Source organism: Arachis hypogaea, chromosome 1, assembly GCF_003086295.3.
Source record: "Arachis hypogaea cultivar Tifrunner chromosome 1, arahy.Tifrunner.gnm2.J5K5, whole genome shotgun sequence".
NCBI lineage: Eukaryota > Viridiplantae > Streptophyta > Magnoliopsida > Fabales > Fabaceae > Arachis > Arachis hypogaea.
In genome coordinates, this window is record NC_092036.1 from 77527806 (window position 1) to 77599894 (window position 72089).

The 72089-nt window shown below is 35.1% G+C and overlaps 3 protein-coding genes and 1 non-coding gene across 4 annotated transcripts; 1 reads left to right on the plus strand and 3 right to left on the minus strand.

Annotated features, from left to right (window-relative positions):
- Window positions 1-34538: 34538 nt before the first annotated feature.
- LOC112695155 (pentatricopeptide repeat-containing protein At1g09220, mitochondrial-like) lies at window positions 34539-36077 on the minus strand. The gene has a single exon (XM_025747390.3). It carries the CDS (start codon window positions 36075-36077, stop codon window positions 34539-34541), a length of 1539 nt encoding a protein of 512 aa, XP_025603175.1.
- A 2195-nt stretch (window positions 36078-38272) lies between these two features.
- LOC112695177 (serine/threonine-protein kinase AtPK2/AtPK19) lies at window positions 38273-41828 on the minus strand. Its single transcript, XM_025747431.3, has 6 exons — window positions 40913-41828; window positions 40395-40477; window positions 40194-40314; window positions 39816-39989; window positions 39248-39355; window positions 38273-38888 (listed from the first exon to the last, which is right to left on the minus strand). The coding sequence occupies exons 1-6, from the start codon at window positions 41513-41515 to the stop codon at window positions 38604-38606; spliced, it is 1374 nt and encodes a 457-aa protein (XP_025603216.1). The 5' UTR covers window positions 41516-41828; the 3' UTR covers window positions 38273-38603.
- A 533-nt stretch (window positions 41829-42361) lies between these two features.
- LOC112695163 (transportin MOS14) lies at window positions 42362-56073 on the minus strand. The gene is made up of 27 exons (XM_025747403.3): window positions 55699-56073; window positions 55217-55294; window positions 55043-55105; window positions 54831-54878; window positions 54560-54706; window positions 54158-54289; window positions 53982-54022; window positions 53362-53453; window positions 52442-52569; window positions 50528-50603; window positions 50250-50370; window positions 50065-50164; window positions 49714-49795; window positions 48544-48626; window positions 48138-48257; window positions 47270-47321; window positions 46965-47120; window positions 46145-46268; window positions 45973-46054; window positions 45806-45894; window positions 45627-45701; window positions 45434-45488; window positions 44859-44978; window positions 44311-44403; window positions 44092-44237; window positions 43122-43299; window positions 42362-43007 (listed from the first exon to the last, which is right to left on the minus strand). The coding sequence occupies exons 1-27, from the start codon at window positions 55819-55821 to the stop codon at window positions 42729-42731; spliced, it is 2883 nt and encodes a 960-aa protein (XP_025603188.1). The 5' UTR covers window positions 55822-56073; the 3' UTR covers window positions 42362-42728.
- An 11001-nt stretch (window positions 56074-67074) lies between these two features.
- LOC112716737 (small nucleolar RNA R71) lies at window positions 67075-67178 on the plus strand. Its single transcript, XR_003160457.1, has one exon. It is a non-coding gene; the product is annotated as a small nucleolar RNA R71 (small nucleolar RNA).
- Window positions 67179-72089: the final 4911 nt, after the last annotated feature.

Sequence of the window (72089 nt, forward strand, 5' to 3'; positions counted from 1 at the left end):
TGAGTGGTTGAGTTGGAGGTATCTTTTTAGTATGGCATACTTCTCTGTAGACATCCACAAGGGATACCCAAAGAGGGGTATAATTGTGGTATTTTTTTATCTTTTCCCCATGTCAATCTTCTTTTTTCTTGGATTCTTTGTCCTTATCTTGGGAGGAGTAGGAGAATTCAGATTTTGAGGTTTCTCTGAGTCGAGCATTTTCCTCCATGTTGATATACTTCTCTCCTCGTTCTTTTACTTCATTTAGAGTGTGGGATATTTTTTGGATATGGATTGGCTAAAAGGCCCTTCTCGTAGGCCATTGATGAGGCCCATGATGGCCGCTTCTATGGGCAGACTTTGTATGTCTATACATGCCTTGTTGAATCTTTCCATGTAACTGCGGAGACTTTTCCAATCTCCTTGTTTGATTCCTAATAGACTTAGGGCGTGCTTGGTTTTGTCTTTCTGGATAAAGAATCTGGCTAGAAACTTTTGGCTAGGTCGTTGAAGCTTGAGATGGACCTGGGGGGTAGATTGTCGAACCACTTAATTACCGTTTTTGTTAAGATAGTCGAGAAGGCTTTGCAGCGGACTGCATCTGAGGCGTCAGTGAGGTACATTTGACTTCTGAAATTACTAAGGTGATGGCTTGGATCTGCCGTGCCATCATATAAGGCCATATCTGAGAGTTTAAAGTCATTTGGGATTTTGGTCTGCATGATCTCCTTGGTAAATGGATCTAGGTCCTTGCAGGAGCTGTCCTCGTGGATGGATCGAGTTACTTTCACTTTGAGATCGGCTTCGAGTTTTAGGAGTTTGTCTTCCAATTCTTGGTGTCGCCTTATCTCCCTTTGTAGGTCCTTCCCAGCTTCTCATTGATGTTGAGCTTCTTTCTCGAGTTCTTTTAAACGATCTTGAAGCGTCTCCAGGGCTTCCGAGTTTGGTGAATTTTTGTCTTCGTTGGGTTGCGGGGTGTCTTTTGGAGTAGTGTCCACGTTTTTGTGTGGCGTTTTGTCTTCTAGACCTAAATCATGGTCGTTTTCATGGTCGTCCGCCATGGTGATGGGATGACTTTCAGGTTCCCCGGCAACAACGCCAATGTTCCGAGGGTTACCTAAAACTGTAGGTCGATCTCGGATGAGATCTTCTGTACTGGTTGGAGATGACGTGTCCGGCATGTGCGTGGCGGCCAGAGTTGTCATGCCGACTTGTTGGACTTGGTGGAGGTGCTGATCCTTCATCACCAGAGGGTGGTCGTACCTGCAAGGGACTCCGATACTTAAGTTAGCAAGGGTATTAAGTAGGTTTTTAGTAGGATCAGAGTATGAGTTATACCTGGATGCTCCAGTGTATTTATAATGGTGCGGGGTGACCTTCTTAGATAAGATAAGTTAGTTATCTTATCTTATCTTTATCTTTTGAGTGAGGTCATCTTATCTTCAAGGGAACCGCCTTTCTATCTGTAGGCTTGGGCTACCTTAGGTTTTGGGACGCGGTCCTCCATTTGGGCCCTTTTCGGGCTTTCTTGGTGATTCAGCCGAGCTCTTTGAGAAGAGGTTGGATTTGTCCTGACCTGAAGAGATCAGTCGACTTATCAGTAGAACATCCCGGGTCGGACAGCTCGACCCAGGGTATGAACAATGGCAATTAGCGTGGTGTTAATCACTTACAGCTTGCCATGGAATGAATCATTCATTATTGAAATAGACAGTAATAAAAGTTAATCCGGAAAGATAAGGTATCTCCAAAACCTTAACTAATTTCTCACTATTGTTTCTTCGCTATTTCTTTATTGCTCTCTTACTTATTTTATGCGCATTCAACAACAACCAATCAACTTTCTATCTGCCTGACTAAAAAGTGCAGGATAATTATTACTTGCTCAATCCGACAATCCTCGTGGGATCAACCCTCACTCACCTGAGGTATTACATGGATGATCTGATGCACTTGCCGGTTAAGCTGTGTGGACTTCTAAATTTTGCACACCAAGTTTTTGGCACTGTTGCCGGGGATTGTTTGAGATTGACAAACTAACAGTTGTCTTGTCCCTTAGATAAGGTACTTTTTACCTCTTTTTCTTCTGTTTATGTTTCTTGTGTTTTAGTTTCTTGTTAAAAATTTCAAACTTTCTTGGTTTCTTTTTCAAAAATCTTTCAAAAAATTTTTCTCTTGTTTGAGTCTTGTGTCAATCTTTAAGTTTGGTGTCTTTTTGGCTTTTCTTTTCTTGAGTTTTTCGAAAATTATTCTTGAGTGTTCTTTATTGTGTTCGAATTTGTTCTTGGTATTTTTCTTTGTTTGATTTAAAAATCTTTAAAGTTTGGTGTCTTCTTGTGTTTTTCTTTCAAATTTTCGAAATTAGCGTGTTTTGATCTTCGAATTTTAAATTTGGTGTCTTTTTGTATTTGTCCTCCCAAATTTTTGAAAATCTTATCTTTTGATTTCAAAAATTTTATGTTTGGTGTCATAATTAGTTATCTTTTTGCTTATCTTTTCAAAATTTAAAATTTTTCTTGTTTATCTTATTAATCTTTTTCAAATCATTATATTATCCTTTTATCTTTCTTTGAATTTCAAAAATCTTGTCTTATCTTGTTTTAAATTCAAAATTTAAAAATTCAAATTTTAAATTTCTTGTTATCTTATTTTGATTTAATTTCAAAATTTAAGTTTGGTGTCTTGTTAGTTATCTTTTAATATTTATCTTGTTATCTTTTTAGATCTTTATCTTATCTTTTTCCTTTTCTTTGAATTTCAAATTTTGTTATCTTATCTGTTTTAAATTCGAATTTTAAAATTTAAATTTCAAAATTTTATCTTATCTTAATTCGAATTTCAAAACTTAAATTCAAATATTTTCAAATCTTTCAAATCTTATCTTTCCTTGTTTGACTTATTCTTTCAATTAAATTTCAAAATCTTTGATTCACTCTTTCTTTTTATGTTTTCAAAAACTTTTAATTCAAATCTTTTATTCTTCTTTTCAAATCTTGTTAGTTAGTTAGTCACTTGTTTTTATCTTATTTTAATTTTTAAAATTTTGGTGTTTCTCTATTGTTTTCTTTTTCTCTTTGAATTTCAAACATTTTTAAAATCCTTTCTTTTAATTTTCAAAATTTCAAAATTAAAATTTTTAAATCTTTATCTTATCTTTATTTAATTTTAAATTTTAAATTTGGTGTTCCTTGCTAGTAAATTTCAAAATTTCAAATCATATCTTGCTTATCTTTCTTGATCTTTAATCTTTATCATATCTTTTCCCTTAAATTTTCAAAATTTTGTTATCTTATCTTTATTTTGAATTCAAACTTTAAAGTTTAGTGTTGTATTAGTTTCTCTTTTTTTCAAAAATTTGAATTTAAAAAAAATCAAATTTTAAAAGTTGAGTAGTTTGTTAGTTCTTCTTTTCAAATTTGAAATTCAAATCTTTAAAATTTTCAAATCTTTTTTTTCTTTTCAATTAATTTTTAAATTTTTAAATCATATCTTATTTATCTTTTCCTTGATTCTAATTATTTGATTTTTTATTTTAGTTCAAATTTTAAATTTAAATTTTAAAGCTTGGTGTTCCTTCAGTGTTTTCTCTTTCTTTTTGAATTTCAAACATTTTTAAACCCCTTACTTTCTAATTTTTTATTTTTTTTAAATTCCTAATTATTTTTTTCTATTTTTTTTATTTTCAGAATTTTATTTAAAAAAAAATTTCTTTTTTTATTTCTTTTTTGTTTACCACCTGGTGCGTTTAATTTTGTTTGGTGTTTTGTGTTGAGGAACAATCATGGAGAAGGATCACATGGACTATTACTCACACCCAAAGAGTGATTCAAATTACTATGGATGGAGGAATTATCCAAGCTTTGGTTGGAAAAGCCAATACCAAAGAAACTTCAGTGCTCCATATTCCGTCTATCAAGAACCACCACCTCTCTATCCCTATTAAGAACCTTCATCTTCTTGCTCATATCAAGAACCATTATCTTTTAATCTTGCCTGCCAAGACCTAGAGCAATTAACAGAGAAAATTCTACAAAAATTTCCATCTTCATCCCCTGCATATTCATACCAAGAACTATCACCTCTCTATCCATACCAAGAACTACCACCTCTCTATCTATTCCAAGAACCATGCTCCTTTTACTCATATCAAGAGCCACCATCTCATTATTCATATCAAGAATTATCATCTCCTTATTCAGAACTATCAGCTTTAGAGCTTACCATGAAAGAATTAAGGGATGCCGCTCAAGATTGCATACAAGATATGAGAATGAGTGTCAAGAATGTGGAGGGGCATATGGGGGTGATCACCAAGCATTGGGCAAAGTGATAAACCACTATTTTATGGTTTATCTTGTGCTAATTTGAGTGGTTTTTATCAACTCTTTACTCACTTATTCATATGATTTGCATGATTTTGAAATTCCTTCCCAATTTTATTCGGTGGTTGAAAACTTGTTTCCTAGACATCTAAATTATATATTTTTAATTCCCCTTTATACCATTCGATGCCGTGATCTGTGCGTTAAGTGTTTTCAGGGTTTATAGGGCAGGGATGGCTTAGAGGGTGGAGAGGAAGCTTGCAAAAATGGAAGGAACACAAGAAATTAAGGAGTTGACCAGCGAAGAATGACGCGTGCACATACCTGACGCTTGCGCGTGAAAAGCGAGTCTGCACAGCGATGCGTGTGCATACCTGATGCGTACGCATGTCACGCGAAGATAACCATCGACGCGTATGCGTGACTGACGCGTACGCGTGACATGCGCGACCTGTAGAAAATGCTGGGTCGATTTTGGGCCGAGTTTGGACCCAGTTTTTGGCTCAAAAACATAGACTAGAGTCAGGGGACAAGTAGAGACTCAACACACATACACACATTATCTCATTCATTAGTTTTAGTTTTGAGTTTTGGAATCTTGGAGAAAAAATTACTTCTTCCTCTAGGTTTTCCTCACATTCATAGATTTCTAGTTTTGATGCTTTTGATGCTTTGTGATTTGGATATTGAGAAGAGTTACTACCGCCGTTGAAGTTTCCATTATTCTAGTCTGTTTCCTTTGTCCCTTACTCTTTCATATCCTTAATCCTTGTTCAGAGTTACAATTGGATTGTTTTTAGAATTTATTAATGCAAGAACTATTTTTACCTTTAATCAATTTTCAGTTATTAATTATCATGTCTTCCTTTTATTCTCTTTTTAATTCTATGCAAGTAATTTTCATGTCAATGGAGTAGACTCCCAACTTAACTTGAGGGTTGATTAAGAGGAGACCCTTGAGTTAGAATGCTCAAGTGATTTGTTAAACTGAAAGTTGTTGGCTAATTCTCTATTTACTAATGCTAATCCTTCCCAAGGGAGAATATTAGGACTTACGAATAAGAGTTAGCTCAATCACTTGACTTTCCTTTATTTAGTAAGGGTTAACTAAGTGAAAATAATGACCTCTTGATACTACACTTGAGAAAATCCAACAAGAATAGAACTTTCAATTAATCATTCCCCCGGTCAAGGCTTTTTATTCTGAATACATAAATCTCTTTAATTTACATTTCTTTAATTCACAATCCTTTAATTTCCTGTTCTTCAACTCTTAAAAATTCTTGGAAAACCTCTGATCAATAAAATAGCACTCGTTTGTCAATTCGTTGTGAGACGACCTGTGATTCATACTTCTAGTATTTTATTTCTAAATTTTGTGACAAATCTTTTAAATTGATACGCGGAACTTTTATTGATTAGGAACTATACTTGCAGTGCTGATTTCCGAATAAAATTCTTAATCGGTAATTTTTCGTACGTCAAATTTTGGCGCCGTTGCTGGGGAGTTGCAATAGTGTGCTAAATTATTGATTAGTGTAAATATTTTTATTTACATATTTTCTTATTTTATCTTTATTTTTATTACCATGAGCCGTATCTTTCTTTCATTGAATGACGTGTTCACTGCCTGATCCGAGCTTAGCCGCGTTTGATCCGGAAATTGAAAGAATTATTTCACATATAAGGCGAGCTCGGCGTCGGTTAGCCTCTGAGGGTGGTGAAGTGGCTACTACCAATTCACTAGTCCTATCTAAGGACAAATCTGAAGCGTTATTTAAGGGAGAAACAAGCTCCCCTTCTACTGATTTTGCTGATTTATGCGCAGATAACATGGCAGCACCCTGCAGAGTTACTCTCCAAGAAGCAAGAGCTCCGGACTTTACACTAACCCTTTTCCAAGTGCGTCATTCGAATCTTGGTGCAGATATTAAACTGAAGACTGCACTAATCAATCTACTGCCGAAGTTTCATGGCTTACCTGCTCAAGAGCCTCTCAAGCACCTCAGAGATTTCTAGACAGTATGTTCTACTGTTAGGCGGCAGGGTGGAAACGAGACTTCCATTCTGCTACTCGCCTTCCCGTTTTCTCTTGAAGGGAAGACGAGGGAGTGGTACTACACCCAACCTGAAGCAGTCATTACTAATTAGGATACGCTCAGAAGAGAGTTCTTAGAAAAATACTTTCCAGCAGAAGTGACTAATAGACTAAAGAAAGAAATCTCTTGCATTATTCAAGGCGACTCAGAGACTCTGTATGAGTATTGGGAGTGCTTCAGGAATCTCTTAGACGCTTGTCCCCACCACATGATTGACAAGCTGGTGTTGATCAGCTACTTCACACAAGGCATGAAGTCTCAGGACAAAACCACATTAGATGGTGCAAGTAATTGTTCTTTGAAAAAGTACAAGACCGCAGATGAAGCTTGGCAACTGATTACCGATCTAGCTGAGTCTACTCGGAATGCCAGGCACAGGAACAACCATCCCAAGACTGTTCCAGAGGTTTCCTCTAGCAGTGAGAATACTGCCCTCACACAAATACTATGTGAGATGACCAACTTACTGAAGCAGATACACTTGTATCAACAACAACCTCAGCCCCCTATCACAACAGAGTCAACAGCTGGTCCCTCAAAGAGTGTGCAGAATATGTGCCGATTATACTCATTACACTGATGAGTGTCCGTAGCTCCAATAAGAAGACAACACCTTGGCAGCTACTCATAACTTCTATGATCGCCCAAGTCAAGGATATAATCAACGAGGCGACAACTACAACCAAGGTGGAAACTACAATCAAGTTTGGTAAGACAACTCCAACCAGGGTTGGAGAGATAATTCCAACTAGGAGTGGGGGGACAACTACAACCAAGGATGGAGGGATAACTACAACAGAGGAGGCAGAAACAACAATGGAAATCAGAGGTGGAACAACAACAACAACAGACAACAGAACCAAAACTAGCCTTACAGAGAACCTCATCAAAGGCAGTCCTAAGCGCCTCAGAACAACCAACAGCAGGCCCCTCAAATCACTTACTCCCCATCTTCTTCTAATGATGAGATGCTTCGCACTATGACGCAAGGACACCAAGACATTCAGAATACAATTAACTCCTCCATAAATGGTCTTAGTTCCACAATACGAGCTCTCATCTCCCGGATGGATTCGCTAATTCCCTCCAACAATCAACCTTCAAGAACCAGTGCAATTCCTTCTCAACCCTTACCCAACCCCAAAGGTGGCATTAACGCCATTACTTTACGGTCTGGAACCACACTGCAAGAGAGGAGTCATGAGGAGCCAAGCTTCAAGGACAACATTCAAGTGGAGGATATTGTTGAGGCAGAAGAAGAGGAAGTACAAGACATGGTTGACGAAGAAGCAACTCAACCAGAGAATAGCGCATCAAAGGCAGCTGAAGCTACACGTGGCGCCATCCCTATTCCCTTTCCACACCTTGCAAGGAAGTCCAGAAAGCAGATGGAACTTGATCCCAAAATGGTAGAAATCTTCAAAAAGGTTGAGGTAATTGTTCCCCTTTTTTATGTTATTCAGCAAGTACCTAAATATGCTAAGTTCCTAAAGGATTTGTGCATGCATAAGGATAAGATCAATGAATTAGAAACTGTTCCTTTAAGTAGTTCAATATCTGCTTTAATGGGGGATATACCTGAAAAATATAGTGACCCAGGTCCATGCATGGTTAACTATACCATTGGAGGTGTAATATTTTCTGACTGCATGTGTGATTTAAGAGCGTGCGTGAGTATTATGCATTTGTCTATATATGGTTCCTTGAGGCTCCGTCCCTTAAAAAGGTCGACAGCTTGTTTTGTGTTAGCAAATAAAAGCATAATCACAGTTGTTGGAATTGCTAAGGACGTGCTTATGAGCATTAAGGGGCTAACATTTTCTATTGACTTTTACATCCTGGAGATGCCCCCCAATGACTCAGGAAAACCATCATCCATCCTACTTGGAAGACCATTTCTGAAGACTTCCAAGTTCAAGTTGGATGCCTTCTCAGGAACTTACTCCTTCGAGATAGATGGCAGAGTGGTGAGCTTCAATCTGAATGAAGGCATGAGGCGCCCCCCGGAAGATCATTTCATCTTCCAGTTCGACATCATTGATGAGACCATGGCTTCAGTTCACCAAGAAGAAGTAGAAGAGATACACATGGAGCAAGGTTCAAGTGTGGGGACACCCCCTGAACACAACGAGGACACTTTGCCATCATCACTAGCTCCAAATGATCAAGTACCTAGCCATGAGCAGAAATTGGAGTTAAAGCCCATTCCACCCCACCTCAAGTATGCTTACCTTGAGGATAATCAGAAGCTCCCAGTTAGCATTGCAAGGGAACTCACTTCCCAACAAGAGAAGCAGCTGCTTAGTGTGCTGAAAAGACACAAAAAGGCTATTGGGTGGAGCTTGGTGGATATAGTAGGCATCAGCCCTCAAGTTTGTGAGCACAGGATATTTTTAGAAGAGGGAGCAAGACCTGTCCGTCAACCTCAGAGGCAGCTGAACCCCACCATCTTGGAGGTTGTCAAGAAGGAAGTGACCAGATTGTTGGAAGATTATATCATCTACCCAATCTCAGATAGTGAATGGGTCAGCCCAGTACAAGTGGTCCCAAAGAAATCTGCAGTCACAATAGTAAAGAATGAGCATGGAGAGCTCATTGCAACTAGAGTGCAGAACGCCTGGAGGGTATGCATTGATTACAGGCGTCTCAACCAAGCTACCCCCAAGGATAACTACCCCCTACCCTTTATCGATCAGATGCTTGATCGCCTGTCAGGTAAATTACACTACTATTTTCTAGATGGTTACACCGGCTATTTTCAGATTCATATAGCTCCTGAGGATCAGGAAAAAACTACTTTTACATGTCCCTTTGGAAGTATGCATATAAGAGAATGCCTTTTGGCTTATGTAATGCACCGGCAACGTTCGAAAGATGCATGATGAGTATTTTCTCAGATCTTCTTAAAGACTGTATGAAAGTTTTCAAGGACGATTTTAGTGTGTATGGTGATTCTTTTGACCTTTGCTTGCATAATTTAGCTAGAGTATTAGACAGTTGTGTTAGTTCGAACATTGTATTGAATTTTGAAAAATATCATTTTATGGTTAAACAAGGTATTGTTCTAAGACACGTTGTCTCTAATACTGGTATTTCTGTAGATCCAGCAAAGGTAAATGTCATTTCTAGTTTACCTTACCCCTCCTCCGTGAGGGAAGTCCGTTCATTCCTTGGCCATGCAAATTTTTACCAGAGATTTATCAAGGACTTCAGTAAGGTCGCTTTGCCTTTATCCAGACTGTTGCAGAAGGATGTTGAATTCGAGCTGAGTGAGGACTGTATGGAAGCGTTTGATAAGCTTAAGATCGCCTTGACTCAAGCTCTAATTGTGAGATGACCAGACTGGAGCCAGCCTTTTGAGATTATGTGTGATGCCTCCAACCATGCAGTGGGAGCGGCATTGGCCCATCGCGCAAGTAATGATCCTTTTGTAATTGCATATGCTTCAAAGACCTTAGATACTGCTCAGTCTAATTACACTACCACTGAAAAAGAGCTTCTGGCTATTGTTTTCGCTCTGGACAAATTCCGAGCTTATTTACTTGGTACTAAGGTGGTAGTGTACTCAGACCATGCAGCAATAAAATACTTATTAGCTAAAAAAGAGTCCAAACCAAAGCTAATACGTTGGGTACTGCTGCTGCAAGAATTTGATTTAGAAATTAAGCATAGGAGTTGTTCTCAAAATTTAGTGGCGGACCACTTGAGTCGCCTTGAGCACATTAAGGATGACTCCACTCCTATCAATGATGCTTTTCCATTTGATATCTTGCATGTAGTATCTGAATTAGTACCTTAGTATGCACCTGTAGCTAATTATCTCGTTAGTCATACCTTCTCTCCCAATTTTACTAAGCATCAGAAGGACAAGCTGAAAAGCGAGTCCAAATATTATATATGGGATGATCCATATTTATGGAGGTATGGTGCTGACCATATAATTAGAAGGTGTGTGCCTCAATCAGAATTCCAGTTCATTTTAGAAGCATGTCACTCCTCTGAGAGTGGTGGACATTTTGGCCCTTAAAGAACAGCTAGGAAAATTTTAGACTGCGGATTTTGGTGGCCTACTCTTTTTAGAGATGCTACTGCCTTCTGTAAATATTGTTCCCCATGCCAAAAGTTTGGTAATATATCCAAGAGGGATGAGATGCCCCAATAGCTTATGCTATTTTGTGAATTTTTTATGTTTGGGGCATTGACTTTATGGGTCCATTCCCAAACTCTAGCAGCTTCTTATATATATTGTTAGCTATAGATTATGTTTCTAAATGGGTGGAAGCAATTCCTACCCGTACTGATGATGCTAACACTGTTGTCTCTTTTGTTAGAAACTATATTATCTATCGCTTTGGATCACCACGAGCAATCGTTAGTGATCAAGGCACTCACTTTTGTAACAGGAGATTCGCAGCACTACTGAAGAAGCATGGAATTGTTCACAAGATAGCAACAGCCTACCATCCCTAGACCAATGGACAATCAAAGGTGTCTAACAGAGAAATAAAGCGCATTCTGGAGAAGATAGTCAAGCCTCATAGGAAGGACTGGAGCACCAGACTTATTGATGTGCTCTGGGCGTATCGGACAGCGTACAAGATACCTATTAGGATGAGTCCCTTTTGCCTAGTCTACGGAAAAGCTTGTCACCTCCCAGTGGAAGTGAAACACAAGGCTTTTTGGGCTATGAGGGAGTGTAACATGGGATTTGAGAAAGCTGGCACTGAAAGGAAGCTGCAACTAGTAGAACTGGAGACCCTTCGACTCGAAGCTTATGACAACTCCAGACTGTACAAAGAGAGGGTGAAGGCTGTGCATGACAAGCATGTCAAAAGAAAAGAGTTTAGACCTGGGGAGCTAGTTCTCCTTTACAACTCCAGACTGAGGCTCATGCCAGGCAAGCTGAGATCTAGATGGGAAGGTCCCTATAGAGTGGAAAAGGCAGAGCCATACGGAGTCTTCCACCTGAGTCATCCTTCAAGCTCCAAATACATCAAGGTCAATGGACATCGCTTGAAGCTGTATCATAGTGAGAAAATGAAAGACAATAAAGAGCTAGAGGTCTTCCTCCTGGAAGATCCACCATCAGCAGACGAATGAGCTTGTGGACCGTCCAACTTAAGGACGTTAAAGCAAAGTGCTAGGTGGGAGACAACCCACCATGGTATGATCGTTCCCTTCTCTCTTTTTAGTTCTATTTAGTGACTCGTATTATTATTTTTGCATATAGTCTGCATTTACATCTACTTAATTGCATCAAAAAAAAGTGGCAGAAAGTTGCATGGGAGCAGTGCAGAAAGTGTGCCAATCGAACAAGCATCATCACGCATACGCGTACCCCATGCGTACGCATACCCCACACGTCCGCATCACTTGGAATTTTGGCATGTCACGCATACGCGTCAATGACGCACATGCGTGGCTCTGAAAAATCGACGTAAAAGGTGTATTGGCCGAAAGTTGTAATGGCCTGGCGCTGGCACTGTGCTAGAGGCACAAAATCACCCAAGCGTATGCGTCCCTGACGCGTGCGCATCGTTTTCAGTTTCTGAGCGATCACGTGTGCGCGTGCGTGACGCGCACGCCTCATATGCAAAGTTGGGCCACAACATTGAGTGAACAGAGAGTTGTGCGTGCATGAGGCTGGCTTTGCACGAGTAGCACAAACACGGTCACGCATACGCGTGCGCGACGCTCTCGCGTCGCCTCTCCAATTGCGCGCCCCACGCGTACGCGTCTACAGCGCCGCGTCACCAGAACCCGGCAACGCCCACTTTTCTTATCTTTTCTTTCTCAATCCTAATTTCTTTCTTCTTTCTTCTTCTTTCTTTCTTCTTTATTCTACATTCTTTCTCTTTTTCTTCTTCTTCAACCTTTACTCCTCTCTTCTTCTTCCCCCTTCCCTCATATTTTCCCAACTCACATTCTCCATCACATCTCTCTTTATCACCTCCTTCTCAAGGTTCTTTCTTTCTATTCTCTCTTTTTCTTCTCCTTGTTTATTTATTTTTGCATTATTCTAATTGGTGTTAGCCATTTAATTGGGTGTTTGTTTTCTTCTATAATTACTTGTGAATTATTATGGAATTGTTTGACATTTAATATTAAGTATTCTTGGGTTACGTACATGTTATGATTTAAAACTTTCCCTTGCATATTTACAACGCATACCAAGTGTTTGTGAAAAAGCCCGTATGGCATTGTGCATTCTTAAATATTCTATTCTTTTACTCTAATGCCTATTTTTCACAAAATCCTTATTATATTTCATTAATTAAATATAATTGTCAATACAAACGTGCTTGTTAGTTTGTTACGAGTAATAATACATTTTTCTCAATTAATGCTTGATCTATGCTACTCATGCCTTTGCTGGCATGCTAATAAACATCTTGCATTTAATTGCTTTCATCTTTCTTGCTATATTTCCATTGATGTCCTAATTACATAAAGTCGCGACCATGTGTTAACGACATCCTTCTTTACCTTGGCAAGATTATCACTTGTCATGTCCTCTTCCTTGCCCCAACCCTTGGACTTACATGTACTTTTCTTTTTCCTTTTCAGGATGGCCACCAAAAAGGGTAAAAAGGAAGCCGCTAACAAACACCAGTAAGGAGAGGAACAAAAAGAGCACCAGCGGAGGAACCACCCTCAACTTCATTCAACCCATCAACAAAGCAGGTCAAGAGGATTATCAAGGTCGATGAAGCTGAGAAAGCTTTTCAGCAAAGGACACTGCGCGGTTCACTAACCGCTACTGTGAGCAGATGTTTCCCATCCTGGCTGAGCGGAATTACAATAATGAGCACCTCCTCATCCTCCCTACCAACATTATTGATCTTGTAGAGCCCCGCATTGAGTGTAGACAATGGGGATTCTTACAGAGGCAGCCAAGGCAGGTCAACCTTTCATGGGTAGTTAAATTCTACTCCAATTTTTACATGCCAAACCTGCAGTCTGTCTATGTCCGTCAGAAGCAAGTCCCTATATCTGAAAGGGCCATTCAGCGAACTTTAGATCTTCCCCCTGCTCCAGAAGGATTGGATGCATACCAAGAATAATTAAGTAAATAAGAAAATAAGAGGACAAAATTACCCCAATGTCAAGTTTAAAGAAAGATCAATGCATATGTGATGAAATTAAAAAAAAGTTGATGCATGAGTACTTAATGCAAAAGTGGAAATTTTGGGTAGCTAGGCATGATTTTAGAATTTCATAGAGTATATGTATGTTAGGTGATAGTTTAGGTTACTCAAAGATTCAATTTATTGCTCACTTGGCCATACATATATCCTCACCCTTACCTTAGTCCCATTATAACTATGAAAAGACCTCATGATGTTTGTATTAGTACATTAAATATTTGTTGATTGGTTATATGAAGAATAAAGTCTTAGAAAGCATGACTAGAGAAGAGTAGAGTGATAAACCCTAGACACTTGAGAGAATAGAGTGCATATACACTACCAGCAAGGGTTCAATGCTCGATTCTATGATTTCCTGCTTTCATGAGCTATCTTCTTATAAGTTTAATTGCTTTTTATTGTATGATTTGAATTAGTGGAATTTGATTTATGTTTGTCTTGGAGAACTTGTTTACATTTGACCAAGTAGATAAAAACGTCTTAGCATATAGTTGCATTCATCTACATATGTTGTATTGCATTGCATGAGTCTTACTTTTCTCTATTCATTCTTTTTGTCTCCTTGAGCTTAGCATGAGAACATGCTAATGTTTAAGTGGCGGGAGTTTGATAAACCACTATTTTATGGTTTATCTTGTACTAATTTGAGTGATTTTTATCAGCTCTTTACTCACTTATTCATATGATTTGAATAATTTTGCAATTCCTTCCCAATTTTATTCGGTGGTTGAAAACTTGTTTCCTAGACATCTAAATTGTATAATTTTAATTCCCCTTTATACAATTCGATGTCATGATCTGTGCATTAAGTGTTTTCAGGATTTATAGGGCAGGAATGGCTTAGAGGGTGGAGAGAAAGCTTGCAAAAATGGAAGGAACACAAGAAACTAAGGAGCTGACCAGCGAAGAACGACGCATGTGTACCTGACGCGTGCGCACGAAAATCGAGTTTGCACAGCGACGCATGCGCATACCTGACACGTACGCGTGACACGCGAAGATAACCATCGACGTGTACACGTGACTGACGCGTACACGTGACATGTGCGACCTGCAAAAAATGCAGAAAATGCTGGGGGGTAATTTTGGCCCAAGTTTGGACCCAGTTTTCGACCCAAAAACACAGACTAGAGCTAGGGGACAAGCAGAGACTCAACACACATACACACAATATCTCATTCATTAGTTTTAGTTTTGAGTTTTGGAATCTTGGAGAAAAAATTACTTCTTCCTCTAGGTTTTCCTCACATTCATAGATTTCTAGTTTTGATGCTTTTGATACTTTGTGATTTGGATATTGAGAAGAGTTACTACCTCCGTTGAAGTTTCCATTATTCTAGTTTGTTTCTTTTGTCCCTTACTCTTTCATATCCTTAATCCTTGTTCAGAGTTACAATTGGATTGTTTTTAGAATTTATTAATGCAAGAACTATTTTTACCTTTAATCAATTTTCCGTCATTGTTTATCATGTCTTCCTTTTATTCTCTTTTTAATTCTATGCGAGTAATTTTCATGTCAATGGAGTAGACTCCGGACTTAACTTGGGGGTTGATTAAGAGGAGACCCTTGAGTTGGAATGCTCAAGTGATTAGTTAAAATGGAAGTTGTTGATAATTCTCTATTTACTAATGCTAATCCTTCCCAAGGGAGAGGATTAGGACTTGCAAATAAGAGTTAGCTCAATCACTTGACTTTCCTTTATTTAGTAAGGGTTAACTAAGTGAAAATAACAACCTCTTGATACTACAGTTGAGAAAATCCAACAAGGATAGAACTTCCAATTAATCATTCCCCCGGTCAAGGCTCTTTATTCTGAATACAAAAATCTCTTTAATTTACATTGCTTTAATTCACAATCCTTTAATTTTCTGTTCTTCAACTCTTGAAAATTCTTGGAAAACCTCTGATCAATAAAATATCACTCTTTTGTCAACTCGTTGGGAGACAACCTGGGATTCATACTCCCAGTATTTTATTTCTAAATTTTGTGACAGCTCTTTTAAATTGATACGCGGAACTTTTATTGATTAGAAACTATACTTGCAGTGCTGATTTTCGAATTAAATTCTTAATCGACAATTTTTCGTACGTCACAGAGGAACAAGCAAACTCCCTCACAAGGAAATCAATGCAAATTCATACAAAAGAATGTGAGGGAATCATTCAAAGGAGTCCATACCCCAGTGAATTAAAGAGTTCTCCACTCTCACACATGGAAGAAGTAGAAGATGCATGAAAAAAGGAGGTTGTTGGAGAGGAAAACATTTATGGAAATTTACACTCCAATGAAGCAGATAGCTACATAAAGGGTGAGTTCATTGAACCACCAGTTCCAGAGGTTCTCGATGAGGGGTACACTCCACCCATCACACAATACCCAAACACTGAATTTAGGGTGGTAGTGACAATTAAGGAATGTACTAAAAAGGGGATTGTGACCAAGGAACAAAAGAGGATTCCCATGAAAAAGAAAGGGTCAGCAGGAAGACATCCAACCCCTACCCTAACAAGCAAGGAGAATCAAGATGATAACAACAAAAGAAAGCTTGTTAGGAGGAATTCAAATCCAGAGGCACTAATCTCCTCCTATTTTTCCTTGGAGTCATTTCTTTTAACCAACTGGAAGAAGATGAAGAAAAGTCAACAATCAAGTGTCAAGCCAATGACATTAAAGAAGCACTTGTTAGAAGGCAACCCAACCATGAGTAGAGTACTATGGTTCTTATTCCTTTTTGTTTATTTTTATTTTAAGTTTAATTTCATAGTTTTCCTTTACTTTTGACGTTTGTGATCATGTGTAATACTTAGAACAGAGGCAGAGGAATTTATGATTGAAAATAGAACCCTTAGGGAAAGCCCCTGGCTGGCATTAAACACCAGACAAGGAGGAAGCTAGGTGTTCAATGCCCAAACAGGAGAGCAGGACTGTCGTTGAATGCTAGAGAAGGAGTATTTTGGGCATTCAAGGCCCATTAAAAGACAACTGTTGGCATTGAATGCAAGACATGGAACACAGCTGCGTTCAACGCCCCTTATGGAGCATCCATGGAAAAGTTTTTTAGCCCCCAATAGGCGTTCAACCCCCATTCTTGGCGTTGAATGCCAGGCAAGGGTAGGAGGCAACTCGAGCTCTGAAGCTTTCTCAACCAGAGGGTCCTACACAAACCCCACCTACCCCACCTCTCCCTCTCTCACAAACCTTTCCCACCCATTCTTCCCTCCCATATTTTCTTTGTTTGGGGACAAGCAACTTTTTAAGTAGGTGTTGCGGAGCGAGCTCTAGGGTTATATTACCATCAATGGCACCAAGAAAAGATGAATCATCTTCATGGAGGAGCACGACTTGAGGAGCAGCAGCTGCCATCACTAAGATGGTTGAGTTTCATTCTCTTCTTATCCATGTTATTTCTATTTTTCTTCTGCTTTACTTTATCTGTCTTCTATTCTAGTGCATGATTACATCTAGTATTTCATTCCTTTTTAGTTTCATTCTCTTTATCTTGTTGTGATTATAAAATATCCAATGTATCCCTCACCATGCTTAAAAGAAAAATGTATTTGAAAAATAATAATGAGATACATAAGTTTTGAGTTATATCATAAATTAGTACTAATTATTTTGATGTGGTGGCCTTGCATTTATTTTCTAAATGTATGAATCAACTGTGCATATTTGATGTTAGAGTTGAGTATGTTGGTTCTTGAAAGAACAGTGAATTTAGAAAAGTATTATTGGCTCTCTGAAAAATAAAAAATATTGATTCTTGAAGCATGAAAAAAGCAGCAAAAAAAAAAGAGAAAAAGAAAAATAAAGAAAAATCCAAGAGCTCAAAAGAAAAATAAGGGCAAAAGCAAGGATCCAAGGCTTTGAGCATCAATGGTTAGGAGGGTCACAAGTTGGCCTAAAAAGTTCAAATGAGCTACTATCCCTAACTAAATGCTTGTGGTGTGAAGGTGTCAAGTAAAAAGCTTGAGATTGAGCAGTTAAAGTCATGATCCAAAGCAAAAAGAGTACGCTTAAGAACTCTGGGCACCACTGTCTGAGACTTTGAGCAAAGCTAAAGTCGAATCTAAAGGGTTTCCCCAGTTAAGAGCCTGTGGCGTTTATGTATCCGATGGTAATACGGGAAAATGAAACCCTTAGAGTCACGACTAAACTCAAAAGGTGCAGAGCACAAAAAGTAAAAGTTGTGTTCAAGAATCAAGAAGAGCTAAAAGAAGAGAATCAATAATATCATCCGGATTCTAGTTCCAAGAGATGTCAATATTTCTGAGCTTCAAAGGAAAGTGAGATGTCAAAATTGTTCAGAAGTAAAGAGCTAATAGCCCCATTCAGTATTTGGAACTGAGCTTCATTGACAACTCTGAGACTTATTGTATTTTTCTATTCTCTTTAGTCCTACTTTGTTTTTGGTTGCCTGAGTACAAGCAACAATTTAAGTTTGGTGTTCTGATAAGCAGATATTTTATACGCTTTTTTATGTTATTTTCATATTGTTTTTAGTATATTTTGTTAAGTTTTATTATGCTTAGTAGGTTTTAGTGCCAAAATCACTTTTTGGATGCTACTTTGAGTTTTTGTGATTTTTGGGTGAATTTGGCAAGTTTTGGCAAAGTTTTATTCAAAGGCACAAAAGGGATAGCAGATGTTGTCAAATCCTAACCTCTTTGCATTCAAACGAGCATTTCTAGAGCTACAGAGGTCCAATTAATGCGCTCTCAATGGCTTTGGAAAGATAACGTTCAGAGCTTTCCAGCAATATATAATAGTTATCCCCTTTCTAGCGTTCAACGCACAAACAGGACTAACCTCCCAAGTTGAAAGCCCAAACTGGCGTTCAATGCCAGCCAGGGAGCAAGAAACACCCAAAACTTGATTTGAACGCCAGGCATCAGCCCAAACACTCACCAAGTGGGCCCCAAAATGGATTTTACCACTTCTTAGCTTATTTTATTTCCCTTTTTGTAATTTTTAATGAAAAACAATATCTTTTAGGTTTAGTCTTAGAATTTATATTATAAATAAGGGATTTCCTTCTTTCTGAGGATCATGCCTCCTAGGAGGGGGGAAGAACAGACATATTACATTACACCTTCTTAATGTGTTCTTTGAATATTATGAGCAACTAAACCTCTTAGGATAAGGTTAGGAGCTCTATTGATTCTCATGGATTAATAATATTATTGTTTCTATTTCAATCTATGTTTGATTCTATTCTAAGATATATTTTCGTTCTTCAATCCTTATGAATTTGGGGTGGAATTAGCGTATGACCCCTTGTTCTACATGAGGTCTTGCGAGTCTCAAGAGAGATAGCATTGAACTACAAGCTTGAGATTACATCTCTTGAACGGCTAATCCACAATCTCGTCGGGAACATGGGAACATCTGTTTAGCCTAGATCTGGGGCGATTTGGGCCTTTGTGGTATAATCTAGAATCATAAAGCTTCGTTCTCTGATCTAGAAGATCTAACTTTGTCTATGGCATTTTGAGTAGGATCATCAGAGATTGAATTGCTAGAGCTTCACCCTTGTTCACATCGAATGACCATTAGCGTGGCATTTGATCTGGATCAGAGGAGATTAATGACCATTAGCGTGGCATTAATCACTTACAGCTTACCATGGAATGAATCATTCATTATTGGAATAGACAGTAAGAAAAGTTAATCCGGAAAGATTAGGCATCTCCAAAACCTTAACTTATTTCTCACTATTGTTTCTTCGCTATTTCTTTATTGCTCTCTTATTTGTTTTATGCGCATTCAACAACAACCAATCAACTTTCTATCTACCTGACTAAGAAGTGCAGGATAATTATTACTTACTCAATCTGACAATCTTCGTGGGATTGATCCTCACTCACCTGAGATATTACTTGGATGACCCGGTGCACTTGCCAGTTAAGCTGTGCGGAGTTCTAAATTTTTTGCACCAATTTGCCTCTATACCTTGGCTTGTCAGCAGAAAGCTGAGGAATTTACCTCCTTGGATGCCAAAGGCGCATTTCTCAAGGTTTAACCTCATGTTGTATGGTCGGATTTGTGCGAAGATCTCTTCAAGGTCATCAACGTGCAATTTGCCAAGTTTGGTTTTGGCAACCATGTCATTAACATAGACTTTGATATTCCAACCAATTTGCTTGGTGAATATTTTGTCCATAAGTCTTTGGTAAGTAGGTCATGTATTCTTAAGGCCAAAGGGCATAACTTTATAACAAAAATTAATGTATTCAGTTATGAAAGTAGTTTTATCTTGGTCCGATGGGTGCATGAGGATCTGGTTATAACCAGAGTAAGCATCCAATTAACTTAAAGTTCCATATCCTGATGAATTATCAACTAAAGCATCAATGGATGGTAAAGCATATGCATCTTTAGGACATGTTTTATTTAAATTAGTAAAGTCGATGCACATGCGCCATTTACCATTATGTTTCTTTACCATGACAACATTAGCTAACCATGTTATAAACTAGATTTCTCGAATGAAGTTAGCATCAATGAGCCTTTTATCCTCCTCTAGGGATGTTGTTTTCTATTCAGATCCAAGATTTATGATTTTTCTGCGCTATAGGTTGAACTGATGAGTTAATTGCCAGTTTATGAGATATTATAGAAGGATCAATGCCTAGCATATCGGCAGCGGTCCAAGCGAAAAGGTCAACATTTTGTTGGAGAAATCAGACGGGTTTCTCCCTTTCGTCAACCTGCATAGTTGATCCTACAAAAGTAAACTTGTTTAGATCATTAGTTAAAGGGATTTTTTGCAACTCCTCCATCGAGGTAGGACGATCTTGAAACTCAGCATGTGGGTCTAACTCAGCTAAAGAGGGAAACTCGAGCGAGTTGTGGACGACATTTACTTGAGCACCTATAGCTTGGTTAGGCATTTTGAGACTGATGTTATAACAATGCCGAGCTTCATGGTGGTCAGTGTAAATTGTTACAATAAGGTTGTCCTGCACATGAAACTTAACACAGAGACGAATTGTAGACACAATTGTACCAAACTTATTCAAAAAGGTCAGCCAAGTATTAAGTTATAAGGACTAAAGCAATCAACAACAAGGTATTGAACAACTAAAATTTTAGTTAGAGGATTCTCACAGAGTGTGGTTTGTAACCACACTGAATCCAACACGGGTACTCATTCATCTAAAAATCCAACCAGGTCTGCAGTGAATGGCTGCAGTATATTATCACTCAACTTCATCTTCTGAAATGTGGAGTAGAATAGAACATCGGCGCTGCTTCCTGGGTCCAATAAAACTTTTCAAACTATTATGTCTCCCAGTTGAATAGAGATGACAACTAGGTCGTCTAAATTAAGTTCGGTTGAATTAAAATCTGACGATTAAAACATCATTTCAAGGAAGGTCGGCAAAGTTTGATGGTTGTTGATGGTGCTTTCTATAGCGATCATAGCTCGGTAAGTATTTTTGTGAGTAGAGCTTGATGCTCCACCACCAGCAAAGCTCCTAGATATATAATTGATCACACCTCGGCGTTGATTGGGCTAAGCTATATGTTCTTTGTCCTTGTCCCGAGAAGCTTGACCTACAGAAAATAAGTCAGATTGATGTGTGTTACACATGTGGATGTGGCCACTGATGTATTTGTCCAGATGTCCCTGCCGAGCTCATCGTTAGAGCAAGTCTTTGGCTACAACACACTCATTAGTAGTGTGTTCGTATTTCTGATGAAAAGTACAGTACTTTGTTTTGTCCATATTCTTCGTATCTTGGTAGGTTCCGGCCTTCTGAGGAGGTTTGATTAGTTTTGAATTTAATATTTCCTTAATGATTTCCTCCCTTTTGGTGTTGAACTGGGTATAAGAATTGTAGCGTGGTGCCAACCAAAAGGGTTTCTTCTTGTCCCGAGCTTTATCGTCATCCTTACAGTTTTGATTCTTCTCGAGTTTCCGAGCTTGGCGTAGCTCTTCGATTTTCATTTGACCTTTATCCTTTTCTTGAAACTTTGTCAAGGTTTTGGGTTTGGCCACTATGATGGCTTCTTGGAACTTTCCTATGCAGAGTCCACTCTTTATACCATGTAGGTGCACCTCGGGGTGGAGGTTTGGGATACTCATTGCCACTTTGGTGAAGCGGGTGATATAGTCTTTTAAACTATCATGCTGTCCTTGATTGATAGTATTCAAATAGTCAGAGTCATGTAAATAGATAGAAGATGCAGTGAACTGATCTTCAAATTGCTTGGCGAGCTCCTGAAAGCGTGAAATTGAATCTGCAGACAAAGATGAAAACCAATCAAGTGCAGGACCATCTAAAAAGATAGGAAAATATTGACATAAAATAGGATCAGAAGAACAGTTTACTATCATCATAGATTCTTGATGTGTTTTTTTGGGTCTCTCATGCCATCGTAGGGTGTCAATATGAGCGGTAAGGTAAAGTTCCTAGGCAGTTTGAAACTCATAACGTTAGCCGTGAATGGACCAACAGCGTTGTCCGATTCGTCATCGTCATCATTTTGTTGGTTTCCCTTTGGTTGTTGAGTTTTCGAGATGTGTGTTAGATCATAATGTTCTTCATCATCTTCTGGTTGCTCATTATCATTATTTTCAATCTGAGCATTGGTTAACTCAGCTATTTGATTTGCCATTTGTTAATTTTTTTTTCTGTCATGTGCTGATTAGTCTGTTGTAACTCTATTACCATTTGAAGAAGCTCGAATGGTGTGGGGGGAGGCAGGTCAGCCATGAGCAGGTAAGAAAGTTTTGGGATCTATAGAAAGAAGGGACACAAAGGGTTTTTATTTTGAGGTCCCACGGTGGGCCCAATTGTTCTTGTGGACGTTGACTGGTGTATAGCTCATCTACCAGTGAGTACTTGTAAGCTTTCCGTCAGGATGAGGTATACGTTAGTAATGAGAGAACAATGGGGTAGGTACCTGCAAAAGGCACTCTGACACTCAAGTCAATAAGTGAGTAATAGATTTTGCATAATGCAATGAATAGAATAATCTTCTTACCATTTCCTTTATATCTAAAAATAAAAAGTAACGGTTATTTCTCCGAGTATGATGTTTTAAGCGGAGAGTAATAACATATCTGACGTTTTTGTGCAGTTATTGATAGCTAATTTATAACGTTTATGGCCGAGTTATAACTTGTAACTGATGTATAACGATCATATCATATTAGTATTTTTTCTCAGTAAATTCTTGATTGTATGGTATAATAAATATAAACTAATTAATAATACTCATTACATTATTATAGATATTAAATAAATGAGAAGTGATTGGAAGGATTAAATAGTAAACCAAATTATCCTCCTAACTCTATAAAATTGACATTTGTCAAATTTTTTATATCTTATGAATAAATATTTCTCTTTCTTAATTATCAATTTTTTATTCTTATTTTTACCCACTTATTTGGTTTTAGATTTTTTTATTTTCTCATATTCTCTATATATCTTTCTAAACTTTCTAAAATTACAATTAGCAAATTAATAAATTCACAATAACAGTTAAATCAATAAACAAAGAATAACTAAACATTTAAAATAAAGATCAGTATAATATAAAAATTACATTATTAACAAATTATAGAAAATCATAAGACAACAATAACACCAATTAAAATTTAAACCAAAGCAACACACAAACAAGAACAATTGATTATCACAATAACACAATAAAAGTTACACAGCAGCAATAAATTTTTTCAAAGATTAACAAGAATTATCAAGGTTTTAAGCAATGTTCTGAAAATCGGTTCGAACCGGCTGGTCGAACCGTGAACCGGACGCTGAAACGGTTCAGATAACAAGGAAAACCACAGAATTTGAAAATCAACATTGAACCGGCGAACCGGCCGGTTACCGGTCGGTCGAACCGAACCGGGACCCGGCCGATTTTTTAACCTTGCAGCACAATGCCGCCGTTTTGTGTTGTGGGAACCCTAATTCGTTCCTTTTCCCCTTCGAAGCCTCCACTTTCGTCTTCAGCCTCCCACAGAAGACAGAACAACACCCATGCCACGACTCCACAAGGCCACGACCCACCAGTCAACCACAGTTTAGCAAGGGTCAGACTTCAGAGAGAGTGAGATTGTGAGAGACATAGAAAACGCCTGAAGCCCTCAACGCACTCACCTCCGTCGCGCCTTCAGCATCGTCACGCCGTCAGCAGCGTCGCGCCATCAGCTCCGTGGCGCCGTTGGGTTCGTCGCACCTTCAGATACCTCACGCAGTCAGCACCGTCCCGCCGTCAACTCCGTTGCGCCCTCAGCCACTTCGCATGTCACCTCCGTCGAGCTCTATCTCTGAGAAAGCAATAGAGAAGCGTTGAAGCGTAGAAAAAATTAAAGCCTGAAGTCCTTCGAGCTCTGAGAGAAAGCAATAGATTTCCTCATTTCCAGGTAATTTTTCATGTAGTTATGAACATGATTTTGTGATGAAAGATTGAAATCTGATACTGATTCTCTGATGAACTCTGATAAACTGAACTCTGATGAACTTTGATTTTCTAATTTCCAATTTTGTGATGAACTCTGATGAACTGAACTCTGATGAACTCTGATGAACTCTAATTCTCTAATTTCCAATTTTGTGATGAACTCTGATGAACTGAACTCTGAGTCTCTGAAACTGTTATGAACTGATATAGTGATATGTGAACTCTGTGAACTCTGATGGTTGTGTGATGAAATATGAACTGATTGTGTGAATTCTGATTTTGTGAAATCTGATTGTGTTAACTCCGATTTTGTGACATGATTTTGTCATTGTGAACTCTGGTTTTGTATACTCTGATTTTGTGAACAAAGAATTTTTTGAACCTGAGATGTTGTTTGTATACTCGGATTTTGGAATTTGGATGTTGTTTGTTCATTTGTTGTGAACTTGAGAGTTGAGATTATTGGGTTGGATTGCTGGTAATATTTAGGTATGGAAGAAAGTATCAACCAAGACCTACCTAGGAATAATAATGCTGAAAATAATTCTGCTTCGAATGAACGTTCTCTTCCTCCCGCGAGTAACAAAAATCAATCACAAACTTGATGCTGCTATGTTATGTTTGATTGGTTGTTTGTTGACTTTTGAACTTTGAATTTGTATTTGAATGAGATTATAACATTTCGTTTATGTAGTACTTTTAATTTGAATGATATTTTAAAGTTTAGATTAGACTATAATTATATTTTCATGTGCTTATTTATATTTTATTTATTATTTTATTATAAAACGATTTTTACGGTTCAACCACAGTCAAACCGGTTGAACCTATGAACCAGTGAACCAGTGCCTAGAGCGGTTCGCTGACCAGTTCGGTTTCAGAACCTTGGTTTTAAGCTTTTAACACAATTTTAGTATAATTTTTTATCACAATACAAAAAAATAACAAAATAGAGTATAACATAGCAACAGTGAACAGAACTAATCATTCAAAAATTTAATTTGAAACAGCACTAACAATAGCAGAATCCTAATTAAACCGAAGAACAAAGAACCAAGTATAAAAAATTCAAACAAATTGAAGAAACTAATCTAAGTAGCACTAGCAAAATCCTAAATCTTCGTTTTGACTTCTGAGCAGTCTAAGCAAAGGGGCAGAAGCGTGACAGAGACAGAAGCCAGATGACGAACACGACTCAAAGACTGTGGTGGGTTGGAAGAAGTTGTGGCTAATCAAACAAAGGGTAGTCTCCAAGATGCCGAGCTCGAGGAAGAAGCTGCGATTGGTGGGCTGGAAACTTCGAGCACCATGGCTAGATGGTGGTGCCTGAGCGCGACAAACGGCGGCAAGAGCGCGATAGAGTAGACAAAGACCAGGGACTGACTCCAAGCTCAAGGAAGAAGGTGTGATTGTTGATTGACGAAGAATAGCGAACGATCAAACGATGACGACGGCGCCTGAGCGCGACAGACAGCGACAGTCCTTGTGGAGGTGGTGGAGATGGTAGGTTTTAAGGGTTTCAACTTTGAGCTTTCTTTTTGCTTTGGTGAATTTTGAACTAAAGAGAAGGAAACAGTTACACGTGATTCTAATGCTTTGTTTTTTTAAAATTCAAAATGATGTTGTTTCTTGTAAATTGGCCAAATTCTAATTCGGTTCAACCGATTGGTTCAGCAATCCACAAATAATTTTTAGAATTATAATTTTTTTCTTTAAAATTGAACCATAAAAACATCCAATTTATGGTCAAATCGGTCTAATTTTTAAAACCATGCTTAGTATCTTCTAAGTCCAGAAAATTGAAAACTCTTTTATGTGTCAAAATCAATCATGAAAATGAAAATTTTTATTTTTACATAATTTTGCTTCTAGCAAGTTAATTGGTGCACTAGATTTATGGTTTTACTTTGTTATTTAGTTTTCATTCATTTGATTTTTTTGGTTATATATAAGAGGTGATCACTTTATATATGGCTATATATATACAAACAATGTAACTCTTAAAGTTTATCATAAGTCATCACTCTTTAATTATTATGACATTCTTAAATTCAATGTACAAAAAATTTTAATCAATCTAAATTATTTTTTATATTATTAAATTTTATTAACCTCTCACAATATATAATGTTAGTAGATTTTTTTGAATTCATCAGTGGTTTCATATATATATAAAACTAATAATATATTAGATAATTATTATTATTATTAATTTATAAATTGTATTTTAATATATTTAAAAATTTTATTAAAAATTATTTATTTGGCTCTATAATAGATAATATTTTTAAATTTAAATAATTATTAATTAATTTGTATTTATTATATCATATATTTAAGAATTTATTGTAAAAATATTAATATAATAAAAAATATTATATCAAAAATTTTTAAAATAAATAGGTCCTTGACAAATAGATTCTGACCAATTTAACGTTAAAACGATATCGTTTTGTTTAAATGAATAAAAACAAATAGATTTGTGATCAATTTAAGTTTTAAGACAAATTGCCTCTATTCTTTTCTAGTCATCCATGTTGCCACTTAACACTCAACTCACTAGTTTAATGTGTCAGATTAGCAACTTCCGTTAATATTTTACAGCAAAATTCATAGAAAGATCGAGTTGTCTCACAAAGATGAGAAAAAAGAGATAAAATAGTTTTTTTTTTAATCAAAAATCGCGTTATCTTTGGTAGAAAATGACAAAAATCGGTTGATAGATCTTTTAGATAAACATAAAACCACTTAACTTAGAATAGTGGAAGTTTGAACACTCTTGCAAATCAATAGATAACATTTTTAGATTCAGATTTTTTTTAATGCAAACCGCAGTCTACACAAGGTAATATATTGTGTAGGTAATAATTACAAAAATTTTGAGTAATGTTATTTTTAATATGAATAAATGATTAAATTAGTTTTTGAGAATTTTTTAATCAAATTTATTCTTCAAAAAAATGTTAAATTAGTCTTTTCATTAGTTTTGTTGCTGACGATATCAAAATTTACTAATTTGGCACATTAGCTGATGATACAATACTAACCAAAATATACGCTTGGCAATCTTATTTGGTCGCAACATGATAAGTTTATACAATTAGATCAAATTAATCACAAATTGCGGAAAAACTTTGAAGTATTAAAATTTTTCACTTTGAAGTTAATTTGATCTAATTTTATAAATTTATCATATTAGTAATTAATTAAAACAGCTAAGTGTGTGTGTTTTGGTATCACTTAATAACATTCTATATGAACAATCTATAACGATATGAGCAACAGAAATGACAATAAAAATAATTTGACCAGCTTAAAATTTTTTAAAAGGATAAATTTAATTAAAAAAAAAATTGTAAAGACTAACTTAAAAAAATAAATAATTTTTTAAAGATGAATTTGACTATTCACTCTTCTTAATATTTAAAATGAAAAGAATAATGATAATCCTTATCCTCTTTTAAGAAAGAATTATAAAGCGTTGAGGAATATTTTATTTTATAGCATTATTTGTACAGTTATGTGACATAAAAAATTTATTCTTATTTTTCTTTTCTTCCAAAAATTCTTAATTCGTCATAAAAATATTGGGTAAATAATATCAAGTCAAGAAATTATTAATTTTCAGATACTCATAATTTGAATATTATTTAGAGATATAATGTACTGTTAAACAAACAAGCTCAATTAGAGAATTAATTTTTTATACCATTTTTAACATTACCATAATTTTATTTCTGTCATCTATCTTTTGACACTATTACTTTCGATCACTTTAAATATTAAACCCTAAACCTGAACTTTCTGAAGCATGAAAATTAAAAAGTTGGCCAATGTAATCTAAAAGTTGGATCTCTGAATATTTTCTAGTCAATTCTATAGTTTTAATTGATGTTTAATTTTTATCTAATTTATTTTTTATAATAAAATTTAAATATTTAAAATTTATTAATTTTTATATTTTTAAATTAAATATTAATTATTTACTTTTTTTTAATAATTAAATATCAATTTTTAAGCAGCACAGCAAACATCATATTTTCTAAACGAAAAAGAAAACCAGTGAATTAATGTGAGATGCTTCTATGTTTGGGGTACCTTAGCTTGGTTCAGCAGCGCAAAAATATTCTTGAACCATTTGTTCAATACTTCTGGTACTTCATTTATCTTATCCACATTGCTATGTTGGACCACCACTACCGCAACACCCCAAGATACTTGCTGCTGTTAATTTTGTTATCTATTCTATAAGCCAAAAGAATTAATTAATATTAAAGTTATGATATGTTTCTAGGTTTTCTAAGCGTTAAGAGGGATATTTATTTATCTACACTTCAAATAATCAACATGAGAATTGAACTGTGTAGCGAAATTTGAGATTATTTTTTTTTTTAATTCATTGGGTTAACTATTTTCTATAATATCTTTTGACGTGTTAAACATATTGATTTTACACCCAATAAATACTTTTTGCTTAATTCGTATAAACCACGTGTCAAAGAAAGCATAATCTATTTTCAGTAGACAGATCTTCACACTATACTTGTCCATCCAGCAAAGAATATCAAAGCAAGCATAAAACAAAATAAAAAATAAAAAAAGAAGTTATGTTGAGTTTAATCAGAAGCAACAATATAAATTAATTTTAGTTTTAGTTTTATTCTAGAATCTAGCAAGCAAAATAAACCACACCAACTAAGTTTATTACAAATGGTTCATGAAAACCAAAAGGTAGTAATTTTAGTAACTAACTAGCACTGGTAATGATTCATACATAACCAATAAGAGTGCATAAAATGAGATGATTACACACAATAACATATGGATTTAAGTAACTTTTGATGCTTCTTATAGACCACATCCAAGCTTGCTTCGAATCTTAGTGATATAATCAGAGGCCAGTCCATCAACGCACTCTTCTTTCTTTGGCTTATTACTATGATTGTTATTAATATTATTACCATTATTAGCCTCAGAGATTCTCTGTTCTTTGTATACAACAGAACCAGTTGATGATCCATGGCTTCCACTTGGCTTGATCACATATGTCCGGTTGGCGCAGCTAAGCGGCTCCTGCGACCTTCGGCTCATGGCGGCCGCGATTTGATGATCACGAAGAGGCACCATTGGCTCCTTTTCATGAAGAGGCTCAAGATCAGAGTCAGTCACTGAAGAAAGGTCCTTGCCATTTTTCCCATTTGTGTTGACTCCAAGAGTCTTTTGTGCAATAGAGAAAGATGATAACCTAATAACATTTGCTACTACCATCATAGATTTTTCACAAAGAGATTTCTCACTTGTCTTGGACTTCATGACTCTGCTAGTGCTATCCAGGGCTTTTTCTTTTTTTGAGCTTCTTACTCTCTCAACAACTAGTTTCTTAGTATCTTAAGATATGTGGTTGCAACATAAGAGGCATGCTTGATTTATTTATAGGCATGATATGTTAGATGGGGTTCTTCTAGTTTCTTGTAAATCTAATTAAAATTTGGAGAATCCTAGGATGAACCAAGTTGATTTTGGTTCTTGATGCACCCCGAGTAGAATGAACGATTCGATGGAGCTAGTTCTATTTGTAACTCGATAGACATCAGATTTTGACCGTTAGATGCGTCGGTGTATAATGAACCAAGTTCATCGTAGACAAAATATACTAACTTAAGTGCCTTGAGTGGGGTGGATCCCTTGCTCATTCAGTTAAACGGAAGTTCTTTTTTGCAAAAGAGTATAGCCCACGTAACAACAGAATCTTATTATTGCCTTAACTTATATCTCTTTGACAAGTGAAAACATGTGGTAGTCACACATGTCATTGGTAATTGGTTTTGTATGGTATTGGTCCCTGTATGTGAAAGTAAAACCTTTGGTTATTGGCTTTACTGAATTATAGATGGAACAATCAGTTCGGATTAGCCAAATAATTAGCTAATTCACCTATTTAAATAAGTATTAAAAATTTAAATTTTATTTTATATATATAATAATTTATTAATCGATGACAATGTCTAAAATAGAGCTTCAATATACAACCGCAATAAATTATTTTTTAAGGTGCCAAATGGAAGAATATCATATTATAAAAAAATTATGGATGAAACAAAATGTGATAATGTCAGATGATAATTATGATTATTTTTAGAGTTTAGCTAAGATCATCTGTTAATTTATTTTATTTAAATATATAAATTTTGAATTTTTTATATAAATTGTTTATTATTAACTTTAATATATGTTCTAACAATATATAGTAGCTAAATTATTATTTGTTTTTACTCTTTTTTTTATTTGCTAGTATAATAGTATTACAATTTTTTGGGTACATAATTATACTACTATATCTGAATGTATCAAGTTTTAAAAATAATAATATAATTTAGTATTTCTTTTATATTATACTACTATTTATCCTTTTGTCTATTTTTTTGTTAATTATAAAATTATTTATGATAATATTTTTTATTTTTAAAAATAATTTTTAATATTTTATCATCTATTATGCTTAAAAAATCTTTTTGACATATATTGTACTTCAAATTGTCTAAAAAACACAGTTGAAACAAATTTAATAAGCATTGAATTATTTATATCGAATTTATCTTTATTAAAAAAGTACTGCAATTCTTATTAACCTCTAATAATATAATAATTTCTATTGAGTTCTACACTTAATTTTGTTTGGAATACATTAGCATTCTGACTTTTACGAACATATATATCAAAACATAATCTATACATGTAAATTTGTCCTTCTATCTATATTATAGAATTTGCCTTACTTATAACTATTAAGGTACTAGGCACTAGCCCATATTTTTTTACTTTGGTCAGTACAAAGATGAGGCAAATTCTAAGGTATAAATAAAAGGACAAATCTACATGTATAAAACATCTTTAAACGGACAAGTGTCTCTGAGAAGAGACAAATTCTGTCTCTAGTGCAGGTTATTGCAGGCCCTTTTCAATTAAACAGATCACATATTTGGTAGAAAAATTCGCATAAAATACATAATTATTAGTCCTAATTACTTATGACGTTTTTTTTTTGTCTTGAATCACTGATTACGTTTAAATTAAAAGCCTTTTTTTTAATGGGCTATTAGTGTTTTTGAATTTTTGAAAGCATATAAAAGTTAAATTGTTGAAAAAATAATAACTTCATTTCCCAAAAAAACAAAAAAATAAGGATCTCAAAATGAAATGCCAGCAACTTAAAAAAAATTCAAAACGGATGAATATTTAGTGAACTGTACCAAAAAATTAACTGTTAAAAACTCTTTCAACATAAACTAATATTAATAGCAGTAATAATTATTGTATATTCTATACGCTCGTCCTCCTTTTATCTAGTAGACATATGTGAATATAAAATGTATGTTTCCAAAGAAGAAATGCATATAAACTGCATATTATTTTGTCTTCATTTGTCGATTGTATTTACCCATATTTAAGGAAAGGATGTAATAAATCATGTTGAGATATTTGTTAAAGGTATCGAAGAATAATCTTTGTATGTGAAAGTTCGGCTATCAAAACATTTAACATGATTACGTTTGTAATTGATCTAATAAAAATTCTTCTTATTTATCATTAAATTTGTATTTGGATTGAGGTTTGTTAAATAGAATTTACATAAAATTAATTTTGTAAATTTAATTTTTATTAAAAGTAAGTTTGGTATTGATATGGTTTATATTTAGAAATTTTTATATGAAAATAGATTATAATAAATTAAATTTTGTTTAGATTATATTATTCAAAATAATTATTAGATGAAAAATTATTAAAAAATATTAATTTAAATAATTATTTTAAATTTTTATTATTTTATTTTAAATATTTAAATATATTTTGATATTTTTTTTAATACTTTCAGTGTTCTTCAATATTATGTTAGCTATAATTTTTTACTACTTATGATTTTAATATTACTTTTAGATAATAATATTCTTTAATAAAAAAATTTTTAATGAAATGTTATTAACATGATTAAGTTTATTTTTTTTATTGTAGTTAGTTTTATTATTGTTATTATTTTGATTATTACTATTACGTGTGTTAGAATGAATATTATAATTTATAATAAAATTATAAATTTATTTATTATGTGTTTTTAGAAAACATGTTAATATTATAAAATAAAATTTTTTTATTAAAAATATAAAAGAAATTAAATTTTTAATGTATTTATTTTATAATTATTAAATAAAAATATTTAAAATTTTTTACTAATGATAAGCTTATCATATGCTCTTATTATTAATATCAGTACAATAATTATTGTTACTATTAATAATTTAATATTAGTTTGTGTTGAAAGAGTTTTTAACAGTTGATTTTTTGGCATAGCTCACCAAATATCCATCCGTTTTGAATTTTTTTAAGTTGTTTGCATCGCATTTTGGGATCCTTATTTTTAAGTTGAGTAAACACCCAATTCCAATTCGATCTTTATTCATTTTTACGAAGGACAAAACGATCCCTGTCCAAAAAAAATGGATACTTCGATCCTCAATTTTTTTATTTTAGGACAATACGATCCTTCTATTAAAAAATTAGTTAAATAATAATAAAAATTAGTTTTGTGGGGATTTTATTTGTATTTTGTGGGGTTTTAAACCTCCACAAACTATTAATAAGTTTGTTTTTGAAAAATTCCTTCACCAATGGTGATTAAGTGAAGAAAAACTATCAATAAAAATGATGCCACAAAAAAATAGTAATTGTAGTACAAATACTTTTTAAAAGAAAAAAATAGCATCGAATAAGAAATGAAAAAAAAAAGAACTTTAATATTAATAATACTGAAATTAGTGATGATGATGGCAGAGGAGATAATGATGATAATAAATCAATAAAAATAATAGAAGTATGAGCGATAATAATGAGGATAAAGAAGATAGTGGTAGTAGTTGTAGTAATTGGTTATATTATTGAAAATAATTTTGTGAAGGTTTAAAACTCCCACAAAATACAAATAAAATCCCCCACAAAACCAATTTTTATTATTCTTTAAATAATTTTTTTAACAGATGGATTGTATTGTCCCAAAATAAAAAAGTTGAGGATCAAAATGTCCTTTTTTTTTACAGGGATCGCTTTGTCCTTCGTGAAAATGGACAAGAACCGGATTGGATGTTTACTCTTTTTAGTTTTTTTGGCATATGAGTTTTTTTTTTTTTTGCTGTTATCATTTTTACAACAACTTAGCTTTTACATGCTTTCAAAAATTCAAAAACACAAAATAGACCCATAAAAAAAGACTTTTAACTTAAACGTAATCAGTGATTAGAGCTAATAATTATGTATTTCATACGAATTTTCTTATCAAACACGTGATCTGTTCAGCTGAAAAGGACCTACAATAACCTGCACTAAAGACAAAATATATCTCTTTCTAAAAACACTTGTCCGTCGAAAAATATATCAGTAGTAATTTATATATGTAGATTTATCCCTTCATCTATTCAGTAAAATATGTCCAAAGATGAATCATGACCAACCTTTAATGGATCAATTTGTTCTAAATTGAACAAATTATTATTCTTTATGTTAATGATCGTTTAAAAATGAGTGTTCTAAACGAGTGTACAAGTATAGGGAGTATATATACAGGACGAACACATTTTCCTTGCATGATCGGTTTTTGACTGGAGATCCAAAATAGGACAAATAATTTGGCACTACGTCTGCAGTAATTTATTTTAGAATTTAGATACTCTAAATTTTAAATTTTTACTTTTAAATTTTTACTTTAAAAGATAAAGTGTGATCTCTCACTTTTAAATTATTTTTCTTACATTTTTTTAGCTCTACCTATGAAATAAATGGTGAATAGGAGTGTTCATGGATCGGATCATATCCGCAAATCAGCGGTAAATATCCGCACTTTTTACAGATCGAATCGCAGATATCTGCTCTACATCCGCATACCCGATCCGCGGATCCACAGATCCGCATAATAATAATAATAAAAAAATAAATATATATATATATATATGTTTAGTATTATATTTACTTTTTTTATCTTTTAGTTAGTAAGTATTATTTATGTATTGTATTATTTTATTTTTGTTATTTAAAAAAAGTTTGATTAAAAATATTTTAGGAATAAATAAATTTAAAAGTGTAAAAGAAATATTTTTATTGAATTTTTTACATAAAAATATGATTAAAAAGAGAATGTTCAATTATGCGGATATATCCGATATCCGATATCCGATCCGCACATTTGCGGATCGGATCCGATTGGATCTGACACTAAAAAATGCGGATATCATATCCAATCCGATGAGAATTGTGCGGATCGGATCGAATTTTCGGCCATATCCGATCCGATTCGCGTACACCCCTAATAGATATCCGATTCGCGTACACCCCTAATAGTGAATGATCACACTTTACCCTCTAAAATGAAATTAAAAATTTAGAAGATCCAAATCATTTATTTCATGACTTGTACTAGTTGCCATACTTCGGGACAATTTTCCCCCAATGTTCAAAGGTTTTTCCACATCTCTTCTACAAATGATGGTAGACACCTATGTTATTACTATATATGATTTAGACTGAACTATAACCAGGAATTTTAAATGCAATTCTCTTGTCTATCATTTCCCTTAACCTCTCAGCATCATTAAATCTCCCAACACAAACAAAGATATTGGACATAAGAACATAATCCCCACCATGTCTTTTCTCCATCTCTAATATTTTTCTTGTTACCCTCTGACCAATTTCAACATTATTATGAACACTACAAGCACCCAACAGTGTTCTCCAAATCACAACATTGGCTATATCAAGAGGCACTTGCAAGGCAACATTTTCTGCTTCCTCTAACCTCCCAGCCCTCCCTAACATATCTATCAGACATCCATAGTGCTTGATATCAGGCACAAGCTGAATATCATTCACCATTTTATTGAAAAACTTGAGCCCCTCCTCCACCATTCCACCATGGCTACAAGCATTCAAGACACACAAGAATGTCACGCAGTTCGGCCTCAGCCCGGCTTTCTCCATCATTTCGAAACACTCCACAGCTTCCCTCCCCATCCCATTCATAGCAAAACTAGAGATAGCTGAAGTCCATGATACCAAATTCTTCCTATGCTCTGGTATCTCATTGAAGAATCTAATTGCACTATCTATGCATCCACACTTTGCATACAGATCAATCAGTGCATTACAAAGGCGTGTATCAAATTCATTGAACCCTTTCTTTTCTACATAACCATGAACTAATTGACAAATCTTAACATACCCTAAATTTGCAACTGCGGGAAAAATAGTCAAGAAAGTAGCTTCATTAGGTTCTATACCATGAACAACAACCATTTCCCTAAACAAAGACAAAGCCTTCGCAGGCTGATTCGAGCGAGTGTAACCATCCATAACAAGGGTCCACGAGACCACACTCCGGTCTGGCATTTGATTAAACACTGAACAAGTAAGTTCAACCTCACCCCACATGACCAAACCGGTGATCAAAACATTCCAAGTGACAGTGTTTCTCTCAGGCATTTCCTCGAACACCTTGAAGGACTCAACCAAACGGCCAAAATTTGAGTACATCTGAAGGAGCCCAGTTTGCACATAGACATGAAACTGAAACCCCACCTTGAAAATAAGGGAATGGAGCTGGATCCCAAAGTGGGTACAGGTTGAGTTGGCACAAGCATGGCATAGGAATGCAAAAGTGAAGGTGTCAAGTAAAGGATATGACAAGAAAGTAAGGGACTTTTGGGTGTATGCAAAGAAGTAAAGGGCTTGTTGGGGTAATGAGACAAGAAAATAAGAACGAATAATGTTATTGAAGAGTAGCAAAGAAGTGAGGTGGGTGTAAAAAAGAGGGAAGTGGAAGAGGCCAGAGGTGATGGTGTAAGAGTGGACTTGTTGGGTGGTTTTGTTGTGGTGGCGATGGGATGGTGGGTGTTTTAGAAGAATGGAGAGCAAGTGTTGTGGGTGCTTGGGTTGGGATGAATATGAACTGGTTTTGGAATATGGGAAACCATGGTGAATTTGGTGAGAGATGGTAGTAGTGATCGGAATGAATGGGAAATAAGCTGAAAGAGGGTGCCTCAACTTTAGGTGTATCATAGTATGTATGACACAATGACATGCAATGTGATCAACGTGGACATTTGTTAACAGAACGAACGCCAGCAACAGGAGAAGAAGAACAGCAGACCCGCCGAATCACATAGGCGTTCGCGGCAGTGGCCGGTGGCGAGTGTGGAAGCACAAAAGTAGGATTGTAAAACACAAATATAAGGGGTAAAGTATTTTTTTCTGAAATTTGATAAAACTTTTAAAAATGCTTTAAATTATATTTTGTTTAATTTTGTTTTAAAATTTTTTAATTTACATTAAAAGTAATGGATAACTTTTAATAAGTACAACCTTTAATATAAGTATTGGACTCTTAGTTGCTAAAAATTATTATTGAATTAGCCTTAAATTTTTTTAAAAGATTAGTTATCAAAAGTACATTTAATACAATACAAAATTTTAAGATAAAATTAAATGAAATAAAATTTAAAATATTTTTAAATTTTTAAAAAAATTTAATAACAAAAATTATATTTATCCAAAAAATAATATTATATAACTAATAAATATTATTTTTAATTAGCATTGATTTGTATTTATATTATCTATCTAATAGAATTTTTTATATATAAAAAATATATAATTTATACTTATATTAACTAAAATTTTACATAAATAAATTAATAAAATTTGTATGTATATTTTTAAAAATTTATATACATAAATTAATAAAATTTATTTATTAAAAATAATTTAATATTTATACTAACTAAATAATAATAAAAAATACTAAAAATTATTGCTCCAAAGAGTTTCTATTATCCCAAATATAAGGCATGTAAAATGGGTCCTTTCTCCTTAGCGACTTAGCGTCAATGTTGGTTTTTTTTTTTAAGTTTTTTAACTATGTGTAATTCTACCTGAGTTAAAAATACTTCTACATTTTTTGAACACGTAAAGAAATACTTTTAGCTTTCATAATTGGATTTTATATATGTTTTTAAAATTAATTTGATATATTATCAATTTAAAAAATATAAATAGGTAGATAATATTCTTTTTTATCTTAACCAATTTTTTAACAAAAACTAATAATTTCACTTATGTTTAGACAATTAAATTTTAGTTTAGTAATTAACTAAGCTTGGTTAGTTTTAAAAAATATATTAAATATTAATATTTATTAATGTTGAATTTGTTTATTTATTTATTTTTATTTTTGATACTTATAATAAGATAAATACTGTTTCATGTTTAATTTAATAATATAATTTTTTTTACATAAATTTCAATGAGAACAAAGATAATATAATAATAGAAACAAATATATTAATCTATATGTGCTTATTAATTTATTTTCAAACTTCTAATAGAAATAAATACCTCCTTTTTTTCACTTTTGTTTGTCTTTGCTTGAATTATAAATCATAAATAGGATATAAAAATACTGATATGGTCTTAAATTTTATATATAATGGTATTTAAAAGAATTCCCATATTAAAATATTTACTAAATTCTCTGGGGAGAATTTAAATTTACTATTTAAAAAGTTATGTTAACATAAATTTAATTAGTTATGTAATTTTTTTATTTGTTATGCTATTTTTATTTATATTATAAGCATATTAGATATTGACTATATCTCGAATGTAATACCCCCGTCCTGCATCTGCGCACGTATCTCGGATGCACTGGTCCATATCAAAATGTAAGCATCCCACTGTATCCGAGATGTGACTAATTACTCATTTTGGTTGGTAAATTCTTTATTTAAATCGATAAATATTATATTTATTTAATTTAAATAAAAAAATCCCTTCTTAATTTATGTCAGCAGTGACAAAAAAAAAAAAATTAAAACTCAGTCCTTTTAGAAGACAAGTATATTCTTTATCGACTACACCATAGCACCAACTATTTCGGCAAGCAATAAGATTCTTTTCTGTTATATATAAAAAAAAAAAAAAATTCTTCTGTCTCAAAACGTGTTTCTTGATGCTTAACTTTGTTGTTTAAATAATGATTAGCATCCCATTGTCTTGTAAAACATGCAGCGATAGAAAAGGCAGTTCTTCGGAGTTGAATTTTTTTTTCCTCAATTGTTGTGTTAAGTGTAATTATTTTACCATTTACATCTTCTCTCACTTTTTTTTTCTGTCAACTTTTAAAAAGTGTAAAATAAAAGATCAGATTTAACTGAGGAAGAAAATTGGGAAAATCCATTCTCCAGCAGGGGCCTAAATACGCAATAAACATGTTTTGTATTAGAAATGGATATCCTGATGTATGCTCCGTCCCAGTCCCAGACCCAGAAAAGGGGTCAATTCAATTTGTTGTTTTATAGGGAGGTAAGGAAGAAGACTACTGTGCCATCTCATCCAGTAAATATTCTCTATATGTATGCTATTTGTCTTTGCATTCACAGAGAACCCTTGGTTACAATGATACCGCATCAACTAAGAATCAGGGGAAGAATTGGGTTATAGTCACTAACGCTTTACTGCTTTATTTTTTATACATCCATTCCATATAATACACATCCTCTCCGGTATGACCGCCTTTGGCAGTTCAGTCTATTTGGATGAAAGCCAAGGGTTTGGTGCGACATACGTGTAGCCATGGAAATGGTCACCGGCCGTGGGAGTGGAAGCTGGTGAGTCATCTGGAGGCATTGCCGTCCAGCATTGGTCAAAGTTAGCTGTACATTCTTTACCGGAGACATCTGGTTTGAACTTAGGTTTGAGTTCTCTCGCCTCCAATTTCTTCCAATTGATTGGTCGAAACCATTTGTGACTTTTGATCTGTTCATCTCCATTTGGCCCGTTGCCTAACCTTGTTGATGGATCCTTTTGCAGCAACTGTAACGAGTAAAAACAAATATGCAGGTTTTTTAAGCATCCAAGATATCTCTCTCACTATATCTCTAATAAATAACATAATATCTCAGAGAACCAAGCTTTCCAGGTTCCTTGTGTTCTTTTAAAATTTTAAAGATACATAATAACTTTTTATGTCAAATAATGTTTTTAGTACCTTGAATTAGAAACCACATTTCTTAGTGTGTCTGCTTCAAAATAGATTTACATATTGCAAGGACAGTTGGGAACTTAAAAGACCTTAGTTCTGTAAGAACACTAATTAAACATCAAGGCAGTAAATTCAAAAACCTTTATCAAATAGTTTAAGGAATGAACACATTCTACTATTGTCTACTTACCCCTTTGAGCAAAGAATGAGCTTCTGTGGAAACCGTTGGTGGAAGTTTAACTTTCTCTTTAATAATCTTCTCCTGAAGCTTCTTTTTGTTCGTGTGTGTGAATGGTGCCTGCCAAATGAAAAGCTAAAAATCAGGAAAAATGAATGAAAACACTTTGTAGCACAGCAAAAGCATTCTGTAGAGTGCTGTGATTTGGCTGTATGAGCTACGAAAAGGGGAAGTCTAAGAGAGCATTCAAGGAAAAAAAAAATGCAGTCAAGCGCTATTCTTTTGTTATTGACACACTCAATAGAAAACTAATTGGAGATTGACAACAAATAAACCCCCCAAAAAAGAAGAGCTTCCAACTTTGCATTACTAAATACTGTTGAACCATACTTGATTATAAAAGGTAGTAAATCCCTTTTGTGGATCACATGCATCAATCATTTAATTGTCTCCACAAAAGGTACCAAATGTGCATATTATTGCATACCATCATGTAATTGAATTATTCAACTATGACTCAAGAACACACAACCTATGCATAGGTACTGATAACGATGCAAGATGAGAAAGATGACATTACCTTCCCTGTTAGCATCTCATACAACAAAATACCAATGCTCCACCAATCTGCATCCTTATTATGGCCTTTGGCCAGTATGATTTCCGGAGCCATATATTCCATGGTCCCACACATAGAGTTGGATCTTCCTGATTCGTCAATCTCTTTCGACAATCCGAAATCAGTTAGCATCACCTATACGGACAAATGTCGAAGTTCAAGAACATATTGTACGTCACACATTCAAAATAATATCATAGCAAAATCAAATTTGACTTGTCATCAATACAAATTCAGACATTACCATACAAGGTCAACTAGGAAATTTTAAATCAAGGAAATTTAACAATTTTCAAACAAATCCCTAACAACAGTATGTTTAAGAGCCATGGTCATTACATGCCCATCACCATCCATAAGTATGTTCTCAGGTTTAAGATCCCGGTGCACGATGCCATTCTTGTGAAGATGTGAAACAGCAGATACTATCTCAGCAGTGTAAATCCTTGCCTGATCCTCACTACTCAAACATATCAAAGCCACAATTAAAAAATAAAAATAAAAGGTGCAGGATTTTCACAGTGATGGAGAACATTATACCTGAAGATGCCCTGTCGATAGAGATGAAAGAAGAGATGCCCTCCATTTATGAAGTCCAAAATCAAATACAACTTAGATTTAGTCTGCACATAAATTTCAATCGAACATAGCATTAAGGTTAAAACTGGTCAATAAAGTATTTGATCTAGAAGATAAGATTAGATAAGAAAAGGAGAAAAAGAAAATCAAAACAGAATCCAAAAATTGTTCCACAGCATTCTACATGTCCAAGGATTATAAGCAGAAAAGAAAGACTGGATGATTTCTTCACACAAGATATTATAAACTCCTTTAATTTTAATTTTCCAAAAATAACATCATAATCCAAGAACAACAACTTGGGTGTTTCCAAAAGAAAGGATTTGATTAGAAACCAGTGTTAAAACACTTGTTTACACTGAATCAAAAGTGAATTCATCTGTATATACAAATCCATTATCAATTTCATAATTAGTTTTAAGTCCACTAGAAATTCATTAAATTTCAGACGCTGATAGTTTAGCAAAGTAAATAAGAACCTGGAAAGAGTAGCGAAGTTGAACAATGAAAGGATGAACAACTTTAGTGAGAATATCCCTCTCAGCTTTCATGTAATCCACATGGTTCTTCTTGATGATGGTCTCCTTCCTCATCACCTTCATCGCAAACACACCATCTTCACAGCACTCTTCTTCGCCCCCTTTCTTTTGATGCTGCTGCTTCTTCTTCTTCCGTACAAGAAACACCTTCCCAAATGAACCCTGACCAACAACCCTCAAAATCTCGAAATCCGCAGGCCCAATTCGAGGGCTCACTTTCTCTTCTTCGATGACATTGAGAGGCACTTGTTCGGATTCTTCTCCCTCGCTCTGAGAGGAGAGTTCGTTGACGAAGGAGAGGATGGGGTTGGAGGGTGGGGCCACGCGAGGGGAGGGGCCCACAAAGGAGTGGGACCTGCTGTGGATCACGTGCGGACTCATTGCAGCTGAGGGTTCGTCGTGGTGGTGCCCGAATACATGGTTAAAGTCGAAATCCTGTTCATTGTTTGGAGGTGGTGATGATGAAGAACAAGGTATGGTGAGCTTGCTCAGGTTAGCTGCCATTAGAGAGTGCAGGCTTTTCTTCTGAGATGTCGACACCATTCTGTTAGTTTCCTTGTTATTCTTGTGGTGGTTGATTCATTGGGGCTTCATTTTATGGGGAAAGGAAAAACAGAGAGAGCTGGCAATTATTGTTTGATGCATGAATGAATTATGGGAAGTGGGAAGAATGGACGGGGAACCGGAGGGACTCGTGTGCTTTTATTATGTTCATCATCATGACGCGCTTTTCATGTGCGTGAGAATCAATTGCCCTTGGGCACGCACGGCCGCACGGGGCACCCATAATTGATGACAAAAGGATTTTGTTACATTGACCACCGTTGAGTGCTAGAGGGCCGGTCGGATTTTCTTTATAGTTTATTTCATTCTGAATTATTTCGTAATGTTGGTATATACATCCAAAGATTAAAAGCATATTTAAGCTCATTTGCAATCAAAGTCATTAACTCCGGAGAAGTGAGAACTGATTCAGGTAACATTCAACAAGTCTTTTTTCATAAAGGATAATGTGTAGAGAACTTTCAGGACCTAGAGGCCACCAGTCAAAGTTGCAGTAATCAAAGTCCCACACTATATCTTTGTTCTTTCTGCATTTCGATAGAATGTAGCGCAATACATATATTCTTGGCAATAACTGTAGCCAAATATAATTGAACTAATGATATACCACAAACAAGCTCAATTCTAAGAAACTATTTAGTACTCATACATTTTGTCTTTCCTTAAGCTCTTGAGCTTAACATTTCTAATCACAATAATGAACAGTATGTATCCAAGTCCAAGCAAGCATAAGACTTTTATGATTAAAGCAGCTGGCATATTAACATGTCAAACACATGCGGCCATTTTCCAGTTTTAAGAGCCCTAAAGTTTGCAACACCAACATTCATTTAAAATTGCAACAACTTTCATTGTCCACTATATTTCCCCACCTTTTTTTTTTCCTGTTTACATTTAACTTACAATTGTATGGCAAGTAACTCGGCCCCCAAAAATGAAACCCAGGACAATGACATCACTCACCAATCCCACATCTCCAGCATATAAGACACACCACCTAACATAATTTCTTCCAGCCAACACAACAGAATATGCAGGGGCAGGAATTCTCCTAAAAAACTGGAGAATGATAATTGATTAAAAGAGAAAGAAAAAAAAATGAATATAACAGATAATACACAACAAGCTAGCCTAACCAACAGACAAGGCCTAACCAAAATGGCCCCCTCTATCACAGGCATTTACCAATAATCTATGATACAATCCCCAAATTCAACTCAAGGGGTCTCAAAGCTTCTTGAACTATTTCCTGAACTGCTCTATTCCGTCGGCAAACATCTGAGAATTCTTCAACAGGAACAATCAACCCATTAGTATCACCTCCAGATGCTGCATCAGAAAGGGCGGATAAGAATCTTGATCGCTCCACGTCAGTGATAGCTGTTGATGGAATCAACAACACACACTCTTTTGCCCATTCCAGTGCTCGTGACCCATATGCTCGCATTAATGCCAGTAATGTATAAGATACCTGAGACATTCAGAGAAAAATAGTTTGCAAGTCATCCTTCCATCAATTTCTTTTGGGTTAATATATAATATATGAAAATTAGGAAGTTACGTCAACAATGACTTGAGAAATTACCACATCAACTCGAGATTTAGGAAGTGCTCCTGTTAATGAGGCAACCAAAATTCTGGTGATGCTGGCGCCTCGAGGAATAATTACACCATCTCGGATTGGGATAAATTGCTCCCCCAATGCAGAGTTTGCAAGATCAAAAATGTCGGCTAAGAAATGCAATATTGACTTGGAAGCCTCCCTACAAAGATGATGCCAAAGCATAAAGAATGATGCAATAAGCACTAGAAAATTGGTGCATGGTCTGAAATGAAATAATTGATGGTATTCTTTACTCCGCTTATACATACCATCGTATTCCTTTGGTAATTCTATATTTTATGATATGCAGAAAGAGCTACTTATGTCAATAGTTATCCCTCGTCTTAAACTTCATAAAAAGTAAGCAAAACGAATGCATTACATCAGAGATTCAATACATTGTCTTTATTACGAGTAAAAAATGTCCACACCTGCACTTATGTAGGCAAGTAAGAAGTGAGACAGGTTTTCTTGTGTTTATCCAGTTGCTAATTCATTGCAGAATCTTTTGTTTCATAGTTCGTAGAGTAGATTGGGTTGGTCTACCTATATTATCATAGACATTTTCAATACGGTATTAAAGGATTTGATGGAAGTAAAGGGATCTTAATTTTGTCAAACTGTGGACTTGTTGAAATTGTGTGCCATCTTAGTTGTAGAGGAATGCTCAACTTTTTTTCAAGGTATATCAGTTCAGAAGTGTGATAAAATATGGTTCTAGGCTTGTATCTGGTTCTCATACAATGGTCTTCTCCCATTTGCAGTTTCAAATATGCGCAGACATCAAGATGCCATCGTTAATTGGGGTTTTATTTTGCTTGAGTATTATTGATGAATTTATACAGACATAAATACCACTCAGAAGAACATTGGTTTAGCTTTCAAGGTTGTTTTGTTAGAGAGAGAGAGAGAGAGAGAGAGAGAGAGAGAGAGAGAGAGAGAGAGCCAATACCTGTGTTGTACCGTGATCCCAATCATAGAACAGTCAACTAATGAAGGAAGAACAGACGATGGAATAAATAGTTGAGGACAGTAGCGAATACACCTTGAAGCCAACAAAAAGCAATCATCTGCTATATCAGGCCGAGCTGTGAACTCCTGCAGCGAGAAATAATGATCCAGCTTGCCACACTACCAATTCATATGTTGCAAAGAATGACATGGATCATACCTGAATATTTGTGAGAAGCCGGGTGGTGTGCTGGAAGAGAGCCTCAATCAAATTCTTCAAGTAGTCAGCACAAGATGGATCTGAACCAAAAATCTGAAAAACCAATAAACAATCAAAATTATAGCGAATTAATTACCACTTAACATCAATTGTGTACAATTTATAGTCAACAATAGAATCGCGAGATGCATAACAGTCAACTTTTGTTTATAGAATATACGAAATTCAGTTAAGAAATGAGAACAGGCAATAAAATATTACAAATTTGCAATACTGAAACACACACACTAAACAAATTAAACAGGCATAGAATGTTGCCATACTTCAAAATACTCAAAGTAGCCAACAAAAATTCAATGAAATTAAGGCAATCCCCTTTGCCTTCGCATACCAGATATCCCTTTGCCTTGGCATACCAGAGATGCTCCTCTAAAATCGAGAACCACTTCTAAAACCAAAGGTACCACTAGAGCTAAAATCATGTATAACTTACGCAACATATTGTTACTAGAAATGGTGATAACAATGGCAGGATAAAATAAAAATACCTTTATAACTTCACTGGAAAGATAAAGAAAGCATGGTTGATGATGCTGCCTATATAGACTCTGAATCTCTTCCAGCATGGCACCAATGGTAACACCCATGAACCTTCCAGATGTTCTCACCTAGAAACATGTGATAGAATATTGCCACAGAGCATTCAATATTACAAACTAATCTTTTTCAACGTTGACAATGCATAGAACCAGAGTTGAGCATTTGTACAGGCTCTTTAGGAGGAAGAAACCACCTGGGAACTGGCATTAAATTTTAAATTTGTATCATTGACATGGCTGACAAACAGCCAACTAAAACATAGCTTACTACACAGAAGAAAAACAGCACATCACATTGTGTTGCAAACATGATGAAATTCCATGCATAAACATGACAGATCACAGAATCAAAATTGGAGAAAGCGTTGATTCAGGCACACAAGAGTAACATTAATAAGAGTGTTAAAATTAATTGCCTAATTCAATTGCACAATTCGATGGTAATTCACACCAGCTTATTATGGTGGTGGTTGGTTATTTTACATTTAAGGACTATAGCAAAGCTAATGGTTTAGCTTACTCACTGCATATTTACATGCTCTGCATAGAGATTCCATTGTTCTCATGTCCCATGCACGACTGGCAATATTGTCATAAAAATTGTCTCAGACAAAGCAAGCATCAAAAAGTAAAATAACAGATGAATGAATAAACAAACAAACAAACAAACAAACTTAAAGAAAAATATGGAAATCAGAAGAAATTTGGGTTACTTACAGATCAAAAATAGCTTTGAAAATAGGCCAGAGCCGTTGAATAGCATCTGCCACAACTTCAGGATGGTTTACATACCTACAAGCAGAAAGTGTTCACAACTGTGAAAAAAATTGTTTAAGACAACACAAGGCTGGGCCTGACATGGGGGAGTGTAGGCATAATATAAATTCGGAACACACCTGAAGATGTAAGCAAATCTATCAATGTGAATTGTTAACTGCCGAGAAGGTCTTTTGCTTAAGATCTCTGGACCTTGATTGATGGCTTCCTGATATAGCAAAATGTAGAAAGTGTAATTATTAAGGAAAAATGTATGACAAAAACATCCCTGTACACCAATACTAACCTGTAAAGGAGATATAATTGGTATGCATAATGCCTCAAGAGCTCTCTTCGCATCATCTGGAGGAAGTTCAGTAACAACCACACTGCATAGGAATTATGATCAAACCACATCAGTCGAGATAGAATCAATCACCAAAAATACTATCCCTATATATTTCAAGCATCCTGGATACCTTAAGGCCTCAACTAGATGCAACGAGTCCTCAGCAGGGACTTTGAAACTATCTTCCCCATTCACGGTCCTATTGTAGATATGGAACAGACCCTCTAAGCATCCACAAAGCTTTTTCCGGCAGTCTAAAACATAACCAAATCATTTGACTCATGCTTAACATACCGAATAATGAAAAAAATTTCAATCACAAACTCTAAATACTAACGTGAAATCTGAAGTAAAAAAATAATAATAATTATTGTCTTCATCTTAATTTTAATACTCTTCAATCTCAATTAATAGGTTCCAGAAAAAGTAATAGAAATTAACTTTTGCAGATACAATAAAAAAAGAGATTAATAACAAAACTTATTCAATCACTTGCAGATTACGAGCTGTGGACCAAATATATCCTAACACTCAAATCTAATCCAGAATCAAGTAATATTTGAATAAATATATCCTTGTTTAGCTATTATCCTCAATCAATATCCTCTTTTAAAAATTCTCCATAAGCTACTTTTGCATCTTTTTTTTATAAAAGGAAAAGTAGATCCCTGTAATACTTTCTTCAAACACAATCTAAGCATAAATAAGTTGTATTCCCTAATAAAAGCACCAGAAAGTTTTGACGACGTATGAAAATGATAGAATCAAACACTCCAGACAAAATGCCAGTGCTAAACTTAGTTAGGAGCACAAAAATTGAATTGATATCTGTAATAGTCTTCACTCTTCATCATGTTGGCACCAACTGTTGTAACTCACAAAATCAATTCTTTAACTTTCCAACAAGCATACAAAAAGTGAATTGAATATACTCAAACAGTAAACTTTACCATCACAGATGTGCCTGAATGCCAAAGCAGCAGCAGCTGCACATTCCTCGGATGTACCCATTCCCTTCATTAAGATATCCAAAACTGAAGGCAGTATGGACACTCCACATGATGCAGAATCAAGCCATTTTGAATAAGCTCCAATTGTTAAGCACACTAAAATTATGGAACAAGCAGATAAACAGCAATTTAATTAGTAAATTTGGTATTGAAATTTAAAAGGAAAAGCTACATTATTAATTACACATACAGGGCAATGGGCCAGGAACTAAATAAACTTTGAGAGAGGATAACAGGCACATTACCAGTCTGTAGTAACTGGGGTTGAAGTGGAAGTTTCGGAAGCAGAGCCATGATCTGCATGAAATGTGAATATAAATAATAGAATCCATAAGCTAGCAATAGAACAAGTTTAGAGAGAGACTGTGCAGTTAACATAGTGCATGTAAATCTATGTAACATGCTAGAGAGTTGGTGTTTTGAGTAGAAGTTTTGGCTGCTAAACCTTACATGGATTGTCAAAATTAAAAGTTATTTACAGATCATTAATGTTTAAATTAATGATCTGTTGATGATTAATGTTTAAATTTTCTCCATTACTGTTCGTTGTCATATTATATAAACTTATTGCTTAAGGTAGTATTTGGATTGTGTATTAGACAGAGACAATGGAGTCAAAGACATAGAAAATGTCTCTGTTGTTTGTTGGTAGTAACAAAAGACAAGGCAAAAAGGGAAGGGGGGGGGGGGGGGGGGGGGGGGGGAGGGAGGAGGGGGTGGGGGGAGTAAGTTCTATCTCCACTGTCCCCTTATTTTGGGTAGTACAGTAAACACAGGAACCTGGTACAAAAAGTTTTAGTATATTTGTAATTGTACTTCTGTTGCAGGGAAATGAACCAATCACAGCTTAAGGGGATTGATTTTAAAGCACAATAAGTTGTATCACATCTTACTATCAATCTCCATATCCAAAAGAGAGCAAAAATAAAATAAGACATGCTCAGAATTTCATCCACATCAGTTCAGAGATGTAATGAAAATGAAGGATTTTGTGACTGATGTTAAATATCAAGTATCAATTGAAATAATTAAAACTAAGATGTTAAATCATGTAGCCATATTTGGGCAAGATTAATATAACCACCATTACAAATTTTTAAGGAGTAACAATACCTGAGGCATTACTTCTGCTTCAACAACTGACACATAATTTGATATAGCCCGAATACAAAATAAGGCAGCCTCTGCTGGACGCCAATCCTTGTGTTCATTATTACCATGGCCAGATACAGCCTAAATTTTTGAGATTGGGTGCAGAAAAGGGGGTTAGGAAGTCATATTCACATTGTTTAGGCAAAAGCAATTTAGATAATGAGGAGGAATACAGACAGGATCTACAATTTAAAGGATAATATTTAACCAAAGGCAAAGGAAAAAGAAAAGAGAAGTCAAGATCAAGCGATTAATGAAATTTATGTATTACATAGAAATTATGAGCTCAATCTCTCACAATAAGAAGTTCCAAAAATAATCAATATAGACAACGCATCTTCAATTCATCCACATATACAATACACACCTCAAGGAGTTTCATATATAGAATTCTTAGAGTAGCATCACCACCAAGAACTGATGCCGCATCCGTTAATACATCCGCAACAGCTGAAACAACAATTTATTGTTAGCCTTTATAGATACCATGAATTTCTGGTTAAGGCCTTAAAGCCTCCACACACAAAATGTGAGCAACAAATTTAAGCATTAGTAGTAATTTTTTTATTGAATAAATTTGACAAACATTTGCAGTGAGCACCTGGTACATATCCATGAAAACATAACTTCCATCTGCTACATATATGGTCAAAATACTATCTATTATTACATACCATATTGGACTGTCACTTATCAACCAGCAGTTCAATGCCCGAGTGTGCACTAATTTTCTATTTCCAAAAGAAAGAATGAAAAATCCATATATTACAGAGCACCAGTGGCTACTACTGCACTGTCACATTTATAGAATATGCAATTCGAAACCACAAACTATTGACGCCTACAACGTGAAACAATTCAGCAATACTAATGAAAAAATATGGCTCTATAACTTAAGTCTACAAGAACAAGAAATTCCACAACTTGCCTTTAGTACACTGAATTATCAATTATCTATTACAAATTACAAATATAATGGGGAATTGAGGATTCCCCCATTTGGTGTCCAATTCTTAGGTTCCAAAATTCCCCCTTTTTCTCTAATAATAAGAGTGAATACCCCATCCGGCCCTTGACAATTATCTCGAAAGGACAACGAGGCCCCCAAGAAAAAAAACACCCAATCCGGCCCCTGATAATTTTTTTTTTGAGACTGATTAGCCCCTGTGCCAAAAAAAATAACATTAATTTTTTTTTGGCATAGGGGCCTCATTGTCCTTTCGAGGTAATTGTCAGGGGCCGGGTTGAGTTTCTTTTTTAATCAGGGGCCGAGTTGGGGTTTTTTTTTTGTCAGGGGCCTCGTTGTCTTTCGAGGTAATTGTCAGGGGCTGATTTGGGTTTTTCTCTAATAAAACTTTCAGGAAGTTAGGGCAGGCACTAAGTGCATACACATTATTAGCAGTAACAGTGAGGATACTAGTAATCATGATGAAATAATATTAGTATTCAGTACTCTTATTAGAAGGAATTCAATGAAATAATACATGAGACATAAAAGAGGATGACAAACAAATGCAAGACAACAATACCATATTACCATATTTTGTCTGCTTAAATTCCTTAAGGTCCTCATATGATAGGTCTTGATAATCTTCAGGATACTGAACTCGAAAGCTAACCTGTAAAACATCCATGAAAAAGGTAGTAACATGAAACATTTAAGAACTACAGAAACTATTATCTAGAAATAAGAAATGCAATGTCTCATTTAATCGAACATAATATTATGTATATAATGCTACAACACTGAGAACAACTTAATATTACTACAATACAGGTTGTATATATATTTACCAGATATACAAAAAATAATTTCAAGGTACCACACATAATTTCTTGATGCTGTGCGTAAGATTTTGAAGCCTAGTTTCTAGCCTGGAAGACTTACCAGGGATACAAGTGACTCATATGCAGGACAGAAAACCAGTAGCCTCCTATTTCTCTCAGCTTCAATTGATGCTTCATTAACGTATTGAATGTAGGACTCCCTGCCAGACAATGTGTTGATTTTATTTAAGTGTGATCAAGGAAAAGAGCAAGTATACTAAGTATATTTTCAAGGGAGAAAAGCACCTTCTAGTCAAATTCAACTGAAGACTGTGCCAAAAGTTAAAAGTCATTGAAGCTATATCATATTCTGGATGTGATGCAACTTCCAACAATGCATGCACTATCAACATTGATTCATTTGGCCCTGGAAAATTAATTCATCACAACTTAGATCACTTAACATCACCAAGAACCACGACTCCACGAGTAACTTGTCAATGGTCCAAAGAGATTCAAGCTACACGAGAAAGCACAAATGATTCTCAGACAGAAACCAATAAAAAATTATCTTGTAAACATACCAGTTGCAATCAGTTCCACATATGAATCACCCATATCTGCAAATAACCTAGCAATTGCCTTTACATCTTCCTCATCCTAAAGGCAGATAAAAGGATCATGAAGTAGACCAAAAGTAATATAGGAAAGCAACCAGTTGCCTTTTAACTATTAGTGTTGGTAACATATAATGGATTAAGCATATTTACGACAACTTACAATGGGAAAGAATACCAACCATTTTCTATTCCTATGGCCATTCACTTTGTAGCTGAATTACTCACAGGAGTTTTGGATGAAAGTTATCTAAATGAATACCAATATGATGGTAATTTCTTTAAGAAAAAACTTGCAAGACAATCAAACTTTTTCTGCGACTAAACAACTCATCAAGTTGTACATCATAAGTGCTCATAGTCATACTAACCCCAGCGATGTACAAACAAAGAAATAACAAGATCTCTTTGATTGTTTGGGGAATTGATACCAACAACATGCTCCAGAAGTGAAGGCCCCTTTTGTTTGCTTTGTCCCATACACGTATAATGTGCAGTTTAAATTCCCAATCTGGGACTCGTATCTTATGCATTATCCGATAGCAAGATCTCATCGGATCGGTCTTTTTGGTATCTTCGGGAATCTTGGGTGTCCCATCGAGTTGCGTCAGTTGCCACTCACTAAGTTTGAATGTTTGGACTCATGTCAAAATGCAGAGATTCTATACTCTATAGTAAGTTAGTATTAAGTATTAACATGATTTATGTTTAGTAACTTTTATACAAAAATGAATTATAATAAAATAAATATTGTTTGGATTACATTATTAAAAATCACTTTTAGATGAAGAATTACTGAAAAGGACATAAATTTGAATAACCTTTATATATTATCTTATCATTTTATTTTATATATTTGAATAAATAATTTTATTAATCAATTTTATAAGAAAAAGTAATATTTAATTATTAAATTAAAAATAACATATAAAAAATTACAAAAATATACTGTATATAAAAAAATAGAAAATAATATACAAATAAATCAATAGTTTAAGATGTTAATGTAAATGAGTATTAAATTAAATTATAAAACACTAATAAAGTACATAAAAGATAATATAACACATTATACAAAATCAGTACATAAAGACACTATTATTTCTATTACAAAAAAAAATATAAAATTTAGATACATAATAAATAAGAATATTTCATCAAATATATTAACTTTCCAAGCGTGTTGCATTTTTCAGTACTCTTTTTTAGTATTTTATTTTTCACACACTATTCTTTTTCTAGTACTCTCAGTGCTTTTTTAGTGTGCTATAATTTTTCACTATGATTTTATTATTACTTATTAGCTTTTGTTTAATTTGTTAAAAAAAATAACAATAATAAACATAATAAAAAAGCTTATAAACAGTAAATAATAAAAAAAGAGGACTCATATGAACAGAAACAATAAGAACTCTATAAAAAAAATAACATGCATGAAAGGTAGGGTTGGTAGAAAGGAAAAAAATTCTCCCAATTAATGGTACAACGCTATCAAGTGAACACAGAAGCTATAAAGCTTTTTGCTTCACGTAAATGCGGGTTAGAGTACAGAAACACATCTGCATTCAGAAGGAAAAAAAACAGTGGACAAACAAGAAATTGAAGCGCTCAAGGAACTTGAACATATTTTTTATATTTCAAACACCAAACCAAATACACCCTTAGTATTCTAGTAGGTCTAAAAACTGTAGCTACTAAACTAAATAAACAGAATAAGCGCCACCAGGTGTAGAAGAATACAACTATAAGCAAATAGATTGAACTAGATCACCAATAAAAGATGAAAAACATAATGAGATACTAAGGAATATGATTATAAACAAACAAAGAATCGGTTATGGCCTAAAGCAAACAAAATTGAGAACTCAGAGAATTGTTTACCTTTGTTGAATCACTAAGCTGTGTTTTAAGATTCATTACTTTAGGTACAATTACTTGAATTAAGGGCATATTTGCAGAAACGCCATCAACACCTCCTGCTGCTGTGTAGTGTATTAACTCAGAAATCACTGTAATAAGTAAAAGTGAATATTATTAAACTGAAGTTACTGGGTAAAAGTAAAGAATGAAATATGTCAAACTAACATGCCTTTCGCAAACAGAGAATCCAATTCAACAGTCACTTAGATACGTTATGATAAAAAAAACATAATTGTGATTTATAAATATAGATATTTTGGTTTTTTTTTTGGGGGGGGGGGGGGTAAGGGGTGAAGTTGGCAATAGCAACAGCAATCTGGCTACTTGTGTACAGATTTTCTCAAGTGATTAAATCTTTCTTAAAATAACAAAATAAATAAACAAATAATTTTTGAAAGTTAAAGAGAGGGGGGGGCGCTTAATTTAAGGAGGAGAATGGAGTAAAACATCAAAAAATAACAATAGAACTGGCAGGAGCAAAAGGTCAATATTTTTCATATTTCCAACACAAACATGAGCTATTGACACAAAATGAAATGCATTACATTTTTTGGATAACTAAAATGCATTGAGTATTAATTATAAAGTTCAATTATTTTATACCGATTGTATCTTAGAGAGTACCTTAAATGATATCTTATGAGTGATTTCTATACTTCCTTATATTTCATGATTTAGTTGTTATTCAAGAATCTAGGACTTGATGCTTTTTCTTCTGTGACAAAATATATCAAATAAAATGAATATCAAACTTCATACTATTCATTAGCTTATTTTATCATATCTTCCTTCCTACATTTCATTGCTCAACCAACAAAAAGCATATGAATATTTACGAAAAATAGAAAATTATTAGTATTTTGCCATGCTATCATATATACCATTTACAGATGCCTCAGAAAGAAACTCAGAATTCAAGCTTGATAATGCTGTAAGAACTAATGGATGGGTACTGAGAACAGATCCGGGAATCCTGAAACGAACAAAAATTTAAAGAGAAATAGTAAAGCCAATGGAAAAAGAAACACATAAACCAAGATAATAAAGTTGTAATATTCAAATTAAATACATATCTCCCCCATATTCTTCATTAACTTTATAAACCCTTCCTGAAATTATACAGCATTTGTGGAATGCATCTATGCTTTCCATCAGTTTCACTTGACAAGTCTGTTTCCTATAAGTTGAGATACTCATTCCATTCAACATTCTTTTGTTTAAAAACCAACTGTCAATTATATATGTGTGATTTTAAAATACCCAAATATATACATATAGTTGAGAGCACTATAGATCACCCAAAAAAAATTAACTAAATGCTTGACAGTAAAGCACACTCATCTGACAAGCTTCCTCCAATATGCTACACAATTCAGATGATTCATTTATACAAAACAGTTCTTGAATAATTAATCTTGATCAGAATAATATATTAATAAATTCAATAAAAACAACTTAGCCGAACACTCCAATATGCAAAGAGGTAGAAAAAAATTAGTACCCATGCTTTAGGCGAAGCCACGAAGCAAACGCTTCAAGAACCTGAATGATAACCAAGAAAAAAAAATCACCATTGGAGAATTCATCAATAAAACTGAGTTTAAAATACCTCAGTCATGCCAACCACTTAGGGCCACACACACACACACACACAGAATACAGGAACTCATTGCCCACCTGCTCTTTAAGCTCAGAAATAGCCAAACAAGCTGTCAAAATATTTAGAGCAATCTCCATTTGAGAAGTAAGCTCTTTTTCAAATTGACGACGCCTTTCAGGTCGAGCTGCTATCTTATAGTTTAATACTTCCTGTTTATAAAGACAAAATACATTAAAAGTATGCATGCAGAACAACCAAAGAAACTGTTAATCAACTTGCAATAATTAAAAGACTTTGTCACAACCATTTATATAAGAATCTACGAGCTGCATGACATTACTTGTCAAATAAAATACTATCCTTCAAGGCAGCAACTTTGAAAATTATAACAACTTGTCACTTAGTAACTCAAACTTTAGGCATTTGTCTCATTAATAAAATGAAGAGATGACACATAATCACACATATCATATTATGACCTCTGGCAAAACTGTTAGTAACTCCAAGAATCCTGGTATATATTCCGGATGAGAATCCATCTCGTCCCTAAGCCATTTCACTATACCACCATCTCCCCAATCTTCAGCAGGCACATGCACAGCCAATGCAGCCACAGCAATGCTAATCTACACATTAAAAAGATTTGAAGAATACATTTGGTTACCCTAAACTTCCATTTAAATATATTCAAATGATAATAAAAATAGCTGTAAGAAAAGATAGAACGGTGCAAAGGACTTCTAGATGAACCTGAGTTCTGACTTTTGGATGACCCTTGTGGAACTTTTTTAGCAAGTTCTGTGTTCAAAACAACAATGAAAATAAAGCCTTAGCAAATTCATTACTTATTGTACATACTAACGCATCTGAATGGTCATAGCTGACAGACATCAATAATTCCCAACAAGCCAGCAGACACTCTCGGATCACCTCAAAATATTACAAGATGGATAGTCACTCACATTTAATGAATCACGCAATGGCCGGAAAGCTGTGGAAGGTAGCTCCTCAAAGTCTCGTTGCACCTTGATCATACAAAATTAAACACTCAAAATCAACAAGAAAAAAGCTTAAGGGCAAGCATTTTGTAGTAGTGCGTGACTACATAAAACAATAAGTACAATAACAGTGCTTACCTTGCTTCTCAAGGTCTGAGAACAAAATATCAAGGTTTCCAGATTGCTACTGGAATCATGTAGCAAATTATCAGCCACCTGCAGAATTCAAAATCATCGACAAATTATCAAACACGGTACCAAAATTTCATTTCGGGACTGAAGTAACTACTGGGCTCAGAATTCACAACCGAAAACCCTAAATCCACTCAAAACACAAGAGGTTCACAAATAGAAACGTTGCACATAACTTCCAGCTCAGCTCGAGCTCCAGAATCAACAAAAAGCATCAAATCAAACACGATACAGCTCATCACCGATAATGAAGAAACCTCCCTATCACTCACTCCAAGATCAAATCGGAAAATGAACGCCAACATATAATAATAATAATAATAATAATAATAATAATAATAATAATAATAATAATAATAATAATAATACATTTAAGAAACCAAAGAGAAACGAATCGAGATAGCGGAGAATGGGATTCAACAGAGGACCTGCCACGCATCGAGAGTTCGCTGGAAATCCTGAAGGTAGCGATCGGCTTGCATGCGAACCGCATCATCGGGGTGATGGTACAGTGCATTTAGGGCTTCCTTCACAGTGTTCTGAAGGTCCATGCTCCAATTCAATCCGAATCGTATCGAACCGAATCGTAGCACCGATTAGGGAAAGACGAAACCGAAGCTCAATCTCGCTGTGGATTTATCAATTTTCCGCTTCTTCTTCTTCTTTCGTCTTTAGGGGCACACTGCGGGTTTTTGAAATGAAGTGTGTTTTGTTCTCTGTGTTTTGTTGATAAAGCGACGAAAGGGGTTTTTGGCGCCCGGTGAGGGGGAAGGGTTTGATAAAACTTTGGATCAGCGACCCTTATGAGAGAGCGATTCTCGGCCGTTGGATTCTTTGACGATTTATTAACTTTGGCTGCGTAGCGCTTACGGTGTGTACTTGCTCTATTAGAGGAAGAGTAGTAGGCAATAGGGTGCCGTTGGATATGGACACGTGGTAGACGATTGAGATGGTTGGAATAGTGGGTCCCTATTACAGACCGTCAATGCGTGATTCCCCGTTGGACGATGACGCCCGACCTGCAGTTTTATTATTATTATAAAAAAAAAAAAGAGGGTTACATTATAATTAGACAATAGTGGGACAGATTTTGAAACATAATATAGAAGAGAAATACAGAAGTACATGATCATAACTCGTAAGTATACTTGGTCTGGGGTTTAGGGTTGACCGAACCACCTTTTGTTTTTGTTGCTATAGTTGAGGATTCGATCAAAAATAGTTTATCCTTAAACGATGTTTTGTTAATAAGAAAGGTTGTATTTTTTAATTAAATAAATTTTAGTTCTTTCTCCATTATACTTTAGGTTGATATTTAAATTTAGGTTTTAATATTTTAAATTGAAGATTGCTAGAAACCAGTAAATTTTGTGATTTGTAATTATTAATTTGTCATCGTTATAAAATTACTCACTTTTTTGTTGATTAAGTAGAGTTTAATAAAAATATTGACTCCCTATATTTTTTCTTTTAAATTTATAATTTATTATATTCTATTTTTTTGTTCTTCTTATTTTATTTTTAATAACAAGTTAATTTTTAACGAGTAATAAACTTCTTATTTTTTCTAAATGCATTAGTATTCACCTAAAAAGATGGGACGATAAAAATATGAAAAGTTTCTCAACAAATTCTACACGATTATTTAATTAGATTTATGTGTTTAAATAATTTTTTAAGTAGTGATTTTAAAAATTACTTATTTTTATCTTTGTAAAAATATTGTTTATATAAATCATAAATTCTAAAAATCTAAACTACTTATAGGTTGATTTGGAAAGTTTTAAAAGTAACTTTTTTGAGTTTTGACTTATGAAAAATAGTGGTTTTAATGTTTGATACAATTTTTAAAACTAAATTACAGCCTCCTAAACAACTATTTAGGAACTAGGGGTGTACATGGGCCGGGCCACACCGGGTTTGGCTTAACACAGACCCGACCCGAGATATAGATCGGACCTAATTTTTAGACCCTAACCCGATTCTAGACCCGATGAAACCTACGCACCTTCAGGTCGGGTGAAAACTGGATAAAAATCGGGTAAAAACCGGGTCTTTAGCATGTAAAAATTACCTAATCTCCAACCATTATTTCACAATTCACATAGTAAAATTCACTTAAAAAAAATATAATAAGAACCAGCCCTTCTCTAAAATTAAACCATACCCATAATCAATACTAATATTGTCTAATAACATCAAATATTTAAATCAATACAAATAACACTATTATGCATTAGTCTAAAGTCTTATGCATTTTAAACATAAAACATTAACTTATAATCTTATAATGACTAATAACACAAAATATTAAGGTTTACAATATTTAAATTCCACATAAGAATAGCCATCATCCATCACTAATAACAAAATATTAATTGTGTATTGATGCGTGAGCATCTTATCTATCTTTTCCTAGTGAATTTGCATCTAATTTGTTGAGTTTAATTAAGAATTAATTATATTTTAGCCACTATGGATGCTATTTTAAGTTTTGTACAATTTTATTTATTTTAGGTAGCATTCGGAGGGATTTGATGAAGTTTTTGCAGAGAAAAAGAAGAAACCAAAGAGATGACCAGCGAAGACCGACGCGGACGCATGGCTCACGCGACCGCGCGGAATGGAGAAATCGCAATGATGCGATCGCGTGCCTGACGGGAACGCGTGGACTGGAATTTGCACAAATGGCGTGAGAGCGTGGACGACGCGGACGCGTCACATGCGCGATCTGAAATAATACAGAAAATGCTGGGGGCGATTTCTGGGCTGTTTTGACCTAATTTCCAGCCTAGAAAACACAGATTAAAAGCTGCAGAATGGACAAATCAAGTGGTCCCCACCCATCAACTGAAGATCTGTTAATTAATTCGAATTTAAATTCAAATCTTATCTTTTAGGAAAAGATATTATTTTTAATTTTAGATAATTAGATTTTGAATTTATTAGGATTAGTTATAAATAGGAATTTAGATGCCATCAGATTGGAACATAATTGACAATCCTAATTTTCTCTCTTTTCCATGAGCAACTAATCCTCCACTGTTAAGGTTAGGAGCTCTGTCTATTTGTATGGATTGATTTTATTACTTTTTATATTTTAATTCATGTATGGATTTATAATTTAAGAATTATTTTCGCTCTTTATCTTATGAATTTGGGTGGAACGGAAGTATGATCCTTTTTCTATTTGAGTTCTTGTAAAACTTGGAAAAGCTCTTTACTTGAACAACAGCTTGAAAACATATTCTCCTAAATTTTAATTATCTGAATTTAACGGGATACGTGACATATAATCCTTCTATTTTTGAGTAATTAGAATTTATGTGGCATGCAAACTGGAATTTGATCATGTAGCTTCTAATTGGAATTAATTGACCAAGGAATTGGCAGTTAATGAATTTTAGAGGAGACTAGAAAGGTCTAAGGAATTAGGGTCTAGTCACATATAGTTTGCCATAAATTAAATCCTACATAATTAAAGTAGTTAGTAAAAAAAGTAAATCCGGAAAAAAATAGATAACTCTGAAGCCTTAACTGTTTTATCCATATTTTATTCCCAATTTATTTAATTGTCTATACTTTTGATATTCTGAATTCAAACTTAAACCTTTTGAACATCTCAAAACCAATTTCTGCTTGCCTAACAAAGCCAATCAATCAATCATTGTTGCTTGATCCATCAATCCTCGTGGGATCGACCCTTACTCACGTAAGGTATTACTTGGTACGACTCGGTACACTTGCCGGTTAGTTTGTGGGTTGTAAAATATTGCACGAAGTTTTTGGCGCTGTTGCCAGGGATTGATTGTGATTAACAACTATTAGTTATTTGATTGTTTAGATTAGGCGTTTTAATTTTAATTTTATTAAAAAAATTATTTTATTATTTTTCGAAAAAAAATTTTTTTCCTTGTTTCGCGTTAGCAACCCCTTCCCCTGTTTCGTTTTCTTTAATTTTTTTCTCTTTTTTCTTTTATTATTTAAAAAAATAATAAATAAGAAAAAAATAATTAAAAAAAAAGAAAAAAATTTTCGAAAAAAAATTTTTTAGCACCAATATTTTTCTTAATTTATGAAATTAAGTTTGGTATTTCCTAGTTAGTTTTATTTTAATTCTTAGAATTCTGTTCTTTCTTCTTTGCTTTCCTGTTTACCACATGGTGCGTTTAATCCTTTTTGGTGTTTTGTGCTAAGGAAAAATAATGGAGAGAGATCACATGGGTTACTACTCACACCCGAGTAGTGATTTATATTATGGTGGATGGAGGAACTATCCAAATTTTGGTTGGCAAAGTCAAAACCAAAGAAACTTCAATGCTCCATGTTCCAACTATCAAGAGCCACCACTTCCATATTCATATCAAGAGCCACCCCCTCCATATTCATATCAAGAACCACCATCTCAATTTTCATATCAAGAACCATCATCTTTCTATCCATACCAAAAACCACCATCTCCCTTTCCATATCAAGAACCATCATCTCCTTCTTATATATCAAGAGCCACAATCTCTTATTCATCTCAAATACCATCAGATCTTGAGCTCCTCATGAAAGAATTCCTACATGATATAAAGACGAGTGTCAAAAATGTAGAGAATTATGTGCAGACGATGATCAAGAACCAAGAAGGAGAACAAGCAAATTTCTTCCCAAGAGATACAACGCAAGATTGTATGGAAGAAAGTGAGGAAATCAATCAAAGGAGTTTATACTCCAGTGAATTAGAGAACTTTCTACCCTCACATATGGAAGAAGAGGAAGATGCACAACCTCCTATGCCCTTGGTAAGCAATGAAGAAGAGATTAAATTAGAAGAAAGCTACCAAGAGGAAGATGTTGAAGTTGAGGAAGCTTGCAAAGAGGTGCAAGAATTCATAGAAGATCACAAGGGAGTGGAGCTTGCAAGACCTCTCCCAAAGCCATCACCATCCAATACAACATTCAAGTGGGTAAAATTCCTATCCTTAATCCTTACTTTCCCACTTGAATATGGACTACTAGAGATGGATGGTCAACTTAGAGCTCCTTGTGGCATCAAGAGTAAAAGGAAGATTGTTAGTGGCAAGAGTTGTCAAGTAAGGTTCAATATGGTTGCATGCTCCAAATTGAAGTGCAAGGATTGGTGTAGAGCTTAATTGAATGGATCTATAAGATTGTTTGGATGTCTCTATGAGAATTCAGATTGCTTGCCACCCGGTGGAAACAATGGTGATACACAAGAAGACAGGTGTAAAAGTAAGGTTTGGGACCCTAGAGTTCATTCCCACAATAAACTCTCTTGGGGCCTTGTCACTTGCTTCAACTTGCTCGAAAGTATTATGCGCTTAGTTTGGGATCCCGGTCGCCATTGGAAGTACAAACATTGGTGGAGATTTCTGGATCAGTACAAGCACAAACTACCATGACAAGGAGCTCACCTTTCATTCTTAGTTGTTTTTCGTAGTAGTAGTTTTCTTACTTAGTTGATTCTATTGAAGTTCTTAATAATTTTCTGATCATGCAGCTATCTTAGGACAGGAACTGGATATTTAAAAAAAAGAGGAGCATATGACGCGCAAGCATCGCTGACGCATACGCGTCATATGCATGTGCGCGAAAAATAAATATGAACAGAGAGTTGCGCGGGAGTGGCGCCAAAATGAAGCCTTTCGCACAAACAAGCTCACGCGAACGCGTACCCCACGTGTGCGCGTCATTCATGATTTTGGCACACCACGCGTACGTGTCACTGACGCGTACGCGTGACTTGGAAAAACGGTGTAAATATATGTTTCGGCAGAGAGTTGTGCGTGCGTGCGGCTGGCTTCGCGCGAATCGCACAAAACCCATGGCACGCGGATGCGTGCCTGACGCTAACGCGTCATTTAGAAAATTCGCGACCCACGCGTACGCGTTGCTTGCGCCGCACAACTCCACTAGTTCGCCACCCAGTTTTCACTTTTCTTTCTCTCTCCCATTCTTAATTCTCTCTTGTTCTTTTATCCTTATATTCTTCTTTTCTCTCACTATTTGTTTTTATTTTCAGTTCTTCTTTACTTGAGGACAAGCAAACCTTTAAGTTTGGTGTTGACGCTGCGCTTATAGGTTTCCTAGCACAAAAGAGAGGCGAATCATCTTCACAAAGGAGCACAACCTGAAGAATAAAGCGACCACTAGGATAATTAAGGTGGTTGAGTTCCTTTCATTTTTATTCCTCCCCTCTTTTTCTATGTGATGTCTCGGTTCTCTGCTATTTTTATAATGTGGCAGATTTATCTGATGGTAAATCCACTGATAAATGATGAATCCACATTTCATAATATTTATTTGCTCTATTTGGATGGATTTCATCAACTTTTCTTGCATTTATCTATTGAAATAGCATAGTTTCATAATTTCTTCCTAAATTGTGCTTTAAAGTAAAAACATGCTTTTTAGGCCTTTTAATTGCTAAATTTTATTCACTTTAATCCCATATGATGTCTTGATGTGTTTGCTAAATGATTTCAGATTTCCAAGACAAGTCTGGGTTGAAGAAGTGAGAAAAGAGTATGCAAAAGAGAAGCAGCCATGAAGAAATGGAGTTTGGAAGTTTCAGCATCCGTGCGTACGCACAGTGATGCATACGTATGCAGAATTGTGAGCACATAGCGACGCATGCGCGTGAGGGTGAACGAAATTGTGATCATCAACAATTGCGCCAATAAACTTGGTAGCTCTCTCAAACGTGAATCACACTTTGTCACAACTCCGCACAACTAATCAAAAACTTGATGCACAAAATTGTGATCATCAACAATGGCGCCAATAAACTTGGTAGCTCTCTCAAACGTGCATCACACTTTGTCACAACTCCGCACAACTAACCAGCAAGTGTACTGGGTCGACCAAGTAATACCTTACGTGAGTAAGGGTCGATCCCACAGAGATTGTTGGTATGAAGCAAGCTATGGTCATCTTGTAAATCCCAGTCAGGCGGATTTAACTAATTTAAGAGATTATTGGTTTTTCGAATAATAATAATAAATTAAATAGAAAATAAAGATAAAGTTACTCATGTAATTCAATGGTGGAAATTTCAGATAAGTGCGTGGAGGTGCTTGTCCCTGTTGGATCTCTGCTTTCCTACTGCTTTTATCCAATCTTTGTCACTCCTTTCTATGGCAAGCTGTATGTAGGGCATCACCGTTGTCAATGGCTACATCCCATCCTCTCAGTGAAAATGGTCCAAATGCTCTGTCACAGCACGGCTAATCATCTGTCGGTTCTCGATCATGTTGGAATAGAATCCCTTGATTCTTTTGCGTTTGTCATCACGCCCAGCAATCGCGAGTTTGAAGCTCGTCACAGTCATTCAACTCCAGAATCCTACTCGGAATACCACAGACAAGGTTAGACTTTCCGGATTCCCATGAATGCCGCCATCAATTCTAGCTTATACCACGAAGATTCTGATTAAGGAATCCAAGAGATATGCGCCCGGTCTAAGGTAGAACGGAAGTGGTTGTCAGTCACGCATTCATAGGTGAGAATGATTATGAGTATGACGGATCATCACATTCATCATGATGAAGTGCAACAAATATCTTAGAATAGGAATAAGTCGAATTGAATAGAAAATAGTAGTACTTGCATTAAAACTTGAGGTACAGCAGAGCTCCACACCCTTAATCTATGGTGTGTAGAAACTCCACCGTTGAAAATACATAAGTGATGAAGGTCCAGGCATGGCCGAATGGCCAGCCCCCAAAACGTGATCAATAGTCTCCTAAAATGAATAATAAATTAAAACTGAGACCAAAGATGTCTAATACAATAGTAAACTATCCTATTTATACTAGACTAGCTACTAGGGTTTACAGAAGTAAGTAATTGATGCATAAATTTACTTCTGGGGCCTACTTGGTGTGTGCTTGGGCTGATCTTGATCTATCCACGAGCTGAGGCTTCTCTTGGAGTTGAACGCCAAGTTGTAACGTGTTTTGGGCGTTCAACTCTGGTTCGTGACGTGTTTCTGGCGTTTGACTCCAGAATGCAGCATGGAACTGGCATTGAGCGCCAGTTTATGTCGTCTAATTACGAATAAAGTATGGACTATTATATATTGCAGGAAAGCTCTGGATGTCTACTTTCCAACTCCATTAAGAGCGCGCCATTTGGAGTTTTGTAACTCTAGAAAATCCATTTTGAGTGCAGGGAGATCATAATCCAACAGCATCAGCAGTCCTTAGTCATCTTTTTATCAGAGTTTTGCTCAGGTCCCTCAATTTCAGCCAGAAATTACCTGAAATCACAGAAAAACACACAAACTCATAGTAAAGTCCAGAAATGTGAATTTAGCATAAAAACTAATGAAAACATCCCTAAAAGTAACTAGATCGTACTAAAAACTACCTAAAAACAATGTCAAAAAGCGTATAAATTATCCGCTCATCACAACACCAAACTTAAATTGTTGCTTGTCCTCAAGCAACTGAAAATCAATTAGGATAAAAAGAAGAGAATATACTATAAATTCCAAAATATCAATGAATATTAATTCTAATTAGATGAGCGGGACTTGTAGCTTTTTGCTTCTGAACAGTTTTGGCATCTCACTTTCTCCTTTGAAGTTTAGAATGATTGGCATCTATAGGAACTTAGAATTTCAGATAGTGTTATTGATTCTCCTAGTTAAGTTTGTTGATTCTTGAACACAGCTACTTTTATGAGTCTTGGCCGTGGCCCTAAGCATTTTGTTTTCCAATATTACCACCAGATACATAAATGCCACAGACACATAGCTGGGTGAACCTTTTTCAGATTGTGACTCAGCTTTGCTAAAGTCCCCAGTTAGAGGTGTCCAGAGCTCTTAAGCACACTCTTTTCGCTTTGGATCACGACTTTAACCACTCAGTCTCAAGCTTTTCACTTGGACCTGCATGCCACAAGCACATGGTTAGGGACAGCTTGATTTAGCCGCTTAGGCCTGGATTTTATTTCCTTGGGCCCTCCTATCCATTGATGCTCAAAGCCTTGGATCCTTTTTACCCTTGCCTTTTGGTTTTAAGGGCTATTGGCTTTTTCTGCTTGTTTTTTCTTTTTCTTTCTAATTTTTTTTCAAGCTTTTGCTTTTTTACTCCTTTTTCTTGCTTCAAGAATCAATTTTCATGATTTTTCAGATTATCAATAGCATTTCTCTTTGTTCATCATTCTTTCAAGAGCCAAAAATTTTAACATTCATAAACAACAAGATCAAAATTATGCACTATTTAAGCATTCATTCAGATAACAAAAAGTATTGTCACCACATCAATATAATTAAACTAAATTCAAGGATAAATTCGAAACTCATGTACTTCTTATTCTTTTGAATTAAAAACATTTTTCATTTAAGAGGGGGTGAAGGATTAATGGAATTATTCATAGCTTTAAGACATAGTTACTAACTACTAATGATCATGAAGTAGAGACACAAAACATAGATAAACATATAGCATAGAAATCGAAAAAAAGAAAAATAAGAACAAGGAAGGAGTCCACCTTAGTGGCGTCTTCTTCTTGAAGGACCAATGGTGCTTTTTGAGCTCCTCTATGTCTCTTCCTTGCCTCTGTTGCTTGATCCCTAGTGATTTTGATGCTCCTATCTTTAGTTGCTCCCAATAATTATGTGGAGGAAAATGTATCCCCTGAGGTATCTCAGGGATTTCTTGATGAGGGAATTCCTCATGCTCTCTTGATGTGCAGTCAAATGCTCTATTACTGAGCTATGGACCCTTGAGATGAATCTCTCCATCTCCCATGACTCGGAGGTGGAAATTTTTTTTTGTCTTCCCTTTTCTCTTTTTTTTTGAGGTTTCTCTGGCCTTAGGTACCATCAATGGTTATGGAAAAACAAAAAAGCTATGCTTTTACCACACCAAACTTAGAATGTTGCTCGCCTTCGAGCAAAGAAGAAAGAATGGAAGGAGAAGAAGATATGGAGGAGAGGGAGAGATGTGTATGTTTCGGCCATATGGGTAGGATTGGGTGGGGACGAGATGGATGGAGGTGATTGGTGAAGAAGAGAGAAGGTGAGTTGAGGTAGGTGGGGATCATATGGGGTCCACAGATCCTAAGGTGTCAAGGATTTACATCCCTGCACCAATGTGGCGTGTAAAACACCCTCTGCATGCAATCCTGGCGTTTAACGCTAGATTGATGCTTGTTTCTGGCGTTAAACGCTAGCTCTAAGCTTATTATGGGCGTTCAACGCCCATCTGCAGCATGTTTCTGGCGTTGAACGCCAGCTTTCCTTAGTGTGCAATCCTGGCATTTAAACACCAGATTGCTGCATGTTTCTGGTGTTCAGCGCCAGATCCATGCTCTGTTCTGGCGTTGAACGCCAGCCAGATGCTCCTTACTGGCATTTAAACGCCAGTAAGTCCTTCCTCCAGGGTGTGATTTTTCTTCTGCTGTTTTTTATTCTGTTTTTAATTTTAATATTTTTTTTGTGACTCCACATGATCATGAACCTAATAAAACATAAAAGAACAATAAAAAGAAAAATAAAATTAGATAAATAAAAATTGGGTTGCCTCCCAATAAGCGTTTCTTTAATGTCAATAGCTTAACAGTGAGCTCTCATGGAGCTTCACAAATGTTCAGAGCATTGTTGGGACCTCCCAACACCAAACTTAGAGTTTGAATGTGGGGGTTCAACACCAAACTTAGATTTTGGTTGTGTCCTCCCAACACCAAACTTAGAGTTTGACTGTGGGGGCTCTGTTTGACTCTGCATTGAGAGAAGCTGTTCATGCTTCCTCTCATTACCAAATAACTTGGTATTTAGCTTTATGATGGCTCCTAGATATTGAGCAACTTGCTCTTCAGTTACATCTTCATCCTCTTCAGAGGAAGAATAGTCTTTAGAGCTCATGAATGGCAGAAGGAGGTTTAATGGAATCTCTATGGTCTCTAAATGAGCCTCAGATTCCTTTGGGTCCTCAATAGGGAACTCCTTCTTGGTTGGGAGACGTCCCATGAGGTCTTTCTCATTGGGATTCATGTCCTCCCCTTCCTCCTTACATTCGGCCATATTGACTATATCAATGGCCTTGCACTCTCTCTTTGGATTCTCTTCTGTATTGCTTGGGAGAATACTAGGAGGAGTTTCAATGACTTTCTTACTCAGCTGGCCCACTTGTGCCTCCAAATTTCTAATGGAGGACCTTGTTTCACTCATAAAACTTAAAGTGGCTTTAGACAGATCAGAGACTATGTTTGTTAAGTTAGATGTGCTCTGTTCAGAATTCTCTGTCTGTTGCTGAGAAGATAATGGAAAAGGCTTGCTATTGCTAAACCTATTTCTTCCACCATTATTAAAGCCTAGTTGAGGCCTTTGTTGATCCTTCCGTGAGAAATTTGGGTGATTTCTCCATGATCAGTTATAGGTGTTTCTATAAGATTCACCCATGTAATTTACCTCTGCCATTGCAGGGTTCTCAGGATCATAAGCTTCTTCAGAAGATGCCTCTTTAGTACTGTTGGATGCATTTTGCCATCCATTCAGACTTTGAGAAATCATGTTGACTTGCTGAGTCAACATTTTGTTCTGAGCCAATATGGCATTCAGAGTATCAATTTCAAGAACTCCCTTCCTTTGAGGCGTCCCATTATTCACGGAATTCATCTCAGAAGTGTACATGAACTGGTTATTTGCAACCATGTCAATAAGTTCTTGAGCTTCTGCAGACGTTTTCTTTAGGTGATTGGATCCACCTGCAGAATGGTCCAGTGACATCTTAGAGAACTCAGATAGACCATAATAGAATATATCTATCATGGTCCATTCTGAAAACATGTCAGAAGGACATCTTTTGGTCATCTGCTTGTATCTTTCCCAAGCTTCATAGAGGGATTCACCATCTTTTTGTTTGAAGGTCTGAACATCCACTCTAAGCTTGCTCAGCTTTTGAGGAGGAAAGAACTTAGCCAAGAAGGCCGTGACCAGCTTATCCCAAGAGTCCAGGATATCTTTAGGTTGAGAGTCCAACCATGCTCTAGCTCTGTCTCTTACAGCAAAAGGGAAAAGCATGAGCCTGTAGACTTCAAGATCTACTCCATTAGTCTTAACAGTCTCACAGATCTGCAAGAACTCAGTCAAGAACTGATAGGGATCTTCTGATGGAAGTCCATGAAACTTGCAGTTCTGTTGCATTAGAGCAACTAATTGAGGTTTCAGCTCAAAATTGTTTGCTCCAATGGCAGGAATTGAGATGCTTCTTCCATCAAACTTGGAAGTAGGTGTAGTATAATCACCAAGCATCCTCCTTGCATTATTGTTGTTAGGTTCGGCTGCCATCTCATTCTCTTGTTCGAAAATTTCAGTAAGGTTGTCTCTAGATTGTTGTAATTTGGCTTCTCTTAGTTACCTCTTTAGAGTCCTTTCAGGTTCAGGGTCAGCTTCAAAAGAATACCTTTTTCCTTGTTCCTGCTCATATGAAAGAGAAGAGAACAAGAAAAGAAGAGAAGAGGAATCCTCTATGTCACAGTAAAAAGGTTCCTTATTGTTAGTAGAAGAAGAAAGGGAATAAAGAAAGGAGAATCCAAATAGAAGGGTGAGGATAGGGGTAGTGATTTGAGATGAAGAGAGGTGAAGAGAAGTGTTAGTAAATTAAATAAATAAATAGAAGAAGAGGAGAGGGAAAGGATTTCGAAAATAATTTTTGAAAAGGAGTTAATAATTTTCGAGAATTAAGATAAGAAATAAAATTAAAATTAAAAATTGAAACAATTAATTAATTTAAGAATAATTTTGAAAAAGGTGGAGATATTTTCGAAAATTAGAGAGGGAGAAGTAGTTAAATTGTTTTGAAAAAGATAAGAAACAAACAAAAAGTTAGTTAGTTAATTGAAAAAGATTTGAAAACCAAATTTGAAAAGATAAGAAGATAAGATAAGATATTTTGAAATAATTTTTTTTTTAAAAAAAGATAAAATTTTGAAAAAGATATGATATAAAAGATATGATTAAAAAAATTTAATTTTTAAAATTAAAATTGATTACTTGACTAACATGAAAATACAAGATATGATTCTAGAATTCAAAGATTGAACCTTTCTTAACAAGAAAGTAACAAACTTCAAATTTTTGAATCAATCACATTAATTGTTAGTAAATTTTTGAAAATTTTGAAATAAAATTAAGAAAAATATTTTTGAAAAATTAAAATAAAATATTCGAAAATAAATAAATAAAAAATGAAAAAGAATTGATTTTTGAAAAAGATTTTGAAAAGATAAGATTTTTAAATTTGAAATTTTGACTTGACTGACAAGAAATAACTAATTTTAAAAATATTTTTGACTAAGTCAACCCAAAATTTTGAAATTTATGAGAAAAACAAGGAAAATATATTTTTTTTATTTTTGAAATTTTAATTATGAGAGAGAAAAACATAAAAAATGACTCACAACATGAAAATTATGAATAAAAACACATAATGCATGCAAGAACACTATGAATGTCAAGATGAATACCAAGAACATTTTGAAGATCATGATGAACATCAAGAACATATTTTTGAAAAATTTTGATGCAAAGAAAACATGCAAGACACCAAACTTAGAAATCTTTAATGCTTGGACACTATGAATGCAAAAATGCACATCAAAAACAATAAAAGATACAAAACAAGAAAACATCAACATCAAACAAGAAGACTTACCAAGAACAACTTGAAGATCATGAAAAACACTATGACTGCATGAATTTTCGAAAAATGCAAGAAATATTTTTAAAGCAAGCAATTGACACCAAACTTAAAAATTGACTTAAAACTCAAACAAGAAACACAAAATATTTTTGGTTTTTATGATTTTATGATTTTTTTGTATTTTTATTATTTTTTTCGAAAATATTCTTTAGGAAAACAAAAAAGAGAAAAAAAAATTTTGAAATATTTTTTTTGAAAAATTTTTGAAATTAAAACAAAAAGAAAATTACCTGATCTGAGCAACAAGATGAACCGTCAGTTGTTCATACTCGAACAATCCCCGGCAACGGCGCCAAAAACTTGGTGAACGAAATTGTGATCATCAACAATGGCTCCAAAGACTTGGTACTCTCAAACATAAATCACACTTTGTCACAACTCCACACAACTAACCAGCAAGTGTACTGGGTCGTCCAAGTAATACCTTACGTGAGTAAGAGTCGATCCCACAGAGATTGTTGGTATGAAGCAAGCTATGGTCATCTTGTAAATCCCAGTCAAGCGAATTTAACTAATTTAAGAGATTATTGGTTTTTTGAATAATAATAATAAATTAAATAGAAAATAAAGATAAAGTTACTCATGTAATTCAATAGTGGGAATTTCAGATAAGTGCGTGGAGGTGCTTGTCCCTGTTGGATCTCTGCTTTCCTACTGCTTTTATCCAATCTTTGTCACTCCTTTCTATGGCAAGCTGTATGTAGGGCATCACTGCTGTCAATGGCTAGATCCCATCCTCTCAGTGAAAATGGTCCAAATGCTCTGTCACAGCACGGCTAATCATCTGTCGGTTCTCGATCATGTTGGAATAGAATCCCTTGATTCTTTTGCATTTGTCATCACGCCCAGCAATCGCGAGTTTGAAGCTCGTCACAGTCATTCAATTTCGGAATCTTACTCGGAATACCACAGACAAGGTTAGACTTTCCGGATTTCCATGAATGCCGCCATCAATTCTAGCTTATACCGCGAAGATTCTGATTAAGGAATCCAAGAGATATGCGCCGGTCTAAGGTAGAATGGAAGTGGTTGTCAGTCACGCATTCATAGGTGAGAATGATGATGAGTATCATGGATCATCACATTCATCATGTTGAAGTGCAACGAATATCTTAGAATATGAATAAGTCGAGTTGAATAGAAAATAGTAGTACTTGCATTAAAACTTGAGGTATAGCAGAGCTCCACACCCTTAATCCATGATGTGTAGAAACTCCACCTTTGAAAATACATAAGTGATAAAGGTCCAGGCATGGCTGAATGGCCAGCCCTCAAAACATGATCAATAGTCTACTAAGATGAATAATAAAATAAAACTGAGACCAAAGATGTCTAATACAATAGTAAACTATCCTATTTATACTAGACTAGCTACTAGGGTTTACAGAAGTAAGTAATTGATGCATAAATTCACTTTCGGGGCCCACTTGGTGTGTGCTTGGGCTAATCTTGATCTATCCACGAGCTGAGGCTTCTCTTGGAGTTGAACGCCAAGTTGTAACGTGTTTTGGGCGTTCAACTCTGGTTCGTGACGTGTTTCTAGCGTTTGACTCCAGAATGCAGCATAGAACTGTCATTGAGCATCAGTTTACGTCATCTAATTACCAATAAAGTTTGGACTATTATATATTTATGGAAAGCTCTGGATGTATACTTTCCAACGCCATTGAGAGCGGACCATTTGGAGTTCTGTAGCTCTAGAAAATCCATTTTGAGTGCAGCTAGGTCAGAATCCAACAACATCAGCAGTCCTTAGACAGCCTTTTATCAGAGTTTTGCTCAGGTCCCTCAATTTCAGCCAGAAATTACCTGAAATCACAGAAAACACACAAACTCAAAGTAAAGTCCAGAAATGTGAATTTAGCATAAAAACTAATGAAAACATCCCTAAAAGTACTAGATCATACTAAATACTACCTAAAAACAATGCCAAAAAGCGTATAAATTATCCGCTAATCACAACATTCCGCCTGCAAAAACTTGGTGCACGAAATTGTGATCATCAACAATGGCACCAAAAACTTGGTAGCGCTCTCAAATGTGAATCACACTTTGTCACAACTCCGCACAACTAACCAGCAAGTGCACTGGGTCGTCCACGTAATACCTTACGTGAGTACGGGTCGATCCCACGGAGATTGTTGGAATAAAGCAAGCTATGGTCATCTTGTAAATCTCAGTTAGGCGGATAATAAAAGGTTATGAAGTTTTCGAAAAATAATAATAAATAAACAGAAAATAAAGATAGAAATACTTATGTAAATCATTGGTGAGAATTTCAGACAAGTGTATGGAGGTGCTTGTCCCTGTTGAATCTCTGCTTTCCTACTGCTTTCATCAAATCCTTCTTAATCCTTTCCATGGTAAGTTGTATGTAGGGTATCATTGTTGTCAATGGCTACATCACATCCTCTCAGTGAAAATGGTCCAAATGCTCTGTCACAGCACGGCTAATCATCTGTCGGTTCTCGATCATGTTGGAATAGAATCCCATGATTCTTTTGCGTTTGTCATCACGCCCAGCAATCGCGAGTTTGAAGCTCATCACAGTCATTCAATCCCGGAATCCTACTCGAAATACCACAGACAAGGTTAGACTTTCTGGATTCCCATGAATGCCGCCATCAATTCTAGCTTATACCACGAATATTCTGATTAAGGAATCCAAGAGATATGCGCCCGGTCTGAGGTAGAACGGAAGTGGTTGTCAGTCACGCGTGTTCATAGGTGAGAATGATGATGAGTGTCATGGATCATCACATTCATCAAGTTGAAGTGCAACAAATATCTTAGAACAAGAATAAGTCGAATTGAATAAAAACTAGAAGTACTTGCATTAAAACTCGAGGTACAGCAGAGCTCCACACCCTTAATCTATGGTGTGTAGAAACTCCTCCGTTGAAAATACATAAGTGATGAAGGTCCAGGCATGGCCGAGAGGCCAGCCCCCAAAACGTGATCACCGGATCAAAAATACAATCCAGGATGAAAATATAATAGTAAAAAGTCCTATTTATACTAGACTAGCTACTAGGGTTTACAAAAGTAAGTAATTGATGCAGAAATCCACTTCCAGGGCCCACTTGGTGTGTGCTTGG

Excerpts from the sequence above, each read along its gene's own strand:
- LOC112695163 (XM_025747403.3), bottom strand. The coding sequence starts at position 55,821 with ATGGACCTTCAGAACACTGTGAAGGAAGCCCTAAATGCACTGTACCAT. Across the intron at positions 54,879-55,042 it reads CATTGCGTGATTCATTAAAT|AACTTGCTAAAAAAGTTCCA; the intron begins GTGAGTGACTAT and ends TTTTGAACACAG. Across the intron at positions 49,796-50,064 it reads ATGAGTCACTTGTATCCCTG|GTTAGCTTTCGAGTTCAGTA; the intron begins GTAAGTCTTCCA and ends GATGTTTTACAG.
- LOC112695177 (XM_025747431.3), bottom strand. The coding sequence starts at position 41,515 with ATGGTGTCGACATCTCAGAAGAAAAGCCTGCACTCTCTAATGGCAGCT. Across the intron at positions 40,315-40,394 it reads TATCGACAGGGCATCTTCAG|TGAGGATCAGGCAAGGATTT; the intron begins GTATAATGTTCT and ends ATGTTTGAGTAG. Across the intron at positions 39,990-40,193 it reads TTATGGATGGTGATGGGCAT|GTGATGCTAACTGATTTCGG; the intron begins GTAATGACCATG and ends TTGTCCGTATAG.
- LOC112695155 (XM_025747390.3), bottom strand. The coding sequence starts at position 36,077 with ATGATACACCTAAAGTTGAGGCACCCTCTTTCAGCTTATTTCCCATTC.